This window comes from Trichomycterus rosablanca, chromosome 1, assembly GCF_030014385.1.
Source record: "Trichomycterus rosablanca isolate fTriRos1 chromosome 1, fTriRos1.hap1, whole genome shotgun sequence".
Taxonomy (NCBI): Eukaryota; Metazoa; Chordata; class Actinopteri; order Siluriformes; family Trichomycteridae; genus Trichomycterus; species Trichomycterus rosablanca.
The window spans coordinates 20,651,642-20,723,730 of NC_085988.1; the positions used below are offsets into that span (position 1 = coordinate 20,651,642).

General features: G+C 38.3%; 3 protein-coding genes across 3 annotated transcripts in view; 1 reads left to right on the plus strand and 2 right to left on the minus strand.

Moving 5' to 3' along the window:
* Positions 1-15,519: 15,519 nt before the first annotated feature.
* bnip1a (BCL2 interacting protein 1a) lies at positions 15,520-24,858 on the plus strand. The gene is made up of 6 exons (XM_063000827.1): positions 15,520-15,613; positions 17,171-17,263; positions 17,350-17,441; positions 18,636-18,740; positions 21,972-22,090; positions 24,358-24,858. The coding sequence occupies exons 1-6, from the start codon at positions 15,539-15,541 to the stop codon at positions 24,552-24,554; spliced, it is 681 nt and encodes a 226-aa protein (XP_062856897.1). The 5' UTR covers positions 15,520-15,538; the 3' UTR covers positions 24,555-24,858.
* Positions 24,859-33,891: 9,033 nt separating this feature from the next.
* On the minus strand, positions 33,892-37,986 carry nkx2.5 (NK2 homeobox 5). The gene is made up of 2 exons (XM_063000840.1): positions 37,677-37,986; positions 33,892-34,499 (listed from the first exon to the last, which is right to left on the minus strand). The coding sequence occupies exons 1-2, from the start codon at positions 37,984-37,986 to the stop codon at positions 33,892-33,894; spliced, it is 918 nt and encodes a 305-aa protein (XP_062856910.1).
* Positions 37,987-62,533: 24,547 nt separating this feature from the next.
* Positions 62,534-72,089, minus strand: part of stc2a (stanniocalcin 2a) — an 11,724-nt gene continuing 2,168 nt past the window's right edge. The window contains exons 2-4 of the mRNA XM_063000853.1: positions 68,148-68,290; positions 67,533-67,744; positions 62,534-63,377 (exon numbers count right to left, since the gene is read on the minus strand). Coding sequence (XP_062856923.1) covers positions 63,044-63,377; positions 67,533-67,744; positions 68,148-68,290 — 689 coding nt within the window. The 3' untranslated portion in view covers positions 62,534-63,043. The remainder of the gene's footprint in view (positions 63,378-67,532; positions 67,745-68,147; positions 68,291-72,089) is intronic.

The window sequence follows — 72,089 nt, forward strand, 5'->3', positions numbered from 1 at the left end:
GGCTGCGCCCAGCTGGGCTCACACACTCACCCCAATAAATGTGGTAAAACCATAAACCAGATAAAAGCCAGGAGGGAAAAATGGTTAGGACAGGTTGGTGACTAGGGATACGTGTCACTTTACGAGCATAAGGTCTTGACAAGGGGTATAAAAACCTTTTGCATGCACAGGTCGGGGTCTGTGCTTCAACTTTCCCCGAGGGGTGAAGACTCAGAACGCTGCAGCCTGAGAGCCTGGGGAGAGCCGATTTCTTTGTAACTTTTCAATAAACCTCTTAATTATAAGATGAGTGAGTTGACCTGATCAATTAGCTAGAAAAGATTCATCGGATACAACACAAGCATCAAATATTAACAATTGCCAATTAACAATTTCCAAAAAATATTACCAATTAAATTGAATCTTACCGGAGTCCGTGTAAGCAATTATATTTAATCTCCTGAGACCCGAGCTTTGATTTTTTCAATGTATTTTTCCTATTCCTTATGTTTTTAACCTTATTAGTTGGGCTGGCTCAGTGGGCAGCACTGTCGCACACTGTCACAGCAAGAAGGTTCCCCCTCCGCGGAGCCCGCATGTTGTCGTGTGGGTTTCCCCCGGGTGCTCCGGTTTCCTCCCACAGTCCAAAGACATGCAAGTGAGGCGAACCAGAGACACTGAACTGTCCATGTCTGTGCCTGATATAACCTGAATCTTGTGCAATGAGCAACCACCGTTTCTGTCATAAATGTAACTAAAGTGCAAAACATAATGTCAAAATCTTAATAAAGAAGCAAACAAACTTTATTAGTGTTCTAGTACTTTTACTTCTACCACTAGATGGCAGACAAAAAATGTCCACTAATGGGGACAATCGGTCTAGGTTTAGCAGGTCAAGGAATAAGGCATAACAAAGTCAAAATGTAATGTCCTCATATGTGACCGCAGGGTCGCAAAAGGTTAATCTCACCTGAGTCCATCTCATCTGAGTCCGTGCAAGCAGCAGCGCTGAGAGATACTACAGATTGCTACAACTCCCTTTTCTCTAAACAGGAGGTAAGGCTGAAGATTACCTTCACCAGGCGTCCCTGAATCTGCATGCATATCCGTAGGTCTGCCAGTCCAGCTGCCCCAGCACAATGTATCACAGGATTTAATACACAAAGCAGCATATTAAACATAAATTCTTATTCCTGCCATAGTACTCCTGCCATATTTAAACATAAACTCTCATTCCTGCCATTATACTCCCCCCTTTTTTCAAATTTTACAATCAAATCTTGAAAATAAAACATTAAATAAACCTAAACGAGATCAGTGTGGAGACTCCGCATATGCAGAGACCGACCCCTCTTAACCTCTTTCCACCAGATGTGGGCAACTGAAACAAAAATAATTAAAAAATTGACGGCAACCAAGCATTAAATCTGTATTTTTGCCTGTGTCCAATTAGAATTTTGTCCATTAAATATTTTCAATCCATGTCTTTGTAGAGTTGTCCAAACAGAATTTCAAACGGCCTAAAGGCAATTTTTTTTTTATGTTTATCTCATGCTCATCTGTATGAGAATTATTATTTTCAGTGTTTGGTGCCGATTTCCCTCTTCACAGCTCCTCCAGTAGCTGGGTAATAGACACAATGTTGTCTCAGTTCAAAAGATTATTAGAGACAGGATGTCCTTCACTAGGAGCCCTTGTTGCATTTGGCAGGTTTTTATTATCTAGATTTGCATAGATTGTTTTATTGTGTCCCCCCCTGTTTGACACATGGTTCTACTCATGGGTCAATTTGGTATGGTATAGTATTTTAGTAAGACATGGTTTGCCCACTGGACATCTCCAAACATCAGGAGACACACAATCAGAACCTTCTAAATGTGTTTATCCTGTTGGAAAGCACATAATTTTAAAGTTAGTTCAATCAAAGTCTGGTGTTAGCTGGACCTGTAAACAAATAATGTCGTTAGTGAGCAGTGGAAGGTGTGCAACAGCTTTGTCGGCAGTGTCACCTCTGGCATTGTCCTGTAAAATTGGAACAAAACTTTAGAATATGCACAATTTACAAAATGGCTCTCTGTTTGGGCAGCAGAATTGCACCCACAAGTTGTGCAACAAGGTATGGTGGGCGATTTCCAAATTTAAATTAGTCAAAACAAGACACTCTCCCACCAAATACAACCAATTGTTCGATTCCATATGTGAAAGTTTAGTTCATAAACATGTAAGCAGTTTTGCTTTCAGCCAGTCTAGAGGCTGTTATTAAAGCATGTAGTTCAACAGTTTAAGCCAATAAATTGAATAGGAGGGACAATGACACAAAGTATCATTTGCTAAAATTTTAACTAAGCCCACTTGTTTCCTGTCTGTTGCAGCATCTCTGGATGCAAATCCTTTCACAAACATTTCCAATTCAGGATTCCTATCAGGCCCAGAAAAAAATAGAGTAATACAGTCATGATGTTCACCATCTCCTGCAATTAGTAAAAAGTGGTAGGATTAAGTACATTACAGCATTTGATAATAATGTTCAATTTTAGAAGTACACTGTAGTATTTATACAATCATTAACTTGATACGTGAGATGTTTTCCTTTCAGTTATAGAACATAATTTGGCACTAACCGAGTTAGATAAGTATAACCCTCAAGATCACTTAGTATAACTACAGATATTTCTGTAGCAGACAAAGACAGAAAGAAAATTCTGCACAAATCCAGAAGGGATCAGAGTCCCTGTCTTTTACAGAAATAGTGGTACCTTCAGGCATTATTTCCAATTTAATTCAAGAGGCAAACAAATGATCACACCTCATAAGATTTATAGGGAACTGATGCCAAGACTCTCTATTATTATAATATGAATAGAAAAACATTCAGTATAAGTATGTTTTTGTAGCACTAATAGTCAAACATCAAACTATGTTTTCCTGAATACCTTAGTGGGTAGCTCCTAAGTGTACTAAAAATCGAAATCCCTATACTCCACTATTAGCTATAAATACCTAGGTGTATGTCTCATGTTATTGCAATACAGTTTTGTGTCAGTTAGTGTATGGCTAACTGTCCTCCGGTCACTACCATAGTAGTCTCTTGGGCTTCCGGACGGTGATGTGTGGGTGGAGCAACATCGTCTGAGTGTTGTAGTAGACTGGGTAGGTGGTTCAGTGGAATGTGTATACCTGTCAGGGTCATTGTGGTGATGCAACTCCTTAGGTGTAGTTACCTGTTTAGTAGGATCTGAATGCTTCTCATCCCCTAGCGACATCTGCTGGAGAACCTTCAACATATTACTTACATTTTCATATGAAGGAGGATGAACTGATGGATCAGGGACTGGTAACTTAGGTTGTGGTGTGTTAACATCTAGAGTCGCAAGTCCATTGCTCATTTCTTTATCTGCCTTGCTTATCACAACTTTCATATGTTGCAAAGCCACCTTAGTTCTAACTAGTTGGTCCTGCAGCTTTATCAGCTGTCTTCTGTAGGCTAAAGACTTCAGTAGCCCTCCTCGATCTATTTTCTCCTGCTGTGCCCCAACTTCTCCCTGCTGGTGTTCCAAGATTTGTAATCTCTGTGCAGCTGGAGGAACAGGCTCACTTGAAATTGGATACAATCCCCTAGTTACCCAACTATGAAATAATTTTTTATATTTATCCCCTTCCTTGTCTCTACCTTTTGTTGGAGTGGTGTCTTTAATCCTATTAATAACTACCTGCTGCAATTGTCCTGCTGTTAGATCTCCATTTTCAAAGACACAGAGATGGGGAGTCGCAGATAATGTCAGTCACTCGTGATGTCCCTTTAGCTCCGCCCCTTGAGGGTCGTTCAGGGACCCCAGTGAGATTCCCCCAATTCACTACCAACTACAGAGGGGAGCACATACAGTATTAACACTACAATGGAGGCCTTAAACTTTTTGGATCACATAGACACGTGTTTCCTAGTTTCACAACCCCCACACTAGGGCTGGACGATATGGCTAAAACAGGAGTGGATACAAACCTTACAACAGTAGTCTTTAATTCAAATGCAATAGAAGAAACGTTGATGCAACAATTAAAACAGTTAGGGATGTGTAATGTCTCATTTCAAATGACATAAAACTTTTTCAAATTGTATAACCACTAGCGACGTGTCGTAAAATGATTCGAATCTATGAAACGGCTCTTCTAACCGAAACAAAGGAACCGACTCTTCCAGGAGTCATTATGTAAATATACGGCTCCCTAAAAGGAACCGAGACAAAAGACTCGACTCCCCGTCGCAAAACTCACTGGATTCTTTCAGACGCCACCCACATTAAAACACACTTAATAAGGTACCATAACAAATACTTCATCTTAACTCAGTTATCTTAAGATTATAAAATTAAATTAAATTATAAAATTAACTGCAGCACTTACCCAATCCAGGCATACAAAGACAAAACGGCCGTTGGACAAACATAACACGCTGCGCACATAGAGCCAAAATGGCCGACGGACAGAAATAACACGCTGCCCATTCAGAGCCAAAATGGCAGATAGACAGAAAACCACGCTGCGTTCCCAAGACCAAAATGGCGGATAGACGGGAAACCATGCTGCATTCCCAAGACAAAAATGGCGGATAGGTGGGAAACCACGCTGCGTTCCCAAGACCAAAATGGCGGATAGGCGGGTAACCACGCTGCGTTCCCAAGACCAAAATGGCGCCGACGAACAAAAGAATACACGCACACACACGGTTTCACCCGCGGTTCACAGACAAACATACACAGAGATTTACTGACAAACAAAACTCCTGATGTACTATTTTGAAACCGAATTTAGAATTTAGAACAATCAAACTACTCGAGCCCCGCTACCAAAACAGACAGACTCGTGAATTTAGATCAAATTAATCGAGCCCCGCTACCATAACAGACAGGCTCGTTAATTTAGATCAATCAAATTTACTCGAGCCCCGCTACCATAACAGACAGGCTCGCGAAAATTTGGAACTATCAAATTAATCAAGCCCCGCTACCATAACAGACAGACTTGTTAAAATGTAGAACGATCAAATTGATCAAGCCCCGCTACCATAACAGACAGGCTTGATAAAATTTAGAACTATCAAATTAATCAAGCCCCGCTACCATAACAGACAGGCTAATTAAAATGTAGAACAATCGAATTAGGCGAGTCCCGCTACCATAACAGACAGACTCCCCTTTCCCTCCAATAGTGTTCCGGGCCCGGCCCAGCCGAACACAATGGCGCCCTTTACCATTTATTTAGACCGGTCTGGTTCAACCTCAGCAATCAGGAAACATACATTTTAGCTCCAACATATATTCACAGTTTTAAACTATCTAATGATACTTTAGTAATTTAATCAGACACTTACGGATTCTGAGATTCAATTTCATACTCAATACGCTAAATAATAAATGCAGCTAATATATACAGAGAACATCTGTTTACCTTGTAGGCGCGCCTTGTACTGAGTACAAAAGATTCTTAGAATTCCAGGTCCTACCTTGATCAGCTGAATCGATCTGATGCTACCTCAGGCCTCTTGAACCATCCTTCTGCTACCATTTGTTAGGACGAATCTTTTGTCGAGAGGTCCTGAAGAAAGCAGTCAGAGAATCCAGAAAGTACTCTTCAAAACACTTTATTAAGTGTAAAAAATGATCTGTGAATATACAGGGGTTGGACAAAATAACTGAAACACCTGGTTTTAGACCACAATAATTTATTAGTATGGTGTAGGGCCTCCTTTTGCGGCCAATACAGCGTCAATTCGTCTTGGAAATGACATATACAAGTCCTGCACAGTGGTCAGAGGGATTTTAAGCCATTCTTCTTGCAGGATAGTGGCCAGGTCACTACGTGATGCTGGTGGAGGAAAACGTTTCCTGACTCGCTTCTCCAAAACACCCCAAAGTGGCTCAATAATATTTAGATCTGGTGACTGTGCAGGCCATGGGAGATGTTTCAACTTCACTTTCATGTTCATCAAACCAATCTTTCACCAGTCTTGCTGTGTGTATTGGTGCATTGTCATCCTGATACACGGCACCGCCATTGGATGCACATGGTCCTCCAGAATGGTTCGGTAGTCCTTGGCAGTGACGCGCCCATCTAGCACAAGTATGGGGCCAAGGGAATGCCATGATATGGCAGCCCAAACCATCACTGATCCACCCCCATGCTTCACTCTGGGCATGCAACAGTTTGGGTGGTACGCTTCTTTGGGGCTTCTCCACACCGTAACTCTCCCGGATGTGGGGAAAACAGTAAAGGTGGACTCATCAGAGAACAATACATGTTTCACATTGTCCACAGCCCAAGATTTGCGCTCTTTGCACTATTGAAACCGACGTTTGGCATTGGCACGAGTGACCAAAGGTTTGGCTATAGCAGCCCGGCCGTGTATATTGACCCTGTGGAGCTCCCGACGGACAGTTCTGGTGGAAACAGGAGAGTTGAGGTGCACATTTAATTCTGCCGTGATTTGGGCAGCCGTGGTTTTATGTTTTTTGGATACAATCCGGGTTAGCACCCGAACATCCCTTTCAGACAGCTTCCTCTTGCGTCCACAGTTAATCCTGTTGGATGTGGTTTGTCCTTCTTGGTGGTATGCTGACATTACCCTGGATACCGTGGCTCTTCATACATCACAAAGACTTGCTGTCTTGGTCACAGATGCGCCAGCAAGACGTGCACCAACAATTTGTCCTCTTTTGAACTCTGGTATGTCACCCATAATGTTGTGTGCATTGCAATATTTTGAGCAAAACTGTGCTCTTACCCTGCTAATTGAACCTTCACACTCTGCTCTTACTGGTGCAATGTGCAATTAATGAAGATTGGCCACCAGACTGGTCCAATTTAGCCATGAAACCTACCACACTAAAATGACAGGTGTTTCAGTTATTTTGTCCAACCCCTGTATGTCAGAGCTAAGCCGATCGGCGCTCCTTTCTCCTGCAATTCAAAACGATCGCCAGCCAGGAAGAAGGACCCGGCGTCTGAGCGCGCCGTTCTTTTAAACTAGTCTAGGCTCCTCCTCCGCCGCTGCTGTTGGAGCCAATGAAATGTGCTAAAGAGGCCCAGGCTCCGCCCACCCCCTAGGTGGGGGTCTAGAGGACCTCTGCCAAGAGATCATGGCAGCCGTAATTTTGAACAAAAGGCCATGCGGCATGAATGTCGTAAAACTTGGAAAATGCCGTAAAACTTCCCATATTGAATTTATGTTTAATAATGATGTTTAATAATGATGTTATGCCTGTTCTCACTTATGCCTTTCTTGCTTGTAAAGGAAAACATTGCGATGTCACTGCAAAGGCCAGATGGCATCAACGTCATCTTTTGGATTTAGCTGTTTCGAACATTTGCAAAGTGAGCAAAACTAACTGTGTTGTGCATTTATGTCAATAGAAATACAGTAATCTTTTTTATCAGTCTACCCACCTTTTGTCTCTCCTACTTTATCCCCTTCTTCCCTTCCTCAGAGTTCCCATGGGTAGAAACTTGCATCTAACACGCTCCAGAGGTCATGGTGCGCAACCATTACACCACCGCAATTGACATGTGGAGTCTGGGCTGCACTTGGGTTCAGCATTACACTGGCGAGCATCCATTTAATGAAGAGAGAGAGGTGGATATTATGTCCCGCATGATGGAGGTATAAAACATCATTTTACCACATGGTCAGATATCCAGTATTTCTATCAATGTAAGCCTGCAAACATTATACATTATATATAATTTATGGTTTATACATTAGGTTCTTGGAAAGCCTCCAGCTGAATACATCTCTGCAAGGAAAGAATTGTTCTTCGGTAAGCACTTCATGTCAATGGCGTTCATTTGCAGTTTACCATCTAATATTAAAACATTCTCTAAATACTGTATGTCTCATATTTTGATGCAGACTCTAAAGGACGACGTATTAGGATACTAGAACACGGTGGACAAATAAGAGGAATCGGTACCAAAAATCTGGCCAGTGTTTTGAACACTGATGACGAGTTGTTCCTGGACTTCATCAAGCGCTGCCTAGTGTAAGTGATCGGCAAACAAATGAGCAAAGTTTTTTTAATGGAGGCTAAGTAAAACTCTTTCCCAGTCTGCTTTTGCACTTCCAACGATGCACCAATTAGTTTATGCCACTTATTGATTTTTATGAACTGTCTTTTTCCTCTGGCTCAATAGCATCATATGTCCAGCAGTGATTTTTATAGGAATGCTTTGCTTTATAACCATTCACATTAGAGCATTTTTACTATATAATTTGTCAAATGTGTCTATTCCTTGCATCATTTATATGACCTACTTCATTACACCACATCATATATCATGACATTTGATTTTGTATATATTCTCCATGACATCCAGATCTATAACATATAACTTTACTGAAGTATCTACAGAGTAGCATTAATAACAAAAGCCTGTGTAGAATGTAGTGCAAGTTAGGATCCAGGAGGGGCCAAAGGCAAAAACAAGGCAGCAAATGAAATTACATCACACATGACCACTGGACTTGATGTTTTAAGCACCAAGTTAACAACAGGATGGGTATGTTAATACAATTTTATTCAACTAAATAGATTTAAGGCTAGTGTGCAATACTGAACTTTCAGTACTGCAAACTGCAAATCATCTCATAGCAAAACTCAGATGTAAACTTTAAAGTTAATGGTTTATGTTTTGTTTCACCTATTACTCCCTATAGATGGATGCATCTCACATCAAATAGTGCTTTGGAGCCATGTTGGATTCAAAAGAATTATCACGAGTCAATCCAGGATACAGACTCATCCATATAAATGTTGTACCCCTGAAAATGGAGAGAAATAATCATGAGAGTGATGAAGTGATGTTTTCTCAGTGAGAACTTTTACTGGAATGAATTAACAAATACATAAATCATTTACTCACATCTTAGCTACAGTACTCAAACATTTTAGCTACAATACTCAATGTCAGATGTAAAAGCATATTTGTTACACTCTGTAATATAACAAAGAAACAGAAAAATACAATACCCTTTTAAAGGCTACATGTCTATTATAATGTTCCAAAACCATAACATCATATACAGTGTATCACAAAAATGAGTACACCCCTCACATTTCTGCAGATATTGAAGTATATCTTTTCATGGGACAACACTGACAAAATGACACTTTGACACAATGAAAAGTAGTCTGTGTGCAGCTTATATAACAGTGTAAATTTATTCTTCCCTCAAAATAACTCAATATACAGCCATTAATGTCTAAACCACCAACAACAAAAGTGAGTACACCCCTTAGTGAAAGTTCCTGAAGTGTCAATATTTTGTGTGGCCACCATTATTTCCCAGAACTGCCTTAACTCTCCTGGGCATGGAGTTTACCAGAGCTTCACAGGTTGCCACTGGAATGCTGAGACTTTGCGCTCCTCCACCTTCCGCTTGAGGATGCCCCAAAGATGTTCTATTGGGTTTAGGTCTGGAGACATGCTTGGCCAGTCCATCACCTTTACCCTCAGCCTCTTCAATAAAGCAGTGGTCGTCTTAGAGGTGTGTTTGGGGTCATTATCATGCTGGAACACTGCCCTGTGACCCAGTTTCTGGAGGGAGGGGATCATGCTCTGCTTCAGTATTTCACAGTACATATTGGAGTTCATGTGTCCCTCAATGAAATGTAACTCCCCAACACCTGCTGCACTCATGCTGCCCCAGACCATGGCATTCCCACCACCATGCTTGACTGTAGGCATGACACACTTATCTTTGTACTCCTCACCTGATTGCCGCCACACATGCTTGAGACCATCTGAACCAAACAAATTAATCTTGGTCTCATCAGACCATAGGACATGGTTCCAGTAATCCATGTCCTTTGTTGACATGTCTTCAGCAAACTGTTTGCGGGCTTTCTTGTGTAGAGACTTCAGAAGAGGCTTCCTTCTGGGGTGACAGCCATGCAGACCAATTTGATGTAGTGTGCGGCGTATGGTCAGACTGGCTGACCCCCAACCTTTTCAATCTCTGCAGCAATGCTGACAGCACTCCTGCGCCTATCTTTCAAAGACAGCAGTTGGATGTGACGCTGAGCACGTGCACTCAGCTTCTTTGGACGACCAACGCGAGGTCTGTTCTGAGTGGACCCTGCTCTTCTAAAATGCTGGATGATCTTGGCCACTGTGCTGCAGCTCAGTTTCAGGGTGTTGGCAATCTTCTTGTAGCCTTGGCCATCTTCATGTAGCGCAACAATTTGTCTTTTAAGATCCTCAGAGAGTTCTTTGCCATGAGGTGCCATGTTGGAACTTTCAGTGACCAGTATGAGAGAGTGTGAGAGCTGTACTACTAAATTGAACACACCTGTTCCCTATGCACACCTGAGACCTAGTAACACTAACGAGTCACATGACATTTTGGAGGGAAAATGACAAGCAGTGCTCAATTTGGACATTTAGGGGTGTAGTCTCTTAGGGGTGTACTCACTTTTGTTGCCGGTGGTTTAGACATTAATGGCTGTATATTGAGTTATTTTGAGGGAAGAATAAATTTACACTGTTATATAAGCTGCACACAGACTACTTTTCATTGTGTCAAAGTGTCATTTTGTCAGTGTTGTCCCATGAAAAGATATACTTCAATATCTGCAGAAATGTGAGGGGTGTACTCACTTTTGTGATACATTGTATACTCATATATAACTCATTAACAATATTTTCCTGAAATATTTCTCACTTCCAACACTGGTAAGAAATGTGAAACTACAACTGAGTTAACTCTCATTAAACTGACATGAGTTACTACTGGTCAATGTACAAACAATTGGCAAATACAGTGTATCACAAAAGTGAGTACACCCCTCACATTTCTGCAAATATTTCATTATATCTTTTCATGGGACAACACTATAGACATGAAACTTGGATATAAGTTAGAGTAGTCAGTGTACAACTTGTATAGCAGTGTAGATTTACTGTCTTCTGAAAATAACTCAACACACAGCCATTAATGTCTAAATAGCTGGCAACATAAGTGAGTACACCCCACAGTGAACATGTCCAAATTGTGCCCAAATGTGTTGTTGTCCCTCCCTGGTGTCATGTGTCAAGGTCCCAGGTGTAAATGGGGAGCAGGGCTGTTAAATTTGGTGTTTTGGGTACAATTCTCTCATACTGGCCACTGGATATTCAACATGGCACCTCATGGCAAAGAACTCTCTGAGGATGTGAGAAATAGAATTGTTGCTCTCCACAAAGATGGCCTGGGCTATAAGAAGATTGCTAACACCCTGAAACTGAGCTACAGCATGGTGGCCAAGGTCATACAGCGGTTTTCCAGGACAGGTTCCACTCGGAACAGGCTTCGCCAGGGTCGACCAAAGAAGTTGAGTCCACGTGTTCGGCGTCATATCCAGAGGTTGGCTTTAAAAAATAGACACATGAGTGCTGCCAGCATTGCTGCAGAGGCTGAAGACGTGGGAGGTCAGCCTGTCAGTGCTCAGACCATACGCCGCACACTGCATCAACTCGGTCTGCATGGTCGTCATCCCAGAAGGAAGCTGACGCACAAGAAAGCCCGCAAACAGTTTGCTGAAGACAAGCAGTCCAAGAACATGGATTACTGGAACGTCCTGTGGTCTGACGAGACCAAGATAAACTTGTTTGGCTCAGATGGTGTCCAGCATGTGTGGCGGCGCCCTGGTGAGAAGTACCAAGACAACTGTATCTTGCCTACAGTCAAGCATGGTGGTGGTAGCATCATGGTCTTGGGCTGCATGAGTGTTGCTGGCACTGGGGAGCTGCAGTTCATTGAGGGAAACATGAATTCCAGCATGTACTGTGACATTCTGAAACAGAGCATGATCCCCTCTCTTCGAAAACTGGGCCTCATGGCAGTTTTCCAACAGGATAACGACCCCAAACACAACCTCCAAGATGACAACTGCCTTGCTGAGGAAGCTGAAGGTAAAGGTGATGGACTAAACCCAATTGAGCACCTGTGGCGCATCCTCAAGTGGAAGGTGGAGGAGTTCAAGGTGTCTAACATCCACCAGCTCCGTGATGTCATCATGGAGGAGTGGAAGAGGATTCCAGTAGCAACCAGTGCAGCTCTGGTGAATTCCATGCCCAGGAGGGTTAAGGCAGTGCTGGATAATAATGGTGGTCACACAAAATATCGACACTTTGGGCACAATTTGGACATGTTCACTGTGGGGTGTACTCACTTATGTTGCCAGCCATTTAGACATTAATGGCTGTGTGTTGAGTTATTTTCAGAAGACAGTAAATCTACACTGCTATACAAGCTGTACACTGACTACTCTAAGTTATATCCAAGTTTCATGTCTATAGTGTTGTCCCATGAAAAGATATAATAAAATATTTGCAGAAATGTGAGGGGTGTACTCACTTTTGTGATACACTGTACATTCATTAACATGCACATGTGGATTCACAAAATGGTGACTGCATTACAGTTAGCCATGAGTTTAATGCAGCTAACGAGCTGTTGCTTCATACACACACACACACACACACACACACAAACTGATCGTTATTACTACCTTATTACTGTAAATATTATAATTTTTATTATTATTTTGCACAGTTTTTATTAATATTTTATATTTTTTGCACATGTAACTTTTGTATATATTTGTTCTTATTGTTATTTTTATTATTTCTCTGTAACTTGCTTTGGCAATACGAATGTCCTTATTTGTCATGCCAATAAAGCTTCTTTTGAGTTTGAGTGTGTGTGAGCGCACATGACCTGGCCGTGGAGACGGGGCGACACACCCGGCCCTGGCTGCCCCGGGAGGAGAGGTTGTGCCAGCACTGCACTCTCAGTACAGTAGAGACGGAGTTGCACTTCCTCACCCAGTGTACCAAGTACCACCACATCCGCTCCCAATTCTTCCCTAAATGTAATAACATTATCCCCAACTTCACCTCCCTACCAGACCCCAACAAACTGCCCCACCTACTGGGGGAGCACAGAGAGAGCTGCACACTAGCAGCACTCTATACTCACACCTGTATATAATAAAGCTTCTTTTGAGTTTGAGTGTGTGTGTTCCAGCTTTGTTGAGACCACTGAAGTCGTGTCGTCATTTTGTAGGCCACGCCATGTTGTTATGCCTATATTTGGTAACCCGAGTCTAAGAGAAATTTTGAATGGGAAAAATGAATGGAGATTTCGCAAAATGCCTCTCTCGCATCCTGTAGTCATAAAAAATGCTCCAAAGCTGTTAGGTTTTGTTTTATGGAGATTCTTCTGTCTATTATCACTGGATCCTCTAAATTGTGAAGTTGTTAAAGAGTCAAAATATGAATATTGCTACATGTAAGCTAATGCTACTGCGCACTGAATTGACGTCACTAGACTGGAAGCCTCATACATTTTTTTTCTTTTATAAGCCTCTTAAATAACCGTACGAAGCAGCGCGATTCACCAGTGATATTCACAAGTTTTGGTTGATATTTTTAGTAGCTAGCTACATTAAAGTAGAAAGCAAGGATGGTCGGGTGTTACGCCTTTGGTTGCACACCAAACGCGGGCTGCTCATTCCGTCGATTCGGTGTGGTTTAGTGACGTCTAATTAATGCGCAGTAGCATAAGCATTCGTGTAGCATTATTAATATTACGACCCTACAACAACCTCGTAATTTATAGGATCCAGTGATGTACAGGAGAAAAATTTACATAGGACAAAACGTATAGGGTTCTGAACATGTTAATTTAGCACAGAATGCGTTAGAGCCGATTTTTTGAAAACCCCGTTCATTTTTGCCATTGAAAATCTGACTTAGACCCGGGTCTCCAAATATGGGCATAACGAGGACTACAGAATGACGCACGACTTCTGTGGTCTAGTGTGGTGGCTTTTTTTAAAATAATAGATATTTGGCTCCCTCTACAGGACAATACAACACTAGAACCTTACCACATTATAGGCTACACTGGCCTAACCTAGCATTCTAACGTGTTCTCCACTAGAACGTTCAACAGATTAAACAATAATGCTGGTAATGTTATGTTAGCATACAAAATAAGCAGTTTTACAAAAAAAAAAAAAAAAGGTGCTAAAGGTGGTGCAACCGGTTAAGAATTTTAACATTGCTGATACAGTAAAAGTTCTTAACTTTGCTCCTCCAATAAACTAAGTAAGACTTTTAAACACCTGCTATTAATTTAGGTTTCTATATTGTCAAGTTTTGTTAAATAAACTGAACTGTAGTCAGTATTTAGTCGCCTGTGTAGTTGCTGGAAAGAATGTTGGTGATTGCTGCTCTGTGACACCCATTCATCAGTTAATAAGTAATGAATAAATTTACATTTTTGGAATTTAGCAGACGCTTTTATTCAAAGCGACTAACAGTAGTGTGACAGTGCACAGTCTGAGCAATTGAGGGTTTAGAGCCTTGCTCAAGGGCCCAACAGCAGCAACCTGGCAGTGGTGGGGCTTGAACCAGTGATCTTCTGATTAATAGTCTAGTACCTTAACCACTAGGCTAGGCTACAATTAATGTATTATTATTATTATTATTATTATTATTATTATTATTATTATTATTATTATTATTATTATTATTATTATTATTATTATTATTATTATTATTATTATTATTATTATTATTATTATTATAATTATTATTATTATTATTATTATTATTATTAGCGTCTGTGTCTACATGATTGCCTGGGGGGAGGCTGAGACCTGAAACAGAAACCTCCAAGACCCAGACCTGGATAAAGCTGTTAAATTATTAAATGAATAAAAAGGACAATATACAAATAAAACAGATTAATAAAAACAAGATAAATGGCGGCACGGTGGCTAAGTGGGTAGCACTGTCACCTCACAGGTGGGGCGGTCCGGGTCCTTTCCTTTGTGCGGAGTTTGCATGTTCTCCCCGTGTCTGCGTGGGTTTCCTCCTGGTGCTCCGGTCTCCTCCCACAGTCCAAAAACATGCAGCCAGGCTAATTGGAGACACTGAATTGTCCTATAGGTACCTAGCTGCTAGGATGCATAAATTAGTGCATTTGTAGTGCCGGTCCCAAGCCCGGATAAATAGGAAGGGTTGTGTCAGGAAGGGCATCCGGCGTCAAAACTGTGCCAAATCAATAATGCGGATCACGATCCGCCGGCGACCCCTAACGGGAGCAGCCGAGAAAATAGAGAGAATAAAAACAAGTTAAAATAAAATCATTTAAAAAAAAATTAGCGCGTACTTTTATTTTGAAAAATTTGTTATTGACTTGCTCCCTTCCAGCATCAAATCTGCCGGCAATATCGCGTGTGGTTTCGTCCCAAATTACACCATGCCATACTAGTTAGTATAGTACATGTATGTGAGATTTTGAGTTGTATTTTGTTTAATAATGCTATTAAGAACGAATCGTATAGAAAGTATTTATATCATCTGCCCACTCATTGTTTAAGCGCATTAGTGCTAGTATATGATTGCTGACATTCCCTTTCTAGTACACTTCTTGTTGAACTGGAAGGTATTTGGGATACGGTACCTCTCTTTACACAGGAAGTGTTGGTAATACATTCTCGTCAGCAGAGCAGCTATGGCTGATGTCCACGTCCGAATCTGTGAGCAGGAGATTATAAAGTATGATTTGGAGATTAAAGCTCTTATACAGGTAATGACTGTGTTGCATTAATACATTATTAGTAAAGTTACAGCGTACGGCTGTAGTTTTGTGTACCTGTGGGTAAACAAAAGTGTGTTAAAGACAGTATAGATTTAACTGCTGAGTACTTGCATTAAAAACGATCAGATCTGCTTCATGTTCACTGTGTCTGCACTATATCACTCACACTGCAGGACTCCTCTGTATTAATAATATTACTCTTATTAACATTCATTATACACCGATCAGGCATAACATTACGACCACCTTCCTAATATTGTGCCAAAACAGCCCTGACCCGTCGAGACATGGACTCCACTACACCCCTGAAGGTGTGCTGTGGTATCTGGCACCAAGATGTTAGCAGCAGATCCTTTAACTCCTGTAAGTTGCCAGGTGGGGCCTCCATGGATCAGACTTGTTTGTCCAGCTTATCCCACAGATGCTTTATTGGATTGACATCTGGGGAATTTGGAGGCCAAGTCAACACCTCAAACTCGTTGTTGTTCTCCTCAAACCATTCCTGAAGCATTTTTGCTCTGTGGCAGGGTGCATTATCCTGCTGAAAGAGGTCACAGCCATCAGGGAATATCGTTTCCATGAAAGGGTGTACATGGTCTGCAACAATGCTTAGGTAGGTGGTACGTGTCAAAGTAACATCCACATGGATGGCAGGACCCAAGGTTTCCCAGCAGAACATTGCCCAAAGCATCACACTGCCTCCGCTGGCTTGCCTTCTTCCCATAGTGCATCCTGGTGCCATGTGTTTCCCAGGTAAGCGACACACACACACACACACACGGCCATCCACAAGATGTAAAAGAAAATTTGATTCATGCCACCTTTTATTGCTCCGTGGTCCAGTTGTTGGCACTACAGGGTTGGCGGTATACAGGAGTCAGCATGGGCATCCTGACTGGTCTGCGGCTATGCAACCCCATACGCAACAAACTGTGATGCACTGTGTATTCTGACACCTTTCTATCAGAACCAGCATTAACTTCTTCAGCAATCTGAGCTACAGTAGCTCGTCTGTTGGATTGCACCACACGGGCCAGCCTTCGCTCCCCACGTGCATCAATGAGCCTTGACTGCCCATGATTCTGTCGCCGGTTTACCACTTTTCCTTCCTTGGACCACTTCTGATAGATACTGACCACTTCAGACCGGGAACACCCCACAAGAGCTGCAGTTTTGGAGATGCTCTGAACCAGTCGTCTAGCCATCACAATTTGGCCCTTGTCAAACTCGCTCAAATCCTTACGCTTGCCCATTTTTCCTGCTTCTAACACATCAACCTTGAGGATAAAATGTTCGTTTATTCACTTCACCTGTCAGTGGTCATAATGTTATGCCTGGTCGGTGTATATGTTGTGGTGTCGGTGTGAATGGCATGCTATTAAGTTTACTAATCATAAAATAAGAATTAAAGGATCAAAGTAAAAGAATAATAAGAATACATTAACAGACTGCAACTACCAAAAGGAATCTGTTTACCAAGTACTCTGAGAAGTATTTGAATGTAACTGATGATCTGGAATTAAAACGTGTTGTGAATTGTTGTAGGACATCAGTGAATGTACAGGGCCTCAGAGTACACTCACAGAGTTAAATGGTCAAGTAAAGGAAAAATTCGTCTTTCTCCGTCAGCGGATCCAGGTGATGTATTAAGTAAGATATTGCTTTAAACTGTAAAAGGCTTCTGTATATTTTTTACCTTGATTTTAAAATGCTGATCTTTACAGGATCTAGAGCAAATGGGAAAGGAGCAGGATAAGGAATCGGACAAGCTGGCTTTTCTGAGAGATGTGGAATGTCATCGGAAACAGATGCTCAGGTAGACGGTCCTAGAAAAAAACAACACATTTTCTTTCTTATTTACTTACAGTATCCTATACAGTGCTATGATGAATGTTGCATTGGCATTCACTGTGGCTCTCTCTTAGGACTGCCACATTTCTAACAAGTTAGTTTAGCTATTTTTGCACCTCCAGCTATCCAGGTTGGGTTTAGAAGTGCTGCATAGAAGGAACATTGACAAACAACTACTACTCAACTGATAAAAGACAATACTTACAGAATGAAACAGACATGCATGGTCTAAAGGATATGTAGCATAAAAATATCTGTAAAAAAAAGAAATTAAAAAATACAATTGATTTGCGTTTAATAAAAATAGTCTTTGGTAAACACCAATAATAATACTACTAATAATTACTATCATATTTTATGTTGGGAAGCATGGTGGCCCAGATGGAACAGTCTGGGTCCTTTCTGTGTGGAGTTTTCATGTTCTTCCCGTGTCTGCCTGGGTTTTCTGCGGGTGCTCTGGTTTCCTCCCACAGTCCAAAGACATGCAGTCAGGTTAATTGGAGATACTTAAGTTCCCCTGGGTATTAGTGTGTTTATGTGTGTGTCTGTGACGTGCTGGCAACCTGTTTGGGGTATTTCCTGCCCTTCACCCATAGCGACCCTGAATAGGTTAAAAGGCTCTTAAAACAGACAGTAAATGAATGCACATTTCATTCATTTATATAGTGTTGCCTCTTGTTCACTAAGGTCCACTGGCTTATTCCTGCCAGTGCAGGTCCAGGGGACCACTAATGGCCCAGTGGTTGAAAAAACCCTTGTGTTAGCACATTACAGTTGGATTCAAGAGAAGTGGAAACCGGTTATATGGAGTGATAAATCACATGATATTAATATGGATACAGTGTAGTTTGGCAGATTCCAGAAGAATGCTACTGTCTTAAATGGTTAGTGCCAGCTGTAAAGTATGATGGAGGAAGAGTATTGATTTGGTGTTGTTGGTTTGGGCTGTGACCCTTAATTAAATAATAAGTTTAAATAATGCCTTCTTGTTTAGCATGCCATTTCCTTTTACACAAAGTAAAATACAGGAGTATTGAGGTGCTCAGCAAACACATACAAGTGGTATTCAGGTGTCCACATATTTTCCTCCATGTAGTGTAGTTATTGATGTAATGCATGTTTTCAGCACTGTGAATGCTTTCTATTTTTGTGTTTGCAGTAACCAGACTGCCTGGAGGAAAGCTAACCTCGCAAGTAACCTGGCCATTGATAGGCGGGAGAAAGAAGATTTGCTGAGTGTGGGGGACACTGCCGCAAGGCAAAGGTAAATACGGTTATAAGAATTATCAGGTACACTGACTTTTAAAGGACATCACAGTGGTGCAGCAGTTTTGTGTAGGTTTAAACCTTGCCTCCAGTCACTCTTAGTGCGTTTTTCTTCCTTTCCAAGAACATGCAGCAGGTGGCTTTGCTGATCTAACATGACTTTAGATATAAGTGGTAAGTGAACTGGCAAAAATTACAGGTATTCCATAATATCAAAAAGTACCCCCATTTATAAAAAAAAAAAAAAAAAAAAAAAAAAAAAAAAAAAAAAAAAACTAAAGGAAAATCAAAACTATTTGCAATGCTTCAATTGATTAACTTGATTGTATTCAAATATATACAGTATTTTATTCAGGCTACTAAAAAAAAAATTTTTTAATAAACATTTTAAATTCCAGTATTGTTATACACCGACGAGGCATAACGTTATGACCAATGACAGGTGAAGTGAATAACACTGATTATCTCTTCAGCACGGCACCTGTTAGTGGGGGGGATATATTAGGCAGCAGGTGAACATTTTATCCTCAGATTTGATGTGTTAAAAGCAGGAAAAATGGGCATAAGGATTTGTGCGAATTTGACAAGGGCCAATTTGTGAAGGCTAGATGACTGGGTCAGAGCATCTGCAAAACAGGATTATGGGCGGCCAAGGCTCTTTGATGCACGTGGGGAGGGAAGGCTGGCCCGTGTGGTCTGATTGCTGAAGAAGTTAATGCTGGTTCTGATAGAAATGTGTCAGAATACACAGTTTGTTATGTATGGGGCAGCAAAAGGGGGACCAACACAATATTAGGAAGGTGATCATAATGTTATGCCTGATCAGTGTAAGTGTAAATGTGCTGCACTGCACCTTGTTAAGAGAACTTAAGTGTCTTAATAAATTATCCTCCTCAGTAAATTATTACTATTATTATTTTAAAGTAACTGTCATTCAAATCCATTTGGATTTGTAGTTATCTTTCTCTATTTTAATTTTTATAGAAATGAAAATGGTTTTAAAATAAAGCTTACAATATGTGTTTAAAGCTGCAATGAGGAACCCTTGCCTTAATAAAAAAAAATAAAAAAATGTCAGTACAGATTAAAATGCTCTAAAGCAGTGGTTCTCAAACTGTGGTACGCGTACCACTGGTGGTACGTGAAGCAGCACGAGGTGGTACGCCAGATAATCTCGGGAAAGTAATTACATGCACCGAAAAAATAAATAATTTAATAATTATAAAAATGACACAAAATGTGGAAATTACTAATAAAATCTGTTTCAAAGTTCTTATAATTCTGTTTTAATAAAATCAGTTTAATTAAAACGAATGTGTTTTTAAAAATATTCGGGGCTATGCAGGCACCGTACTTCATTACGTCTATACTTCACGTTCGCGGTTTCCATCTCTAAATTTCAGAAAAGTTATCAGTAAAGTTATCAGTAAAGTTATCAGTAGGTCTCTCGCTTTTATCAGAGCAGATCTGCGTTTGAATCTCACTGATCTCGTTCCTGACATCACAAGGCTGCTCCGCTAAACACGCACACTCACTGAAATGGTCAAGTGGTAACTGCAGATATACTAGTGATGAGTCGTTCGCGAACGATCCGATTCTATTGAACGGATCTTTGAAATGAACGAAAGGAACCGAGTCTTTTATTTCTGCACAGTTCTAGACTGTAATCCACCCATTCAGCTTCGCATCAGTAGAGGGAATTAATCGTAACTTGTAATAAGAGCTGTTTATTGTCGATATTCAAATCCGAAACACTTTCAGTATCACGGAGAGTGAGCAACACACACACACACACACACACACACACACACACACACACACACCGAGAGAGAGAGAGAGAGAGAGAGAGAGAGAGAGAGAGCTAGTAGTATAATGGCAAATAATTGAGAAATAAACTATAAACTTGTTTAATTGTGTTAAATCTGATTATTTCATGGCGCTTATGTTTTAAAGCAGAAACAAACACAGTCACATCTCTGCACAAGAGAGGATTGTTCTGAAACTTAATGCGATGCAACCACAGTGTGTCTCTTCTCTGTAGTTTTTTTCCTTTCGTTTAAGTGTTGTTTGAATTAGGAATACATTTAAGACAAGGTAGCAAAATTTGATATTAATATCGGGGGTATCTTATAGTTTACCCAGTAGCGCCTCCCGAAGAACGAAGAGCCATTTCTTTGAACGGCTCTTTAAAAGGAACCGAGCCAAAAGATCCGGCTCCCTTCAAGAAGCCATAATTCCCACCACTAATATATACACACACACCTAAATAATGTGTGCCATATGTGGTTCTGTGATGAGAAACATAGGTGGTACTTGGAAGTTTTGGTTTGATAATGGGTGGTACTTGGTCTTAAAAGTTTGAGAACCACTGCTCTAAAGCATATGCCAGATCACCCTAAAATGTCTAATATAATAATGCAAAGGAATCAGTTAGGTCAAGTTTGATGTAAGGTTTTCACATAGACAGGAGAAAGAGAGAGAGAGAGATTTAGTAATTTAGGATGAGGATTAAACGTTTTCTGAAAGTTTTAGTTTTTTAATTAGCCTTTTTTTTGCTGGATTTAACAAATTGAAAAAATTAAAACTATAAATATAACTTTTTTTTCAACAGAAAAATTTTAATTTTGCTGACTTATTTTATCTGAAAATATGTATGGAATTTAACCAGGGCATCCATACTTTGACATAACACACACATGAACACGTCTTTTAAAAGCTGTCTCAATCACATCACTGTATATATTTTTTCGAAAATAAAAGTTAAAGGTTTTTATTGTTTCATTTACAAATGATAGCAACATACGAATTATAAAAAATGTAAATAATAAAATTAAATAAATAAATAAGTCCGGATCATCATGAATTGACACCCTAAGTTGTGAAATTAATCTGCATAAAGCTAATATAATAATAATAATAATTTCATTTTGTTTTAGCTGTGCTTTGGTGATGGGAACGTGTAATACTAGCTGTTTGCAGCAGAGAGCAGTGTGACGAAGCTTTTCAGTTTGTACTGTAGCTCAGTATTGAAACAAATAACCTTCTAATTTTCAGCAAGTTACCATCAGTTTAAGAACCTGAATATGAAGAGCATAACTGAATAGGTGAATTTAACCCAATAAATATTTTCTACAAACCCTATTTGTAAAAATGGTTGACAACACCAGCCTTATACACACTGAGGTGATTGGTTTGCTTTGCTTATTGATGCGCTTGTTCCTCTGATTAGAAAGCTGACCAAAGAGAGCCTAGTTCAGACGTCTAGTGACATCACCGAGAGCCTGATGAACATCAGCAGGATGATGTCGCAGCAGGTGAATCAGAGTGAGGAGACCATAAGCACCCTGGGTAAGAACTAAATTTATCTGCATATGTCACTGTTCTTTCTTTTATTATTTTAGGTTGCATCACTAATTGAGGAGTACTATTTGCTGGATCGTTCTATTATGAACGTGGCATAAAAACATGAATGAGTGTTTACATCAACTCAACTGGTGTAATGTAACTGATATACATTAATAGAAAGAAAAGACAGTATACTGGTGTGATTCATTCATTGCATTACACAGACAGGAAACTAATGCTATGTATAAAAACTTTAGGTATATTTTATTTATTTATTATAATTTTAACGTCATGTTTTACACAATTTGGTTACATTCATGACAGAACAGGTAGTTACTGGTTACACAACATTCATCAGTTCACAAGTTTAATATCAAACACAGTCATGGACAATTTTGTATCTTGTTTGTTTGCTTGTTTATTAGGATTTTAACGTCATGTTTTACACTTTTTTGGTTACATTCATGACAGGAGCGGTAGTTACTCATTACACAAGGTTCATCAGTTCACAAGGTTATATCGAACACAGTCATGGACAATTTAGTGTCTCCAAATCACCTCACTTGCATGTCTTTGGACTGTGGGAGGAAACCGGAGCTCCTGGAGGAAACCCACACAGACACGGGAAGAACATGCAAACTCCACACAGAAAAGTCTCAGACCACCCCACCTGGAGATCGAACCCAGGACTTTCTTGCTGTGAGGCGACAGTGCTACCCACTTAGCCACCGTGCCGGCCAATCTTGTATCTTCAATTCACCTCACTTTCATGTTTTTGGACTGTAGGAGGAAACCGGAGCTCCCGTAGGAAATCCAAACAGACACGAGGAGAATATGCAAACTCCATGCAGAAAGGACCTGGACCGCTGCACCTGGGAATCAAACCCAGGACCTTCTTACTGTGAGGCGACAGTGCTACCCACTTAGCCACCGTGCCCGCCCAATCTTGTATCTCCAATTCACCTCACTTGCATGTCTTTGGACTGTGGGAGGAAACCGGAGCTCCTGGAGGAAACCCACACAGACATGGGGAGAATATGCAAACTCCACACAGAAAGGACCCGGACTGCTGTACTTGGGAATCAAACCCAGGACCTTCTTGCTGTGAGGCAACAGTGCTACCCACCGAGCCACAGTGCCACCAGTTGCTTATGATATTTTAATATCATAGGATATAGCAGAATAGTGTACAAGAAGTGGGAAAAACAATAAAGCACAAATGAGTGCACTTGATCAGGTTACACCCACTGGCACATACTTTTTAATCAACTTTGTATCACCAAACGTATGTGATCATCTGACCATGAGCTTGTTGGACATGCCATTCCAAAACCATGGGCATTGATGTGGAGATGCAGCTTTTACAGGCTCTACTCCTCTGGGGTGGTCTTCTAGAGCATTTTGGAGTGCGTTGAAGTTTGTCCCCATTCAGTTAATAAACATTTGTGATGTCAGGGACAGATTTTGGTTGAAGTCTGGCTTGCATTTGAGGTTTCATTGATGAGTTAATCCCAAAAGTGTTTGGTAGCTATGAGATCAGGGCTGTGTGCAGGCCACTGGAGTTCCTATACGCCACACGTTGAGAACAGGGACATGGTCGTGCTGGTAAAGGAAATGGCTTTTCTATTTATGTAATTGATTTTATACACCTCTTGGCAATAATTAGTCGAATTGTCCACATACTTTTGTGATATAAAGGTGTATTATACTGTATATGATGTAATACATAATTATACAAGTTTACAGGTTTATATATGTATGTAAGTTTTTTAACACACTGGCTGACGGTTACTGTTTAAAAATCAGTCCTCCGCAGATTTTTAAACATTTCTCTGTTCAGCAGTTTGATATTGAGACGTTATAAACCAAAAAGCCGATTTGTTTGTTACAGGTGCTAGATAGCCCCGTTCATTTCCAACTCTGCACATTTTAACTTTATCTCTATTAAATTCTACAATTTTTAAATAATTTTTACTTACTTACTCATGTAAAAAATACATTGGACTGTTTTCAATTTTTAAAATGAATAAATTGTCATTCAGCTGCAAAGAACAAAGCTCCGTTTTTATATTTTATTAAATTTTTATAAACCCAGATTCTTATAAAATTGATCTTATTTTCTACAATTATTTCCTCCTTTTTGTTCTAGAAGTGGCCAAAAGATTTTATTTCAGAGTATCTGAAGATGCTTTTATGAACTTTTATTATTATTATTATTATTATTATTATTATTATCATCATGTTTAAATTTTTTTTTCTTATTTCTGTAGCCACATCTTCAAGAACAGCGCAGGAAACAAATGAAGAATTTAAGGCCATGACAGGAACTATCCAGCTGGGACGAAAACTGATCACAAAATATAACCGCCGGGAACTGACAGACAAACTGCTGATTTTTCTGGCCTTGGCACTCTTTCTAGCCACCGTCCTGTACATTCTAAAGAAAAGACTTTTCCCTTTTCTCTGACCTCGGATAAAAAACAAAGATCGGAATGATTTGATGAAATCTGACAAGGATGCCAGATCAGATTGAAGATCATCTTTCTTTTTCATAATTGATAAATATGTTGGACTAAACTAAAGTTAACTGGTAGGACAGAACTATCAGTGTAATATAGAGAATGAAAACATGCTTGAAACTTTTATAAAGTGTAAAAGTATTGAAAAGAATTGGTAATTCGTCATCCCGTCTTTTTATATAATTTCATTTGTATAATAGATGTGAAACACAGTTATCAGTTATTATTTATTTAAATAATAAATAAATGTATAATTTGTGCTATTAGCTGATGAATAATGAATGTTATTGTTAACATAAAAAATGCCTTTATATTTCTAATACATATTAGTATTAACTAAAATAAAGCACTATTCAGCACTAATAAGGGATAATGAAGAAATACAGAAGACAATTCTAACTTCTGAAGTAAATAATTACTATAAAATGATACACTAATTATAGCAGATAATATCAAGTATTTGTTATTGTCCTTTGTCATGTCCAGTGTACAAACTGCTATATATGAATCAATCACAGCTGAATATAACATAGTGTAAAATGTTTTTGGAATCTTAGTTTTCACTCCTACATCTATTCCTGAGTAAAAGGCTGATACCTCAGCTAATGATGACATGATGGCGGTTTTATGCTCCTTCCAAAATCCCATGATTTTTGCATTATCATCAACAGCTCCACACAGAAAAGACCCGGACCACTGCACCTGTGAATCGAACCCATGACCTTCTTGCTGTGAGGCAACAGTGCTACCCACCAAGCCACCGTGCTACCCTTAGGCATATAATAGCAGACAACTGTTGCAGTGTGCCAAGCTAGCAGGGTGACATTTTTATATTTGATGATATTACAAATGCTTATGATAACCCACCAACAATTCTCCCAGCCTATCTGTTAATGCTTGAAGAAATGGAAAACATAAAAGGTCTGACCGAGAGTATTCATATTACTTGGCTTTCTACAAACTTTGCGTGTCATTCTTTACAAACCTTTATTTACCTCCTGGCCAATAAAAATAAAATTTATAATAATAACAATTTTATAATTTTTTATGATTATATTTTATAATAATAAAAATAATTATAATAATAATGTGTCAGTTATTAAATTAAAACCTAGTTTGACATAAATAACTTACTGATAATACAGTGCTATGTCTCAGATCTGCATCTAAATGTTTTTTTTCATTAAACAATTACTAAGTGGATAGGTAATCACGTTATATTGATTTGGGATAACATCTGTGTACTGTACTGTATATGTAAAATAAATCTTGCAAGCCAGTAGACTTTGTTTCCAGATTAGAGTATTTTTTTGTTGTTGTTTAAATGCTTGGTACTAGGCAATTTTACACTAGCTTTTGAGATTCAAAGAAACGTTGGGTAAACTATGCAGAGTTCAAAATTATTACACTTTGATTCAGAAATGTAAGTCTGCTGCCAATAACAACAGTTCTGCTGTGTGGATTATAAAGGGGATTTAGCCTAATACAACGTTAGTCTAAAATCTTGGATGAGCTTAATTGAATTCCTCCCGAATCCTTGAATCGTTTAATGATATTATGCACTGTATAGAGAGAGAAATATGCAAATCCTTCTTTGGGGAAATCTTTCTTTGGGGTTCATTGTTTTTAAACATTTCAATCATTTTCTCACACATTTATTGACAAACTGGAGATCCTCTGGCCATCTTTGCTCATCAAAGACTCCTGGATGCTGCTTTTGTACCAAACCATGATTACAATCACCTGTTGACATCACCTGTTTGGAATTACATCATTAGTTTTTTCACCTCATTACTAGCCCTAAATTGCCTCCATCCCAACTTTTTTTGGAATGTGTTGCAGGCCTAAAATGCATGAAGGGAGCTATATTAACAAATGAAATGAAGTTGAGCAGACAAAACATGAAATATCTTGGGTTTAAACTGTCTGCAATCAAATAAAAGTCAAAGTAAATGTAAGGAACACTGCATTTTTGTTTTATTTGCATTTTCCATACTGTCTGGACTTTTTCTGATTTGGGGTTGTATTTAAGAAAAATATTTAATTTCTATATATACTTTTTGTTTACATTTAGAGGTAAAAGATAAAGAAGTGTACATTTAAAGTGAATACTGTATAATCACAGAGTATATTAAACAAAATGTAAACACATTATTGGTGAAAACAACTTTACTTCCAGTCAACAGGTTTTCTCTTCTTTTATCAGTAGAGGAAAACAGGTCTAAATTATTGTCTGTACTAACTGATCATACTGTATAGATACCATAAACTGGGAGTAAGTACTGGAGCTTGCCGTTATTGGTTTCTTAATTTATTTGCAGATTATGATCTGTATGCTCTCAGAGGAATAAATCTACGTTGACATGCTGTTTACATTTACATTTTCAGCATTTAGCAGACGCTTTTATCCAAAGCGACTTACAGTTATGACTGAACACAATTTTTGAGCAATTGAGGGTTAAGGGCCTTGCTCAGGGGCCCAATAGTAGCAACTTGGCGGTGGTGGGGCTTGAACCGGCATTACAAGTCCAGTACCTTAACCACTGAGCTATCACTGCCCTATTTCAGCCAAGTTAAACTCCATCCAGTCCAGTGTGGCATCCAGGAGAAGAAATGTTTAAAAAAGCTCAGGCTACAATCACAGCAGTGAAGATAAAGAGGCATGCAGCTCTGTCCTTTCTCCGATACGAGTCGGAAGAGCTGATTATTACACCCCCATCACTACCACCACTAACTCTCAGCCTTTCCCTTCCCCCATTCAGTCTTGATTTCTCTCTCTCTTTCCCTTACTCTTTCCATTGGCAGTGCAAGATGAAGCCTGTTATTTTTAGGCTTGTGCATCCATGTTATCTGCCTTGTTCTTTTCAACGCCTCAGAGAGCGGGTGGCCGTTGGGCCTGCGTGACCTTCCACTCGCCTTGTCTCACTCATCCCAGAAAATCCTCCCATTTGGCCAGGACCAGCTGCCATTTTGTGCATCCAGAGTAGTCATTAAGATTTACATGCGGACCCTCGTGTGTTTACGCAGACAGAGACGGAAAAGAAACACACTAGTGTCTCCTGACGTGGGTGGAGAGAACGAGAGATGTCCAGGGACCATCACTCATTTATTTAAAGTGCTGCTGTTGTGTCAGTCTACTTCCTTCACCCTGTACATCGCCTGCCTCTCACCTTCCCTGTCCTAAGTAAATTAAGTTCTTCTTTAGAAACAACACTTTTGGTCTGTCAGTCTAATGTTGGCTGGCTAAAATCTGGTAGCCCCATTTCTGCTGGTTCCTGATAGTTTTATTGTATGAGGGATCTTCAAAAAGTTTCCGCACTTTTATATGTTGGTTGGAAATGATGAGGGTGGGAGGAGTAGTAATTGGTCGTGACTGAGAGACGCTTATTGTCCGGATTTAGCTACATCTGATTTCCACCTTTTCGGACGCTCAAAGAATCTTCATGGGGAGGAAGGTTTTCATGTGATGATGATGTAAAAGCAACGGTGCATCAGTGGCTACGCACTCAACCAAAAACATTTTTTGCTGATGGCATTAAAAAGTTGGTATGACGCTGGGAACATGGTGCAAACTGGTACGACAGGTGAAACAAAGCATCTGTGTAAGTTTGTACATGTTTTTATCAACAGTAAAGAAGTTGCAGAAATTTCTGGCAAGTACTGATTGATTATTACATGTGACAGCAAGCTCTGGTAAATCTAGACTGTGGGGTAGGGTGTCAAGAAAACATCAATGACCGGCTACATTTTGCAAAAACTTACATTAAGTCTGCCAAAAGCATTTGGGACAATGTGTTATGGTCTGATGAGACAGAGGTTGACCTTTTTGGTTACAATTTTAACAGGTATGAATTTCACCATTCAGCACAACAACGCTTTGGAGTGTTTTGGAAAGTTTTGGAATGGCCCGGCCAGAGCTCAGACCTGCATCCAATTCCAAATCTGTGGGGTGACAAAGATATGCTCGCAATCTGACAGATTTAGAGCACTTTTGCAAAGAACAGTTGGGCAAAGACTGCCAAATCAAGATGAGCCATGCTGATAACACTGAATGCTGTCATTCAACCCCCCCCCCCCTTTCAGATTTTAGTTTGTTGTTCAGTTGGATTGTACAGATTAGCTCTGTCTCCTAAAAATTTGTTTCTACACTCACTGTCCATTTTATCAGCTTCACTTACCATATAGAAGCACTTTGTAGTTCTACAATTACTGACTGTAGTCCATATGTTTCTCTGCATGCTTTGTTAGCCCCCTTTCATGCTGTTCTTTAATGGTCAGGACTCTCCCAGGACCACTACAGAGCAGGTATTATTTGGGTGTTGGCGGATTCTCAGCACTGCAGTGACACTGACATGGTGGTGGTGTGTTAGTGTTTATTGTGCTGGTATGAGTGGATAAGACACAGCAATGCTTTAAACACCTCACTGTCCCTGCTGGACTGAGAATAGTCCACCAACCAAAAATATATCCAGCCAACAGCGCACCATGGGCAGAATCCTGTGACCACTGATGAAGATCTAGAAGATGACCAACTTAAACAGCAGCAATAGATGAGCGATCGTCTCTGACTTTACATCTACAAGGTGGACCAACTAGGTAGGAGTGTCTAATAGACTGGACAGTGAGTGGACACGGTATTTATAAACTCCAGCAGCGCTGCTGTGTCTTATCCACTCATACCAGCACAACACACACTAACACACCACCACCATGTCATTGTCACTGCAGTGCTGAGAATGATCCACCACCTAAATAATACCTGCTCTGTGGTGGTCCTGTGGGGGTCCTGACCATTGAAGAACAGCATGAAAGAGGGCTAACAAAGCATGCAGAGAAACAGATGGACTACAGTCAGTAATTGCAGAACTTCAAAGTGCTTCTATATGGTAAGTGGAGCTGATAAAATGGACAGTGAGTGTAGAAACAAGGAGGTGGTTTTAATGTTATGGCTGATCAGTGTAAATCACATATTCTTTATTTTACTGCATTTTACAACTCGTCTGTCAATGCAGTTTGTATTATTTCTTGTATTTTAAATGCAAGTCAGTTGTTCACTGTTGATTAGATGCCTTCAATTCCAGCAATCAGTCAGTGAAATAAAAAGCCTCTGAGTAAATCCTGTGTCGCAGGTCATGGTGCTTTAACAGGAAGAGCTGTCACATCAGCTTAACAGGGTACACCAAACATGCCAATGTTCTCCTGCTTTAAAATAAATATTTGCATACATCTGATTTATGTCCCTTTAACACTCCTACGTCTCCAGTTTTTCTCTTTTCAGTCAGCACCACACATTCTGCCAAGTGGCCAATGACATAAAAAACAAGGGCTTTTATAAAGTCAGACTGATGGGAAAGATAAAGTAAAAATAAATACAATGTAAAAAATAGGCTTAACCAAAGCAGCTATAAAACCATCATTACCACCCGCAGCAGGCTGAATGAAGGTCCATAATGAGCACTTGAAAAGTCTGAAGGCTGATCCTAAACATGGTGGAAACATCTGTCCATAAAAGGTGTGCTGTAATTTTGTCATCTGTATAAATGGAGAGAGGCCTGTTTAATAATCATTTAACAGAAGTACAGGTTCTTAAGTCCTAAACAATATTTCTGAAAATGCTTTTTAATTCATTTTTAAATGATTAATTATGGGAACCTGGTTTTGGTATGGGGCAGTGGTCGCTCAGTGGTGAAGGTACTGGACCAGTGATCAGAAGGCTGCCAGTTCAGTCCAGTACCGTAACTAGGAGCTATATATATAGGTCTAGTAACGTTAAGAAAGTTACACAGATTCCCAAAATCCCATGCTGTGCACTCACTGTATATTTTGATTACATGTATTCTGATATTTCATTGTCTTTCAGTTATTTTAATATTTTACTTAACAAAAATATTGTTGTGTTTTAACTTTCGTTATCGCCGCACTTTACCGCTAGTAGTGGTGTGCGATACTGCAAAATTTGGTATCGATCCGATACCAAGTAAATACAGGGCCAGTATCGCCGATATCGATCCGATACCAATTCTTTTTAATGATTAAGGTAGATGCATAATGAAATTGATAAATCTGAAGGAATTTTCATGACATTTAAGTGTATTATTGTAATACATAAATTTTTTGTAAGTAGCTGCTCTCAGTAGGGTTGTAAATAAATTCAGTTGTTTAAAGCGGTCCGATTTCTTGTTTCTGGTGCTTTACTTTCTCACAACGTTACCATCATGGCGTATCACCACCAAGCGGCTACTACTACTACATATGCTACTATTGCTACTACTACTATTACTACTAATACTACTACATATGCTACTATTGCTACTACTACTACTACATATGCTACTATTGCTACTACTACTACTACTACTACTACTACTACTACATATGCTACTATTGCTACTACTACTACTACTACTACTACTACTACTACTACTACATATGCTACTATTGCTACTACTACTACTACTACTACTACATATGCTACTATTGCTACTACTACTACTACTACTACTACATATGCTACTATTGCTACTACTACTACTACTACTACTACTACTACTACATATGCTACTATTGCTACTACTACTACTACTACTACTACTACTACATATGCTACTATTGCTACTACTACTACTACTACTACTACATATGCTACTATTGCTACTACTACTACTACCTGCTACTACTACTACTACTACATATGCTACTATTGCTACTACTACTACTACCTGCTACTACTACTACTAATAATAATAATAATAATGTTCCCCTCCCTAAACCAAGTCATTTTGCACGTTTGGCAAAGGCTATTTGGTAGTGGCTTTATTGTTAGGTTTAGAAAATTACAGATGATTAATATCATGTACACTCAGTACTTACAATTTTACAATTCTAGGTCCACTTTCAGTAGTCACCCAATTCATAAACAAGAAAACAGTGTCATACCCGCACTTTTTATATATTTAAAACACACCGGTTTGACTTAACCCTTGTGTTTTGTTAAGATTGATTTTACCTTGTTTTTTTGGGTTCCCAGATACCCCCGTGTTGTGTGAGTAAAATAAAATGACATCAAGTTCACAATTAACCAAATTACTGGAAAGAGAGAGATTGGAGATCATGAGTATTCAGTTTAGGTTTGTGCCCGTTCCTTTTACACACTGAAATTTCTCCAGATTCCTTGATTCCTTTAATGATATTATGCACTGTACAGGGAGAAATATATTGTATGACATTAAGTTGACAATTAACCAAATTAATTAACCAAAGAGATCCGAGAACCGAGAGATGGAAGATTTTGGTAAGGGTGTGTGTGTGTGTGTGTGTGAGAGAGAGAGAGAGAGAGAGAGAGAGGGAGAGAGAGCTGTACCACACCAGAAACAGAAACTAAAACATATGACAATCTATTAATCCTTTAATCATGTATCATGTAATCTTGCTGGGGTCTCTGAAACTCCAAACAAGAGATGTATAGATTAGGGGGTATTTGGAACACAGTGAATATAAAAATATTGTTTATTTGCAGCTTCCATAAAATTAGGAAAAGTCATAAAGTATCGAACTGATTAAAAAGGACCCCAAACAGAACATGAGAGTAAAACTGTTAAACTGTTTATGGTAAAGTAGCTCCATCGTTCAAAGCCTGAATTCGTCTAAAACGTCTCTATTAAAACGCATTAAACCACACACAAAATTAAGTTACAGAGTATTTCTTACATTTCTACAAAACGTCTAACCAGATTTTATCCAGAAAAAGTTTCAATCACAGCAAATGACACGAAATTATGATTGTTTATATATGTAGGACAGCACTCCTACAGTTCTGTTAATGTCCATGATACACAATGATCCAACTTTCTGAGGCAACATTACCAGTAATCTTTTACATTTTATTACAATACTGAAACTGACAGGTAAGCCTTTATTCTATTTTTGTTTAGCTAAACAGATTATTTCTATTACAAAATAAATTAGATTTGAATACAGAAAATTAACATAATCTATATCCAAATTACAATAGTGTAAGATGCAGCTTTTGTTTGAATTAAGGTTACTAGATAATAATAATAATAAACAATGTCTGTTGGGATAGCTTTTTTATTTAATTTTTAAATTAAATTACTTAAAATTAAGTTAGAATTAAACTCAACTTTAAACCCCCGTGATCAAATTAGATTTTGTTAAATATTACGACACAAAATAGAATAAAGTTAGATCAAGAACAAATAAATAACTGTATGAGATCCCAAAACAGAAATATGCAAAATGAAATACCCTTTTTTTAATATACGTGAATTGTCCTTTGGAACGTAACCTTTACATAATTTGGCAAAAAACGCCCCCTTTAATATTGTTTTATAGATATTTGCACAATATGTATATATATATATATATATATATATATATATATATATATATATATATATATATATATATATATTGCACCTTACTCTTTTATATATCTGCTGCTATAAAAACCCTGCTAACTGTATATCAGAATATGTTTTTTTTTTTTTACCTCACCTATCATTTACTCAGTACCATGTACCGGTCAACACTACACTTGTCTTTAGTCTTGTCTCCCTTAATTACTTTTTTAGATTAGAAATATATTTTGTATTTATTGTAATGTTGTTTATCTGCACTGTGTATATTGTATTGTCTTGCACTTTTTGTTATATGTTGCACCCTGCTTCTGAAGGAATATTGTTTTGTTTTATTATGTACTTGTATATAGCTGAAATGACAATAAAGCCTCTCTTGTACTCTCTTGAACTCATACTGTAGTGGATGGATTGGTTTTAAACTTTCATTAACAAATAAGGTGTCAATAATAGTTTAAGGGGAATGTCGTTCTGCTTCATAGAGGGTGTACCTTCCTCAATGTGTTTTGGACTTTTTGCCGGTATCTTTATTGTTTGGTTCAGAAAATTACAGATGATTAATAGCATGTACAGTCAGTACTTACAACATCAGAATTTTAGGTCCACTTTCAGTAGTCACCCAATTCATAATTAATCTGTCGTTTTTTACCTACAATTAAGGGTGTTTAAGAATAATTTCAGGAGTAAAATGAATACGTTCTGCTTCATAAGGGGTGTACCTTCCTTAATAATTCATACGTTTTTTTCAGTAATTTAAAACCTCAAAGAGTTTTTTTTCCCAACCCTGATTTAGGCTATGTCTAAATTATGAAGTGTTCTACATGTCCATATGGTTAAAACAAGATTTGCTGGTTGTGTTGCCTTAGAAAAGAAAGTTTTTATTCGTGTATCAACCTTGTAGGTGTTTGGTTCACCAGGCCCTGATACCATGTAACGATGAAACTCCACCGCTGGTTTGAAAGGGCGCCTGTACGGTACTCAGATCCCCCACTCCAAAATTCACATAATTCCCGTTAGACGGTGAGGGCTGGACTGCAGGCACACTAGCACTCGCCGTGTAGTTACAGGTGTAGTTCGTGTTCCCTGTAGCCGCACTGGGGAAGTTAACGTTGCTGAAAGCGGGGTAGGTGTTATAGGAAAAGTGGTTCATGCCCATGTTGTAGTTATAGGCGGACGCAGCGTCTCCCAAACAGCGCTTGCCGTCGCGCACCAGCACGGGCACGGACACGCGCCTCGGCGGACCCGCGCCCACCATTTCCAGCGTCTGGTCTTGGCGCTGGCGCTTGCATTTATAACGCCGGTTCTGAAACCAGATCTTCACCTGGGTGGGGGTTAGTTTGAGTACATGGGCCAGGTGATCCCTCTCGGGTGCAGATAGGTACTTTTGCTGCTTGAAGCGTCTCTCCAGCTCGTACACCTGCGCCTGAGAGAAGAGTACCCGCGGCTTCCTGCGCTTCTTCTGCCCCGGCCGGTCCGCTTCATCCGGCTTCTGACGCTCCTCCTGGCAACGCACCTTACCTGAAATCACCCAGATGCATTAGTTAATGAGGGTGGGGGTAGCAGCTGTAGACATGGCTGGATAACTGACCGGGCCAGTGGGGCCAGCGCCCAGGGGCCCTTGAGGTCAGGGGGCCCCAGGGGGGCCCTGGCCCAAAACATTTTGCAACTCTTTGCCCAGGGGCCCAGACTATCCTTAATCCGTCCTTGGCTGTAGATAGCTACTTTTTTCATTTATTTATTTGGATTTTAACATCATGTTTTCCACTTGGGTTACACTCATGGCAGGACAGGTAGTTACAGGTTAGACATGATTCTTCAATTCAAGTTCAGTGTCACAAGCAATTTTGTATCTCCAGTTCACCTAACTTACATGCTGTTGGACTGTTACATGCCTTGGACTGTTGGAGAAAACCTGAACGCCTGGATGAAACCCTCGCAGACACAAGGAGAACATGCAAACTCCACACAGACAGGACCCCGACCACTCCACCTGAGAATCGAAGCCAGGACCTTTTGCCGTGAGGCAATTTTTTTGACTGAAGAAGCTTTCTATGCAGGTGCCTCTTATTAAATACACGCGTAGGGTCTAACAGCGAATGCTGGGCTTCGAACCTTCAACTCGAATCAACATTCATCAATATGCAAATGGAAGGGGCAGAATTGAGTGCAAATAGCTTTAATTCATGGACTCAAACTTGTGTCAAGGCTGCTGGTGATGGTGTACTAGTTATTAATTTTAATAACTCACATTAAGCCCCCTATAACAAGCAAACATTGCTTAAATGTGTATTGTTGCTGACCATGTGCATTTCATTATCAGCACAATATACACATAAATAATGGGTTGTTTTATTCTATTATTGCACTATTTATTTTCATAATGGGACAGCATGGTGGCTTAGTGGGTAGCACTGTCAAAAAGATCTTGGGTTCGATCCCTGTTCGATTTCTGTGTGGAGTTTGCATGTTCTCCCCGTGTCTGCGTGGGTTTCCTCTCACAGTCCAAAGACATGCAAGTGAGGTAAATTGGAGATACAAAACTGTTCATGACTGTGTTTGACATTCAACTTGTGAACTGATGAATCTTGTGTAACTAGTGACTACCTGTCCTGTCATGAATGTAAAGTGTGTAAAACATGACGTTAAAATCCTAATAAATAAATACATGTTCGTAATGAACTTATTCGTTGTTTATATGCGCAGTGTCCTTAATGTGCTTCAAATCACTTTAATTATTATTATAGGGCTACATTTACTTAATGTTAAACTCGTTTTTTTACTCATAGTGGCCGATACACACTTAAAAAAGTAAAAATCAATTTTTAGTTCTACCATAAGACTAAATTAGTTTTCAGATTTGCATGACAAAAGGGTTTTATTGTATATTTATATCTCACAAGTAGCAGTTGCAAGTAATCTGCAAGTTGTTATGAATATTTTTGTGCTATTTATCATTTTCCCGAAAGGATTTTTAGGATATCTACTGTATTTTTAATTAAATTCTTATTGTTGAATATTGAACTTTTATAGTGCGGAATTAAAACCTACTGTGATATGTCTCTTCATTTAATTATCTGGACACTACTGCACTTTAACTGTATTATATGTAAATAATCTCTATCTTGCGCTTCTGTTAGATGCTACTGCATTTCGTTGGCTCTGTACTTATAGATTATGTGAAGTTGAATCTATCTGTCTATCTATATAGGAACACATATACAGTGATAAATGTACTTTCTCACATGTTGAATTCACAGTATTGATAAATTAGTCTTAAAATACAATTAACTAAAATTAAGCATCATAAAAAATTTAAATCAACGCATATTGTATATGAATATTCAATTAAGGTCATGCTATATGTATACATTTAACAATGCAGATGTGCGTATTATTATTAAACTGTGAATATGAGAGGTAATGGTCAGCTGACCTGCACTAAATAGGAACTTGTAAAAGAGTAGTTTGCATCTTACTGTAGGTACTCTGTGTTTTAAGAAAAATGTATTTTTTTCTCACCAATAAACACAATAACACAGAAAATTATAGTCATTATTGTATTTGAATCTTCTGATCCGTATAGCAACAAAGCTCAACTTTTTTAGCTCAACATGTGTTGACCTGTAACTGTAACATTTTTATTGCATAACACCTGTATAATTATACAAAATTAACTTAGGAATATACATAAATACATTAATTAATTAAAAATATATTGTTGATCAGTTACTTTACTGTGTTAACACTGACCGTATCATTACTTTAAGTTAAAATAATACAATACATCATGTTTTAGTGCTTAGAATTTATTAAAAAAAAGTATTTGTAAATCAGTCTACATTAACGCAACCGTTTGCCTTAATTTTATACAATAACTATATACTATATACAACTATATACAAGTAGGTGATGATTCAACATATAAGATCTAATCCAGCATTTGGGATTTTGCTGTGTGAACCTTTGGCGAGTCTGAATGAATAATGTAGTTGCATTAGCTGTCGGTGCTGAATCAGCCTCGTTTTAATCATTTGTCAAATTGTTTGGACGAGTTTCCTTGGGAAGATAAACCAAACATAAAGATTCAGTACAGGCCGTCATTTTAACAATGTTACATTTGACAGAGTAATTATTACACGGATAAACAGATTTCTGTGAGTCAGAGTTGAGCTGTTATTAGTAGCACTTTAAAATGCATTAAGAAAATAAAGCCTCATAGTCTTATATATTATGCTTCAGAACAGCACGTAAAACTATATATAAGATGAAGTAAAACTCTTTTACAATAAAGTAATAATAATAACTATAATATTAATACTAATGACAATAATAATAAAAATAATATACCATAAGATTACCTATTTAAAGTTTCCAATTGTGTCTAAATTGGTTAAACATACTTGACAGAATATTTTACCCTTAAAATCTACAAAATGCCATTAAAGAAGCAATTTTAGTTTCCTAAAGAAATTGTTGACTGTTTATAATTGTTTTGTGCTACAATTATACAATTAATTTACCACTGTGAATCTAAGCATTGTGTTGATTGTTGTAGATGATTTTTTGTGACATCAACAAGTAAATTCTCAAACACATTTGATGTAAACGTTTTTTAAAACCATAAATGGTACTTAATTAATGGAATTAATTTAAGGAATTATTTTAATAGTATTTATCACTCTTGTGTTATATCACCTTTCCTCTCTTTGGTGTCCAACGTTTCGTGCTTCACGTCTTTGGCTAGATCCATCTCTAAGAAACTCTTTCCATAAAAACCAGGACTAAAGTCTGAATTTGCGCTCCTGTCGGCTTTAGCGTCCTGTTCGTCCTCAGGAGAAAACAGTGCGCCTACGTTAACCACGTCTGCAAACGGTTCAGATTTAAACATCATGCAGGATGAGGTGGGGAGCGACATTTCTAACGACACCATGTCTTCATGATTCTGTTCCAGATTTAAAATATCCCGGACTGAGAAAGGAGTGGAGGACAGTTGGTTAGAAAACATCTCTACGCGTCCTGTTCAGTGTCCTCCGTCCACCCTTGCTGTCATTTATCAAGTTTATGTTCGTGTGTGGTGTTCAAGTAGAGCTATTTCTCCAGGTCACATTTCACTCCAGAGTGCATCTCTAAACGACCCCTGAAACCTCACTTTCGGGGGTCCTATAGGGCAGGAACGCAGGTTTGGGTGAGCAAGGAGGGGCATGTGCGTAACAAGTTTTCCTGTCTCTGATTGGCTAGTACAGATTCAATGACGCAATACATTATATCAGTTTTAAAGCAAATTTACACTTAAACCTACCAATCATAGAAAACAATTATTATTACAAAATTTTACATTTATTAGATTTGTGACCCAATCAAAGGATGTATTTTTATGATAACATTAAAGGAAGATATTTTAAGTAGGGCTGTCAGATTAGATAGATAGATAGATAGATAGATAGATAGATAGATAGATAGATAGATAGATAGATAGATAGATAGATAGATAGATAGATACTTTATTAATCCCGAAGGAAATTAAGGCCTCATTAGCAAGTTACATAAATCAAAAAGTCAAAAGTAATAGTACACACTACAGAGATTCACATTGTACAAACAAGTATCTGTATAACCACAACAACACTCAGACAACACACAACACCAAACAGGACCTGAGGATGTAGATGGAAATGTTATTTCGGTTAACACTACAAGGCTGGTATATATTATAAGTTACAACAGCTGTAAAATATACATTATAAAGTAAAGTAAATTATAAAATGAATTATAAAGTGGAATTACAAGTGGAATTGTCAACACACACACACACACACACACACACACACGGCCCAAAATAACTGCAATATTACTAACAAAACTACGAACTTTCTCTAAGCTGCTGTATGGAATTTACATTTACATTATCCAAAGCGACTTACAATACTGTGACAGTATACAATCTATACAGTATACAATCTAAGCAATTGAGGGTTAAGGACCTTGCTCAAGGGCCCAACAGTGGGCCCATGGCACGGGGCTCCTCCACGACATGAACTCACTTCACTTTAATTTAATTTCACCTACCTTTAATTCATTCTGATCCGCTATCAGCATGCAGCATATATATATACGCCACTGATGTTATATAAAATTTATGCTAAATGTTTATGGTGCAATTACATTATAGGTGTTTGAAACATTTTTTGGATCACAGTGCTTTTATTTCACCACCTGAACCTTCTGTAAGTAGCGCAACAATGTTAATAAGGAATCTGGCAACCTTTGGGTTATAAGCATGAATGCCGTTGATTGATCTACTAAAATCAAACAGTAGGAGATTCAATCAACCATAGAAATGCCTGCTAATTATAAAAATATGACAAGGTTTTACATAAATTATGATACCATGTAAATGACCCATAAATAACTTTCAACTAATAACCTGAAACAAATCCTAGGACTGTTTTACATGGTACATACAATAACTCAACCTGACATTTAGTAATAGTATAAGCTAAAATAGCTTAACAAATGACAAATTTGTAATGACTTATTTTCTCAACGACTGATTTATTTAAGACATTGGTTTAAGAAAGGTCTTCAGAAAGGAAGAGAGCTAAAGTGCCATGTTGCCGGAACCTGAAACCTGCACTGACAAATTCAACTGTCATTCACTAACAGATTGCTAGACCACCGCCTCTTATCAGGATGTGATAAAAGATGACAACACACCAACACACACCCGACAGCAGTCGGGTTACAAGGGTCATGGCAATTAATCCAGAATGGTGGGTTGAAGCCATAGCCTATAGATGCAGCAGGTCTTGTAAAATGGGGATCAGCTATTAATGAATTTAGTGAATTAAAAATGTAGACAAAAATCAACACTCAGTAGGTTTTAGTGTTTTCTGAAAGTATTTTATTAATACAAACGTTAAATTTGGGGAACAGAACTGTATGTAAACTCTTTGATATACTTAGTAGATTTCAGTTTAGTTTGAGTTTTTGGATTATTTAAAATGTTTAATTGTTATATTTAAGCTGTTGGACTATGTGCTCGTAAATTTGTGTTTTGTGGATATTTTGGTAAATTGTCTGTTAAAAGCAAGTTTGCAAAGACTACGTTTTATTTATTTAACAGTAAGAATAAGGATTCATTAGAACATTACAGTGTTTATAAGTACATTCAAGTTACATTTGGGATACTAAACTATAGTATATTTTATTTAAATATAAATCGTCGAATTATCTGTACGTAAATTTAAGTTTATTTGAAATAGTTTAAATACCAATTCATTAATTTACTGTCTGTTTTACCACCGTTTTATTCTGGTCAGTGTCGCGGTGGGTTTGATTAATTGGGTGAAATGCAGAACCCCCCCAAACAAGTCGCCAGGCCATCACAGGACACACACACACACACACACACACACACACATATTTAGGGCAATTTTCAGTAGCTCAAATTGACCTGACTGCGTGTTTTAAGGTGACAGCGCAACATACTGTACTCAAACCCAGGAGCAATTACAAAAGCCAATCTATCTTCTAGGAAGCTGATATGGAAAGCCACAGAAAACATGATAGAGAACATGCCAAACTGTTTATCTTAGGCGAGGTATAAACCTATAGGTCCCTACTGCCCTACTGTGCCACCTTATATCAGAAAAAGCACAAACAATAACAAACAAACACTCCAACATGCTTTATTGTGTATCTTGATTATCATAATGTGTATGGGTAATACATATATTTGTATATATTGTTAATAAAAAATATATAGACTACTGCTGCTATATATTTCAAGCCAAAAAACAGACGCACAATTGCACATCTTTTGCATTTACTTGTATATTGTATCTGTCTGTCTGTCTGTCTGTCTGTCTGTCTGTCTGTCTGTCTGTCTGTCTGTCTATCTATCTATCTATCTATCTATCTATCTATCTATCTATCTATCTATCTATCTATCAGAGTTGAATCTAATAACTGCTTATTTTAATGGGAGAAAATATCTAAGCAAAATTGTTCCTAGGATAATGTCAGTTCAGGTTTGGTCCTGGGGTAAATATAAGATGCTTGGCACGCTTTGCTATATACTGTATGTGAATAGGAATATAGAGAGCTGTAGTTCCTCAGCAGAGACAGACAGCAGTATTATCGTTTGTTTTGATCTCTCCAGGTTGGCGCTGTACTCAGTGGAAATGGTCCCGGCGTGTCTGCGGCTCCGGCTCTTGTTTATAGTGTTTTAGGAGAAGATCTGCTGGTGTCTGATGAATGAACGCCAGCACTTTTCGGACCGAGCAGTCATACAGGCCACCACAGCAATAATTGGCGAAATAAAGTAAACTGGTGTAAGCTTATGGAAAGCTGTTTTTCCTCAGGATGATTTATGAGGCATCTTCAGTGCTTTTTCCCCTAGTTTTCGATGTACTTAGGCGTAACAAAGCGGAAAAACTATAATGATTGATTAAAAGGAGTCTTAACCTTCTTTGTAGCCAATAATTCAACAGTAAAAAATAAAAGATAAATGAATAAAAATGATTTTAAATAAAGGTGTATTTTTAATCAGGAATTAATCAGTTAATTTAAACTCAGCCCCCCTAAAATCAACAAATAAATGAAAATAAATAAATAAATAAAAAGTAAATGGAAAGTGGTATTTGTTTATATGAGTACTTTTTTAGGTTTATCAAGTGACATCCTCTCAAATATGGGATTTGTGATGTAATTTTGTGATGTGTCATATTCTTTACATTTTCTATCTTGCTAGTAATGTTAAAAAGTAACAACTTAGATTGCAAATGCAAATACAGACACATTGATGCCATTGGTCTACTTGTAGTGTAATGCAATTTTACGTCGTCGGCATTAAACAGGCCTATTTGCTGTTTTAAAAACATCTAAAAAACTTTATATCAAATAAGGTAAATATACCCCATCATATTTGTTTCCAAGCCATGATCTAAAGATATTTTTTTATTTCCCTTTCTTACACTATATGTTTTTAGTTTGTTTTAACTAAACTAGAGGCATATTTTATAGTTTTCCTTATTATAATTTGGGAAAGGCTTGATTTTTATATGTAATATAACAAGAACCTACTACGTCGGGTTATCACATTTCGGCTGATTACTCATGGGACCAATTTTTATCCTTACACCTTCTATCGTAAAATAAAAAGTCACATCAACATACTGACATTTTGCGCCATGTTATTATTCATTTATGTTGACAATACATGAATACTTGAAAATCACAGTAAACCTATAGCGAGTTAACAATGTTGGGTATATGATACATTTTCTTATTAAACTATTTGAATTTTGAATCTTTTTATATATTATACTATAGTTACAGTTAACTAGTGTGATCATGTTTGTTGAATTAAACAAGTGACCAATAAATTGCTATTAGGATTAAGTAACAAATATAAAAACTTAGTAGTTGTGGGTGATCCCATAACGTCTGTAAAAATAACTGCAATAAAAAGAGACCTCTGCATAAAGTAAAAGGGTTGTATTAAGCATTCTGTTCAATTGACCTTTCTTTATTCCTTTATTATATGTTGATTTGGATTTTTGTTTAGACATTAAAGAAATACATATTTGTAGAGTCAAAAGCCCAGGTTCAAGATGGCTATTAATTAACGTATTTTCTAAAAGGGCTTGTAAACATAATGGCGACTTTTAACAATTAAACCATGTTACGTCTTCAGTAAAAATCACTGTATACAGTAGTGGCCAAAAGTCTTACACTCCAGAACCCCAGTAAAAGTTCTACTGTTTTACATATAGGCCATTTAACAGACTCCTTTATCCAAAGCAACGTAAATTTATGAATACCATGCAAACACTAAAGGGTTAAGGGCCCTGCTCAGGGGCCCATCATTGGCAACTTGATGCTAGTGGAGATTAAACCGGGAACTTTATGATCCAGTATCGTAATCACTCAGTTACCACTGCCCTCATTTTTAATTTTTTATTTTCAAATACAATTTGAAATCCACAATAATTGAATCTACAATCTAAAATATTTAGTAAGTAGAAGTAAGCATATTTTAAAATTCACCGTGTCTATTCTTTTGTACAAAAGGTGAGCCTTTCTTGGATCTTCTTCTGTTTATTGAACCGCATGCTCAAACGACTTTGAGCATGTTTGACCTACTCATCAGAACATCGTTTACCAAATTTGCAGCCAAAAACATACCAAATACAAAAAAATTTTTAATTATTGTATATTTTAAGGATTTTAATTTATTTTTTTGTTTGTTATGTGATTTGTAATAAGAAAAAAAACACTGTATTGAATTCAAGAAATAAAAAATAGAAACATGCTTATTAATGGTTTTACACTTTCTGCCCGAATTGAGTCCTGGAGTAAGAAGGGTGGGGGATACCAAATCAACCAGGGAAGGGGGGATGTCACTGAGGGATCTTGACATAACGCAAAGCTAGTGAGTGGAACATGTTTATTTATAATTTTTACATCAGAAAATTGGGGGTGGTGGGGGTGGGTTTTGGGCATTTCTGAGTATTGGCTGAAGATTGGGTCATTACTGCCCTGCCAAAGGGTTATCCCAGCATCCAGAGCAACAAATCTGGACAATTTCTCACAAATGTTAAGGTCTTGCCTTTTAAAAAAGAAATATTTAATGTAAGCCAGACTAATTTTCTAAAAACATAGTTGGCAATAATAAAAGTAAATAATACATAAGATCAGGGAGTAAATAAGCTTTAAAAGTAGATGTAGTCTGAGTTTGTGTCTGATGGTCTGTCTTTCAGCGGCGAGCTTCCAGCAGATAAGAAGAAGGATAAGAGTTCTTGAAAACTTCCTCTGCGCTGACCTGCTGAGGATATTTTCGGGCTGAGAGCTGAAATGGTCTGATGGGTCTTATCTAAATTAGTCTGCCTTACTAAAATCAGGACTGGTGTGTTTCCGCCTCGTCAGGTGTGTATCCGCTGTTATCCTGCTAATGCCAGACTGAACGGCATCCACACAATCATCACAATATTCACATAGACACGAAGATTCAGAAGCTTTAAATTCATATGTAGGTCTATGTGCTATAACAACTGTTAAAAGCCTCTTACTTTATATAATGGTGTCTAATGGGGGGGGGGGGGTGTCTTAATTTTTACTTAAATAGTTAGAAGTTAAATCCAATTATGTAAGGACTAGGCCTACATAACTTGTCGTTTTGTTAACACTAGCTTAGCACAAACTCATAAAAATGACTACATTAAATACAGCCCCAAATCAGAAAAAGTTGGGACAGTATGGAAAATGCACATAAAATAAAAATGCAGTGTTCCTTACATTTACTTTGACTTTTCTTTGATTTGACAGATAGTTTGAACCCAAGATATTTCATGTTTTGTCTGCTCAACTTCATTTCATTTGTTTACACCTCCATTCCTGCATTTCAGGCCTACAACACAGTCCAAAAAAATTTGGGACTGGGGCAATTAAGGGCTAGTAATGAGGTGAAAAAACTAAATAATAATGTGATTCCAAACAGGTGATTATAATCATAGTTTGGTACAAAAGTAGCATCCAGACAAGGCTGAGTCTTTGAGGAGCTAAGATGGCCAGAAGATCTCCAGTTTGTCAACTGTGTGAGAAAATTATTGAAATGTTTAAAAAAGGCCTGCCTGCAGTCCTGACCTGTCCCCAATAGAGAATGTGTGAAGAATTTTGAAATGAAAAAATGCAACAACAATAATAATATTAATAATAATAATGTTATTAATATTATCGGAAAAAAATATTTATTCAGTGCTTTGATCATGATGATGTAAAGTGCTGCTACCATGGTGGGTCAGATCTCTGTACGTGTGTACAGGGCAGGGCAGGGCACGCATTGCCACTAAGGCAGCAGGTGTAGGACCATACTCGCAATTCTGGGTAGGATGAACCCAAAACGTAGGATGCTTAACCAAGGCAGAAAAATACTGTTGCTACAGAGCCACAAACAAAAATGAAACTACAAAATAAAGGGTGGCCAAAATAACAGAAATAAATTATAAGAAAAAGACGCCTAATAAAATCCACAGCCCAAAGAAGAAAGACAACAGAAAAGATATAGAGGAAAACATTAGTGAAGTAGAAGATGATGTCTGAGCTGGTGGAAACAAAATATACCAGACAAACACCATACAATGCAAAGCCAGCAAGCAAAAGCCCAACAAGAACAATATTTAAGGCGTTCTCCCAGGTGCAGCGCATTCCCACTGATGACAGGCAGAGACTGTCATCTGTGCCTTCATGCCCCCTGTCAGACATTAGTGGCAGGACATATGGACATGATTTAATGATCCAAGCCCAGTGCCGATCTCCATGGCAGGTGGGCCTGTTAAAGGTGGTTAGAACACGATTTATATAATTTTTGTTCTATTCAAACAATTATGTAATCTTTCTTGCCAGAGTATTAGCTTAGCTTTAAATAATGTAATTTATTAAATAATATTCACTTTGTAAGTCTTTGTTTTAAAATAACAATAAAAGTGGACACCTTACCACAAGGTTATGGGTCATCTTATTCCAAAACCACGGACATGAATAATCCCTCTAAATTGACCTTACTTTGACCACAGAAGTACAGTCATGCTAAAAACAGAAAAAAACCTTCCCTAAACTGTTGCTGCATACCCAATACTTTGGTCCATATAATGCATATATGATTTTTAAATAAAGATATCCTTTATGTGTTATTAATCATAATTAGCATTTAATAATTTAATAGCAAAAGATAGATAGCAAAATAGATAGATTTTTTTTAACAATACTTTTACATTTTAAAATGTCTTTAAAAATTATACTTGTTGTAGTTATGTAATTGTGGAGATAATTGTTTGCAGTTCCTCCTGTTTTTGCTCACTTTTTGCAAATTATGCACTTTTTAATGTTATATGACTTGAAGTACTTTTTAACCTCAGTTTTATTCTTTATTTTATTTTATTCTTCTTTGTCCTGACTCTGTTAGCTCAGACTTAATGGTTTGTTACTAGTGTTTTTAATTGTAGACTCGTCTATTTAAAAGTACAAAAACATCCTTTTAAAACACCTGTTGAAAAGATACAGTATACATTCCAGAAGTTCTACTCTAACATGTATAACTAACCGCTATACTGTATTGAAGCACCATTAAAACATAAAGTAAGCATAAACCCGGGATCTATTATCATTACACAATTTGTTTTACTTTTGTCCTTGGATAAATGGATCATGTTTAAATACTTGGCAGTAGATTAAACAGTCGATTAGCTTTCAGTGACTAGCATGGTGGCTCCACAGGGAGTTAGATGACCTGGCCAATGTAGGAAACAGTTTTGACTATGTGCTCACATTCAACTGATGTTAGGGATCTCATATTTCAAAACATAAAAAAATGGCCTTGCACCTACGCCCTATTTATCATAATTATTTGACGTTTTCTCTTGCTGGGGATTTCCATTATTGCTAATGAAACTGCAGATGTCATTTTCTTGCCTTGTGATTCTTGTGAAGCATTTATGGGAAGGTTTTTTTTCCGAAAGGTCATGCCCTGTCCAGACAAAGGTCATGCCCTGTCCAGACAGTGATGACTAACCAATATAGAAAGACACAGCCTTGGAGAGTATGTTAATTAGGGTTTGATTTGCCATGTCTAGCTAAAAATGAAAATGTGTTTGATAGTATTCTGAAGCCCAGTTTAATTCATGATCTTTCCCCCACCATTGTGTAAATACATTATACAATTATATATAATTTAGTACAGCTAGATTCCTCTATTCATGTTGTCAATCTAATGCTCTGTATTACAATGATGATTCAAATAAATAGCTGCAATAGCTGATATAACCACATGGGTGAGGGATTACTTTGGTAAACCTTTGTCAAGCACTACAATACAGAGTTACATGCACAAATGCCACTTAAAACTGTACTGTGCAAAAAAGAAGCCTTATGTTAACCATGTCCAGAAGCGGCATCAACTTCTCTGGGCTCTGAGGCATCTAGGATGGACCATCACACAGTGTAAACGTGTATTGTGGTCAGATGAATCAGCATTCCAGGTCTTTTTTGGAAAAAATGGATGTCGTGTGTTCCAGACCAAAGACAAAAAGGACCATCCAGACTGTTATCAGCAAGTCCAAAAGCCAGGGTCTGTCATGGTATGGGGCTGTGTCAGTGTCCTTGGCAAAGTTAATTTACACTTCTGTGATGGCAGCATTGAGATCTTAGAGCAACATACAGTATGCTGCCTTCAAGACGTCATCTTTTCCATGCATTGTTCAACAAGACAATGCAAAACCACATGCTGCACACATTAGAAAAACATGGCTGCAGAATAAGAGGGTACGGATACTGGACCTGCCTGCAGTCCTGATCTGTCCCCAATAGAGAATGTGTGGAGAATTTTGAAAGGAAAAATTCAACAACGACGTCCCCGTACTGTTGCACATCTTAAGACATGTTTGCAGGAAGAATGAGACAAAATAAAAGCTTTTAAGTGTGGTGAAAAGGAACAGCAACATTACAAAGTGGTAAATGCTTTACTGTCCCAACTTTTGTTGGAATGTGTTGCAGGACTGAAATGCAGAAATGGATGTTTATTAATAAATGAAATGAAGTTGAGCAGATAAAACATGAAATATCTCAGGTTCATCCTGTCTGCAATCAAATAAAAGTCAAAGTAAATGTAAGAAACTCTGTAAGAATTTTTTTATTATTATTTGCATTTTCCATGCTGTCCCAACTTTTTCTGATTTGGGGTTGTAAATTTAAACCAAAATATAGAGCTCTAAAGACTTCTGTATCTGTACAATTACAGTGTGTAGATTCATTATATTTTAAATGTAGCTAAATTTAACTATAGAACTTTACCAAGGCTCTACTAACAGAAGTAGTTGGTTGATAAAAAAAAGCAGTCTGTAGACTCGGACAGATTTAGCTCATACTTTAAACCACACTTTTCCTTCAAATGATCAGCAGTTAATCTGCTCTTTTACTGAACACTGTGGTGTTTGAGTGGACCCGTGAGGAACATCAGTGCATTGTCTATCATCTCCCTGTGTGTTTGATTTATGTCTCTTCTTATTGGAGCCTATGCTGCCTCCTGTTTTATCTTACAGCCACTAATCTCATCAATGATTTGTTAAACTGCCCATAGCTCTATAAAAAAGAGTTCTATTTTATTTGAGGTTTTTGATGGCTCAAGGGTCAGGACTCTAAACTATTAAACAAATGGTTTAAATCCTAGCTCAGACTTCCTACATTTGGGCACACGAGCGAGGACCCTAACCCTCAGATGCTTAGGTTAAATGTAACTTACTTCAGATAAAAGAAAAAAAAAACTGTCAGGCTTGCTGAGCTGTTTAATGAAGTTGGATGTTTGTCCTGTTAAAGTCCCTGTCTTTGATGCATTAAGACAAAGTTAGACATGTTGTTTTCAAGTATCCATTGTTGTAGCTCCATTTTCTTTTCGTTTAGTGGTCTCATTCTGATAACATAGACCATTTTTGACACAATAAGAAACAAAAACTGCTAGACTGATCAGTTAAACCTTAAGGTCTGTCTTGCAGGACTTTACATCAGCACATCAAATGTGAAAATGACTAAGTAAGGACCAACTGAAAAACTTGAATTACTGATCTTTAGGCTTAATATTAATTACAATTATAAAGTGTTCCTCACCACTCAAAATTATCATCTAAAGCAGCCCTCTATAACATTGTATTTGCTGTTTTAGAAAGAAAATTGCATCATACCATTTTAGGCAGATTTTGATTTAAAACCTTTGAATTTCTATGATTCATTAGATCGTTTAACAAACGTTATTTTATAATTAAGCCATCAAGATAAATCTTGGGAAAACAGCAATATATACAGTGGTACCTTGTAACTCAACATACCCCAAACTCAAAATCTTTAAAACTCAACGCCCTTTGTTGACAAATTTGTACCCTTAAACTCAACATTTCCCTTAAACTCAATGTGTTCAGTTTCTTTGCAAAAAAATATTTATTTAATTTCAAATTAACAACAACCAACCGCTTTGTTCAGCGCTTGGCTTGAGTGGTAAAACATCATCAAAGTGTGCATATGAGACGAATCTGCATTTGTGTGGAATAACAGTCAAATTCACTCTGAAAGCTCCACATGTATCTGTGTTTATCTGGATTTTTCTCCTGTTTCACTTTTAAACTTGTGTCATAGCTCGGGATTCAGAGAAAATGTAAGAATCAGCTTTTTCGAGAGAGAGTCTTAAACGCTTGTTGTTAAAATGCAGCGCAAAAGCTAATGTGCCGCTTCTTATGTGAATGCGCCGGTACTGAACGGAATACGGTATTCCAAGATCAAGCATCTCTGCGATTAAGAAGTATAAGGAAACAAAGAAGTAAAGCTAACGTACAGGTTTTATTGTATTTTTGTTCATTTTCCCATGTGCAATTATTTGTAAATTACATTTTTCAGAGTTTTTTTTAACTTTTATTATTAATAATGTCTATTTTGTTATACACTGTACTGTTTATTTGTCTATTTTTTATACTGAGTGCCTTGCTGTCCCTTTGCTGCTGTAACACTATAAACTTATGCAGTTCCATGGGACCATGGGACGCATTAACAGGTTTCCAAAACATCCTTATGGGAAAAAATACCTTGAAACTCGATGCCACTCCCAGAACCAACTGACGTTGAGTTTCAAGGTACCACTGTATATATACTCCCTTGGTTCGGGTTCAAGGCAGAATGACCAGGATCCCTTCTGTATGGAGTTTGTATGTTCTTCTTGTGTCTGTATGGGTTCCCTTTGAGTGCGCCGGTCCAAAAACTTGCAGTCAGGTCAGTTGGAGCTACTAGAAGTGCTTGTGTGAGTGTGTGTGTGTGTGTGTGTGTGTGTGTGTATGAGTGGGTGTCTGCCTTGTGTTGGACTGTTTGGGGTGTTTCCTGCCTTTTGCCCAATGAATCAGACCCACTGCAACCTTGACCTTGTTAAAGTAATAAATATGACAATCGGTCAAATAACAGACAATATTTTACACATGAATCATTACATATTTTAAACTAAAATTCAATATTGCATTTAAGCTTTACTGTTTTTGTTGAAAGTTTAAAGTCATGTTGAAATCATTTTCTTCTGAACAATTACATTTTAATAACTACTATTACTACTACTACTAATAATAATAATTACAACAACAACAATAATAATAATGTATATATTTCTATATAATTGATAGTGTAAGAAATAGCTGTGACAAAGAAGCTTATATTTCATATAAAGCATAGTGGTCCATTAGTACTCTGGGCCATCTATAATACATTGTGTAAGAAAAGTTGTGGGCCAGATAAAATCTGTCTAAGAGCCACATTTAGTCCACGGGGTGATATTGGGGGTCTTCTTTATTAAAATATGGGTTATTATTCTACAGCTCCTCTTCAAGATTTTAAACAAATTATCTTTAAGCAAATTTATAGCCAAACACAATAAATAATAATTAAAATGTGTCAAACATATGACCTATATTTGACAAGTCACAAGGACTGACAATGCCCTCGCCAGTTTCTGATAACAGGATGCTGTTGGTTGGATATTTTTGGTAGGTGGACTATTCTCTACCCATTAGTGATAGCAGTAAGGTGTTCAAAATAACCATGTGTCTTGATACAATAGTTACACACACACACACACACACACACAACACACACACGCTGACAGATGGAACACAATCTACACCCAACTCTCCAGTGAATTCACTTAAATGTTTGGTGTGTACAATTAAACTGAGTACATATTTACATATTTAAGTTTTAAAATATCTTTACGAAAATACGTTTTGCCTTGTGTCTGTAAAAGTCCACTAGAGGGCAGCAATGCATCGTTGTAATGTAGGCAAAGTTGATCGTTGGGCGACCATATACACTGATCAGCCATAACATTAAAACCACCTCCTTGTTTCTACACTCACCGTCCATTTTATCAGCTCCACTTACCATACAGGAGCACTTTGTAGTTATACAATTACTGACTGTAGTCCATCTGTTTCTCTACATACTTTTTTAGCCTGCTTTCACCCTGTTCCTCAATGGTCAGGACCACCACAGAGTAGGTATTATTTAGGTGGTGGATCATTCTCAGCAGTGCAGTGACAATGACATGGTGGTGGTGTGTTAGTGTGTGTTGTTTTAGTATGAGTGGATCAGACTCAGTTTTTAAATACCGTGTCCACTCACTGTCCACTTTATTAGACACTCCTACCTAGTTGGTCAACCTTGTAGATGTAAAGTCAGAGACGATCGCTCATCTATTGCTGCTGTTTGAGTCGGTCATCTTCTAGACCTTCATCAGTGGTCGCAGGACGCTGGCCATTGGACACTGTTGGCTGGATATTTTTGTTTGGTGGACTATTCTCAGTCCAGCAGTGACAGTGAGGTGTTTAAACTCCATCAGCATTGCTGTGTCTGATCCACTCATACCAGCACAACACACACTAACACACCACCACCATGTCAGTGTCAGTGTGCTGAGAATGACCCACCACCCAAATAATACCTACTCTGTGGTGGTCCTGTGGGGGTCCTGACCATTGAAGAACAGCATGAAAGGGGGCTAACAAAGCATGCAGAGAAACAGATGGACTACAGTCAGTAATTGTAGAACTACAAAGTGCTTCTATATGGTAAGTGGAGCTGATAACCAGGGGTGCATTTCCCAAAAACATAGTTGCTAACTACGGTAGCAACTTACATAGTTGGAACGATGCAGTTGCGATGAAAGTGTTTCCCGAAACCGTAGTTCGAACTACCGTTGTAACTACGTTGGTAAGTTGCATAGTTCAAAACATTGTAAGGTGACACAGGTGTTTCTCAAAAGCATAGTTCCAACAAACGTTTGTAACTACTGTGGTAAAGCTGTGTAGTTCCAACTACACCTGTAGATGTGTGGTTAGAAGCGTAGTTCCTGGTGACTACGTCATCGCTGACGTAGGACGCCGTTAAAGGATGGTAATTTTGGACGGTAATCTTGGTGTACGAACATTTACAATGTAAAATGTTTAATAATGTAGTTCTTAATGGACTTCTTAATGTATTAATGTAAATATAGTTGCATTTGTTGAATAATTATATATATATATATATATATATATAATGTATGGGAAAGGATTCATACAGGAATGAGTGAATGAATAAATGAATGAATGAATGATGGAATGAATGAATGAATATATGAATGAATGAATATATGAATGAAACGGTTGTAAAATAAGTGAGAATTATTATATGTAAAATTACAAAATGAATAGTGAAGGGAAACGCTGTGGTTTAGATAGATAGACAGACAGACAGACAGACAGACAGACAGACAGACAGACAGACAGACAGACAGACAGATATAAGGTGATAAGTGACAAGTATTGCACATTGGATTGGGCCAATATAGCCATAAGTATGTACATTAGCATGCATATGCATGTGTATGAATATACTTTGGTACTTCTAAAGGGTGTGTGAGAGGGTGGGTTGGGGTTATAGGCCAAACATCCATCCATCCATCCATTATCTTCCGCTTATCCGGGGTTCGGGTCGCGGGGGCAGCAACCTAAGTAGAGAAACCCAGACCTCTCTCTCCCCAGCCACCTCTTCCAGCTCAACTGGGGGGATTCCAAGGCGTTCCCAGGCCAGCTGGGAGATATAATCTTTCCAGCGTGTCCTGGGTCTTCCCCGTGGTCTCCTCCCAGCTGGACTTGCCTGAAACACCTTCCTAGGGAGGCGCTCAGGAGGCATCCTTACCAGGTGTCCGAACCACCTCAACTGGCTCCTTTCCACGCGCAGGAGTAGCGGCTCGACTCCGAGTCCCTCCCGGATGACCGAGCTTCTCACCCTATCTCTAAGGGAGAGCCCAGACACCCTGCGGAGAAAACCCATTTCGGCCGCTTGTACTCGCGATCTCGTTCTTTCGGTCATTATTAGGCCAAACATAGTTTCTATTAATTGGTGATGTCTTTCTTGGCCTGCATGCATTGCTCCACATTGCTTAATTATTACATACTTAACCAAAGGTAAAAGAACTAAACAAAGCATGAAAAAGGTCAACATAACATTTACCCTTTAAATTTATAGTTTATGTGGAAATGTGTTTACATTTAGGCGTAGGAAAAAGTGTTGAAGTGGTGAAAGTGTTATTTTACTACAAACAAATCAGAAGAGACAACATTGAAAGCTTTACATTTATTTAAACCCCTAATGGTCTGCTCAACCATTTGGCTGATCTTACTTTGAGTCTGAATAACTGGATGAAAATAAGCTGTATTTAAATAATCTTGTTTGGGCCATACTTCTTGTTTGACATATGTTAAACTGAAAAATATTGAGTAGATTGTTTTAAGAAACCTATATGTAAAATTACAGCCTGCAGCTGAAAAAATACCCTTAAAAGTTCATCATTTTTGTGATCACCTCAGCTGTTTGGTAGAGGCTCATTACTCTAATCACATTGTTTTTATTATGGACAATCATAATCACCCACTGCACACAACTTTTGTGAAACAGAAAAGGAACATAATTCTAAATGTAACTGAATTGTGTCACGTGTATATATATGTATGTACGTGGGTGTGCACATGTATGCACAGACAGGCACATACACACCTCTTTGCATGGTACACTTTATAATTTATACTTTACATCTATCTATCTATCTATCTATCTATCTATCTATCTATCTATCTATCTATCTATCTATCTATCTATCTATCTATCTATCTATCTATCTATCTATCTATCTATCTATCTATCTATGAAAATACTATGTGCACTAGTAAAAACATATTAATTGTTTGTTGTTGCTATAATCCACGGGAACTAAGATTTAGAACTAAAATAATATTTTTTAAACATTATTTTCTTGGTACCAAGGATTAATAAATCAATTGTTCATCAATTAGATATTTCACTGCCATTATGAAAAAGATAAAAGAAAGAAATAAAGACTCTTTTCATGGGATTCGAACCCCCACTCTCGTCAGCAGTTTATCCTCTTCAGCCACAATGGACTGATACGGAGAGGAGAATTTAAATGTACTAAAATAGCTAGTTCTTCTGGGGTTTTTTTCCCCTTTAAGAAGAAGATTTGTATATAATTTGAATTATTTTACTTATAATAATTATAATATATTAGTATTGATTATTTTTACGCTTATTTCAATATTATTGTAATTTCTATAAATGTTTTTGTTGGTGGTGGTGGCGGTGATATGAATATATATTATTAGATTAAATAATAATGACGTTATTTCGGTCACAGCGCTCATATTTTGGTCTAAAATTACACACTTTGTGAGTTTCTCCACGTTTCTCGCTGTGGAACTCAGAGCGAACACGTCGGGAAACATTGTAGTTCAGACAACGGTGGTTTAAACCAACGTGGTTTGAACTACTGTTGTACCAACATGTTACGACAGTTTCGGGACACAGTCGTAATTCGGATGTTTGTTAGTTTAACGATGCATCGTACTATGGTAGTTCAATGCTAACCTCCGTGGTTGTTCGGGAAACGCACCCCAGGATGATGTTCCTTTTTAGGAGGTGGAGGCTGAGTTTGATAAGAGGTAAAGATATTGTGACAATGTTTAGCCTAGGGCAGTTATAGCCTAGTGGTTAACTGGACTAGTAATCAAAAGATCACTAGTTCAAGCCTCACCACTGCCGGGTTGCTACTGTTGGGCCCTTGAGCAAGGCCCTTTACCTTAATTGCTTAGACAATATGCTGGCACAGTTCTGTAAGTTGCTTGGGACAAAAGCGTATGCTAAATGCTAAAAATGTAAATGTAATGTGAAGGACATGTGACATTGTGCCTTCTCAGTCCATCTGCAATTAAATACACCCGCTTAGGTCAGCAAATTACTGACAGACAAAGATTAGTAATTAGATCAGTAATTAGAATCAGTGACAGAAAACAATCACATGAATCATAAAATTACAGTAAAAATCACTTACATTAAAAATATAAAAAATACAAATTTATTTCTTAATGGAACCAGATGCAGATGTTTCCCTTATGTCTTCCAGACCTCTTTTGTGACCGGCAGTTTGTCTCTTACAAATTTTGCCGGTCTTGACTCAGTTATCTATTTAATGCATTTTTGAGCAAGCGTGAAAAAATTTGTTCTGTGGCATCATGCCACAGAAAATTACCCTTTCAATCTCTCCATTGAGAGACTGGATGTCACCACACAACTGGACCAGAAGCAGCATTAACTCTTTCAGCAATTTGAGCTACAGTAGCTCGTCTGTTGTATCGGACCACACAGGCTAGCCTTCGCTCCCCACGTGCATCAATGAACCTTGGCCGCCGGTTTACCACTGTTCCTTCCTTGGACCACTTTTGATAGATACTGACCACTGCAGACCGGGAACATCCCACAAGAGCTGCAGTTTTGTAGATGCTCTGACCCAGCTGTCTAGCCATCACAATTTGGCCCTTGTCAAACTTGCCAATTTTTCCTACTTCTAACACATCAACTTTGAGGATAAAATGTTCACTTGCTGCCTAATATATCCCACCTACTAACAGGTGCCGTGATGAAGAGATAATCAGTGTTATTCACTTCACCTGGCAGTGGTCATAATGTTATGCCTTATCGGTGTATAACTTCTGCAGCATCTTTAGGCTACTTTTACATGATACACAATACAACTACTTTGTGCTGACTGTGCCATGAGACAGTTTAACTTACTTTGCAGTTGTGCTATCTTGAGTGCTATGCACCACACTGAGTTGGTGTGTTAGTGTGTGTTGTGCTGGTATGAGTGGATAAGACACATCAATGCTGATTGAGTTTTTAAACACCTCACTGTCCCTGCTGAACTGAGAATAGTCCACCAACCAAAAAATATCCAGCCAACAGTGCCCCATGGGCAGCGTGCTATGACCACTGATTAAGGTCTCAAAGATGACCAACTCAAACAGCAGCAATAGATAAGCGATCGTCTCTGAGATTCACTGCTTTGCAGCATTGTTTTTACAGCTTGCCTCTGTGCTTAAAGTTTAATGCAATTGAAATTTGACCCAGTGTGCCACTGACTTTTTCAAATTGTGTATACAATATATGTAGAAGGGAAAATGATTCTCACAAAACAGTACATACAACTTGACAACTAGTAAGCTGTAAAATAGGAAAACCAGGTCTGCATTTAGTCAGCAATCCCACGTTTAATATCTGAATCGCTTTTTGTGGCTGTATAGCTCTTTATTAACCCTTTAATGGTAGAAAATATTTTTTAAAAAATAGGTTTTTGCATTTCTTGGTTTCTTGGAACTATACCAACAACAAACAATTAATGTTTTTTTTTACTAGTGCACACAGTATTAATGAACAGATGAGATGATCACAAAAATGATGCAACTCTTATGGAAGATTTCTCAGCTGCTAGCTTCAAGTTGACATATAGGTTGGAAAGGCTGTTTTCTTAAAACCATCTACCAGTATCTTTTAGTTTACACATGTCAACTAAGGAATAAGTATGGCTCAAACAAGATTATTTAAATATAGCTTATTTTTCCCAAGTATTTAAGCTCAAAGTAAGCTCAACCAAATGATTGAGCAGACCATTAAAGGGTTAAGACTTAACATCCCCTTCACTCGGTAAAACAATAAAGCACGTGTTAAACTCAAGGCCCGCGGGTCAAATCCGGACCGCCACGTAATTTTATGTGGCCCGCGAGAGGATAAAAGGCGTATGATTATCTTAAAATACACTGTAAAATCGTACATAAACTGCATCTCCCACAATGCATGCCGATTTTGTGACCCGCAAAGTGACCGCATCCCACCACTAGATGGCGGTGTTTCCACATCAGTGTTTAACGGAAGTTTAATGGAAGATGGGAGAGTGCTTCAAGAAGAAAAACCGGTACGTCTCTTGTGTTATGAGGCCATGTCTGTGGTAAAGGAGTACAATATAAATGTAGATAGAAATACATTGTAAATATACAGTATAAATTTGGCATTTTGACACCAAACACAGAACTTAGCCTCCAAGAAAAACAATCAGCCCTTTTAGGGCCACCATAATGCAGATGTGGCCCTCGTTGAAAATGAGTTTGATACCCCTGCAATAAAGTGTCATGAATCCACAACCTTTACTTTTCCTGTGTCCATGCAAATAATGACCATTACTAGACCTTTATTCTTTGAAACTAAAAGACATTTCATACTGACAGTAAGATATGGCAATATGTGGCAATATGCCTGCCAACCTTGTGGTAAACCTTGTGGAAGCAGCCTTATAGCCTTTGGCAGCATTCCACATTAGTAAACAATGCTTTTGAGAAATGTTTATTTTGTCTGCATTTTTGTTTATTATGTCTGAAATGATGTTTATTTTGTCTGTGAACTTGAGTTGTGTGGGATCATGGAGAGGGGGATGCTGCACATGTACAAAAACGTTCCATCAGTATTAAACTATAACATCAATTTCTCACAGTGGGTTTTGTGGTGTGTAAATGATTGTATAACTGCCGGGACAAAAATGATCTTTGTAATCCGGTGGTGTACAGCTTTCATGAAAATATGAACAAATGCGATGTTTTACTTTTTGTAATGTTGGGGTAACTCTAGTAAACATCATTACATTTTAGGTTTTAAAAAAATAGATAATTTGTGGGTTTTCTCTGCTGGTTAAACATTGTGGTTCATCATGTTTGCTCCTCAAAACAACACAAGGGATAAACGTATTGACTTGGCGGACAACTTAATAATGAAGCAATCCAAATCAAATTGCTGACTGATCAATTACTATTGTAGCCCACAACAATATGACATGAATATATCATTCACATAACTATCCAACTTCAAAAATTGTGACTAACACACCAATCAGCCACAACATTAAAACCACCTCCTTGTTTCTACACTCACTGTCCATTTTATCAGCTCCACTTACCATATAGAAGCACTTTGTAGTTCTACAATTATTGACTGTAGTCCATCTGTTTCTCTGCATGCTTTTTTAACCTCCTTTCACCCTGTTCTTCAATCCTCCACAGGACCACTACAGAGCAGGTATTATTTGGGTGGTGGATCATTCTCAGCACTGCAGTGACACTGACATAGTGGTGGTGTGTTAGTGTGTGTTGTGCTGGTATGAGTGGATAAGACACAGCAGTGCTGATGGAGTTTTTAAACACCTCACTGTCACTGATGGACTGAGAATAGTCTACCAACCAAAAATATCCAGCCAACAGCAATATATCCAGCAATAGATGAGCAATCGTCTCCGACTTTACATCTACAAGGTGGACCAACTAGGTAGGAGTGTCTAATAAAGTGAACAGTGAGTGAACACAATATTTCAAAACTCCAGCAGCGCTGGATGAGAATGATCCACCACCTAAATAATACCTGCTCTGTGTTGGTACTGGGAGAATCCTGACCATTGAAGAACAGCATGAATGGACTACAGTCAGTAATTGTAGAACTACAAAGTGCTTCTATATGGTAAGTGGAGCTGATAAAATGGACAATGAGTGTAGAAACAAAGAGGTGGTTTTAATGTTATGGCCGATCGGTGTATAAAACACTTTAAAAATAAATGCTGTTATTTTTTGGAAGTCTGATCTTCCTGTTTACCATCACTGTCTGACCTATTTAATAATCTTTTGATTAAATAGACACACATTCCCACTTTGCTTATAAATCCCTCACCTGCTTTCCCTCACAGTTATACTACATGTAACTTACCCTGCCATCATGTGACATGTTGGTATTCCGTCTTCTAAGAAACTGGACTAAGCCTACAGTATTACATCTCAGTAATATAAAACTGTGGTGAGGTTGTATTATGACATACGAGCGTTTATGCTGACCAGCATGGGCTCCCAGGCTTACTGGAAGGCTGACTGTGTGTCTTTGACTATAAAAACCAGATCTCTTACACCTCCAGTTCTATAAATTCAGCAGCGTTCAGAAAGGCCACTTTGTTGCGGTGCTGGGCCGTCATGTTTCAGGTGCAGCCGTGCCTGCCGGGACCTTGTAAAGCCTGTTTATAGATCTCCAGCCCTGTGATTGTGTGGCCTGGGCCAAAACGTAGGGGAGCTTGTTTATGGCAAGACGGAGAGGGAGGCAGACTACTTTTTTTTTCCTGACAGGCTTGAGGGATACTACAGCAGACTAAGGGACGTGTCTGATGCCATGGCACAGCTCTGAGCCAAGGCCGTGCCACACACCCTGACAGCTTTATGTGCCAGTTCAGTTGAGCGCTCTTCACATTATTGCCCCTGGGCTGGAGGAATGTTAAGCCTCGCTGTTTTTCCCGTTAGGGGGAGCAGATTCTTAGAATCAGCTCATGTTTGAACCCCACTGTGGCATGATTAATGGCTCTATACTGAATCACAGCTAATCACAGCTTGTAAGTCAAGACATGGTGTTGAATGTTCTTGGCCATATGGATAATTTCTTTTGATTGAATTTTAAAGAACTAAATGTATTATTGCATATTGTTTTATTTAAATGTATGATGAGATACAGTATTTATTAAGAAAAAGAAATTCACACACTTTTTTGGAGACATTTACATAATGACATTGAGAACTGGTATTTTAAATCAGTATTTATTATCATCCATTGATAAAAGCTTGTGTATTTTTAGGAATGAAAATCTGATTCTTTGTAAATTGGGACATAATTTTGAGTGATCTTCACCATATAGTAGTCTTCTACACACTGTATAGTGGGTTAAAATATATAATAAATGGTTATATACGCTGATCAACCATAACATTAAAACCACCTCCTTGCTTCTACACTCACTGTCCATTTTATTAGCTCCACTTACCATATAGCACTTTGTAGTTCTACAATTACTGACTGTAGTCCATTTGTTTCTCTTCAATGGTCAGGACTCTCCCAGGACCACTACAGAGCAGGTATTATTTGGGTGGTGGATCATTCTCAGCACTGCAGTGACACTGACATGGTGGTGGTGTGTTAGTGTGTTGTGCTGTTATGAGTGGATAAGACACAGCAGTGCTGATGGAGTTTTTAAACACCTTCCTGTCACTGCTGGACTGAGAATAGTCCACCAACCAAAAAAATATCCAACCAATAGCGTCCAATGGGCAGCGTCCTGTGACCACTGATGAAGGTCTCAAAGATGACCAGCCCAAACAGCAGCAATAGATGAGCGATCGTCTCTGACTTTACATCTACAAGGTGGACCAACTAGGTAGGAGTGTCTAATAGAGTGGACACTGAGTGGACACGGTATTTAAAAACTACAGCAGCGCTGCTGTGTCTAATCCACTTATACCAGCACAACACACACTAACACACCGCCACCATGTCAGTGTCACTGCAGTGCTGAGAATGACCCACTACCCAAGTAATACCTACTCTGTACTGGGAGAGTCCTGACCATTGAAGAACAGCATGAATGGACTACAGTCAGTAATTGTAGAACTACAAAGTGCTTCTATATAGTAAGTGGAGCTGATAAAATGGACAGTGAGTGTAGAAACAAGGAGGCTGATCGGTGTATAAAACACCTTCCAAATAAATGCAGTTATTTTTTGAAAGTCTGATTTTCCTGTTTACCATCACTGTCTGACCTATTTAATAATCTTTTGATTAAATGGGCACAAATTCCCACAGAAACACACAAAATCTGTGGAAAGCCTCCACCAAACATTATGAAGAGTGTAGGTCTATTAAGGCAAGGATGGGGGGTGGTTCAGTGACCTTAGCCCCATTAAACACTTTTGGAATGTCGATTGCAAGCCAGGTCTTCGCATCCAACACCAGTGCCTGATCCCATAAATGCACTTTTAACTGAATGGGCTAAAATTCCCCTAGGCACTCTATAATAATGCCCATGGTTCACGATTCATTGTCCACAAACTTCAGGCCATAAAGTGCATTTTCTATTTAATAATATAATGTACTGGCTTACACATTTATATTACATAAGAATATTGGCATACTTGTATTAAATACATTAAAAGACAAACAATAGAAGTGCAAATCATCGTGTGACAAAGCTAAAAATATAAGTGTTTCAGTAAAGCGTAGGACCATCACAAGCTAAACCACAAACTTGACATTGCAGTCACCAAGAGTTTGAGATCTGGTAACTGAGATGACCACAGCATCTGATTTACACCTTATTTATACTCATCAAACCATTCACTGACCCCTATGTGACATGTAAATGTGGCATGGAAATGAGAGACCACTCCTATCAGAAAATAACTATTAGTAAGTCATCACAGCTTTGCATTGATTGATTTATTGACATTCCCAGACACCTAAGGAACAGTGGCTTCATTTTTTCTCACATATCACACTAATATGAACATCACAATCATTGAATGTGTGCTTTAACAATTTTCAAGCCTATTTTGTTGCTAGAAATCTTAATAAAAATGTCATGTTGTAACTGCTGTACTAGATAGTTTAGTCGTTGTGATTGAGTCCCTAAAACCTTGTCTGTGTGTAATCTTAATTCACAATTCAAGGTCAACTGCATTTTTAAGTGTGATAAAGCATGGTTGGATTTTAATTGCTTAACTTTTAAGATTTGTGTACGTACATATACTTTGCAGGCCAAATCAATTTCTCTGTAATAGCTATATTACTATTATAAATAAGCACAAACATGTATTATTATGTCATGTCTGTGGAAAGCAAGAAAACATCACTAATGACCATTTCCAGATGTCTCTCTCTTCCAAATGGATTTACGTTTGGCCAGTTGTGCTAGCTGTTCCTTAAGTAAAATCTAAACTTAACGGTCACACTTTAATAGCCGGTTTTCTGGACCTAACTATCCAGAGTGCTTGATGGAGCGATGCAAATTAAGTCTAATCTATGGCACTGTAATTCAGTCCAAGAATAAATGTAATCTCTATCTGGCACTGAAAGCTTTACTAAAAGGTTTGCCTGCATGTCGTACTGTGAACAAACTGGGATGGATTGGGTCAACCAAAATGACTAAATTATGGAGTTAAAAATGACTTAATTGTGCTCTATTTCTATCTATGTACTTATGAAACCAGTATATAATAAAGGCCAAAGGGAATTCTTTAATAACTGTAGCAGAGATGATATTTTCAACGCTAGTATTTATAATAGCATTTGCTTCTCATGTAGACTTAACCCAGTTTCTAGTTTAAGGACAGTTTATTATGGCTCCAACCACTGCCTCTTTCAGTAGCTCAGTGAGAAAGCACTGCTATTTTTTTCTACTTGGAACCAGTTGGATTGTCTGAAGGGTTGGCTGGAATACAAGCAGCCTAGCTTTCCATGACACACACTCTGAGTTTCTGCTGTTTTTGTATCAGACTAATGTGTTTGGGGTAAATCCCAAATTGCACAGAAGTGACATACAAATGAGATAATCACACACTTCATCATTCTAGGATTGAAGAGTGACTGTTTGCTTCATCTTGCCAACCAGAGTTAGGTGTGTGAACAGGATTGTCAAGGTAAGGTGTATAAGCATTTAAGCACAACACATTATTAATTAAGATTCTTAAGATTAATTATTTTTCTATAATAGTGCACAGCAAATATGAAAATGTATTGCTCAATGAGTTTTGTTTACCAAAAATTCACTATATTTTATGTGCCAGGCCTGGACATGACTGTACACTTCATATTTAATTAACAAGTGTTGAAGTACAATCGCACACACGCACACACACGCACACACACGCACTCACACACAAAATGGATATATTTATACAGGTTTGTATAATAATAGATATACATTGATTTATATGTACATTTTATATTTAAACATTGCATGATAAAATAAATAACAATTTTACAGATTGATCTGAAAAATTAAAATGCTATGTTAGAGCTGAACCATAACCCCAGTTGTGACGAGACCAAAACAGTCTATAATCTTCAGTATCAAAAAAAAAAAAAAAAAAAAAAAAAAAATAGCTATGTCACAAATACCCTGCAAAAACGAAGTCTGGGATAGCTGGAATGACTGTTGGAGGAGAAAGGACAGGTGGAGAGCTTCACTGGGAAAGGACTGATTTAGTTTTACTCAGTCTGTGTTTGGGTAGTGGGGGTATTGTGGAGATTCTTCACCTCCGGATGTCTGTATTCTCGGGATCTTCCTGCTCGGCCATTGTGGCGTCAAGGCTGGCACGACGGGTACCATGGCCACGACTTCTTGAATGGGCGCCAGAGCCTCCTTTTCCAGGCTTGTCTTTGTCTGCTTGTCGTGGGTTTTTAGGATGTTCTTGTGGGCTGGGGTGCCGCTCCTGGTGGGCAAGGTGAGGCGGTGATGAGCAGAAGCTCAGGCTTTGACAAAGAGCCCCCCAGTTTTGCTCGCACTGCTGCCGGACACTTCTGCTAATGGCCTCCTTTACTGCTTCACCACAGGACAGCAGAATGTTCACCAGTTCTACATATGGACTAAAGGTAAAAGAAAGGGAAGCGTCAAATAAATTCAACTTAATTATTATCATATCCAATAATGCTATAATGGGACAGAAAAAATCTGCATAGGCAGGTAAATATCAACCATAACATTAAAACCACCTTCTTGTTTCTACACTCACTGTCCATTTTATCAGCTCCACTTACCATATGGAAGCACTTTGTAGTTCTACAATTACTGACTGTAGTCCATCTCTCCATTTCTCTACATACCTTTTTAGTCTTTTACACTGTTCTTCAATGGTCAGGACCCCCACAGGACCACCACAGAGGTATTATCTGGGTGGTGGATCATTCTCAGCACTGCAGTGACACTGACATGGTGGTGGTGTGTTAGTGTGTGTCTCAGTGGATCAAACACAGCAGTGCTGATGGAGTTTTTAAACACATCACTGTCCCTGCTGGACTGAGAATAGTCCAGCAACCAAAAATATATCCAGCCAACAGCACCCTGTGGGCGGGGTCCTGTGACCACTGATGATGGTCTAGAAGATGACCAACTCAAACAGCAGCAATAGACGAGTGATTGTCTCTGACTTTACATCTACGAGGTGGACCAACTAGATAGGAGTGTCTAAGTGAGTGGACATGGTATTTAAAAACTCCAGCAGCAGGCTGTGTCTGATCCACTTATACCAGCACAACACACACTAACACACCACTACCATGTCAGTGTCACTGCAGTGCTGAGAATGATCCACCACCTAAATAATACCTGCTCTATGGTGGTCCTGACCATTGAAGAACAGCATGAAAGGGGGCTAACAAAGCATGCAGAAAAACAGATGGACTATTCAGTAATTGTAGACCTTCAAAGTGCTTCTATATGGTAACTGATTCAAATAACTTTTTTTTTTACCATGTCATGGTAAAAAAAATTAAATTATTCATTTAATTACCATGTCATTCATTATTATTATTATTATTAATAATAATAATAATAATTATTATTATTATTATAATTATAACTAATAGGTAAGTAATCCATGCAGAAAGTGAAATGAAAGGAGTAGGTCACTGCCATGGAAGTTTATGATGCCACTGTACCAATGACGATAGACCTTCCATGAGACTGTACAAAGACTTATTTGATTCCACATTACTTAAGCCCTCCCATTATGCAAGCTTGTGTACAAACATGGGACAGAAAAACAGGCAGGTGCTCCCAAAATATTAACATTGTGCTTTTAAACAGTTCTGTTTAGCTACTGACTCATATTTACAGTGAAAACATATTATTTTGTTACATGAGAACCAACAACTTTCTGTTTGTTTGTGCCACTAGTAATTTAAAATGTATTTTAGTTTAAATTAAAATGTACACATCCTATTTCCAAAAACGCTGGGACATTGTGTTAAATGCAGGAAAAAGAGGAAACTGTAATTTGTTATTTTTCTTGAATCTTTATTTAACTGACAAAAATAGAAAGAAAATATTTTCTCAATATTTTTCACAGATCGTTGTATTGTGTATATATATATAAAAAATATAGAATTTCATGTCTGCAACACACTTTAAAATTGGGATGGAGTAGTTACAGCATTTCACAATATGCAAGTGAATTGGTAAGAGGTTAGAGAATTATGATTGGGTATAAAAGGAGGAATCCACCAAAGAATTAGTCTTTATAAGATGTGTGCAAAACTTTGTGAGATAATTGTCAGTCAGTTCATAAAAAGAGCATTTCTAAATGTATGATTGCAAATAATTTAATCTTTCACATTTACATTGACATTTTTGCCATTTAGCAGATGCCTTTATCCAAAGCGACTTACAGTACAGTTACAGTATACAGTCTGAACAATTGAGGGTTAAGGGCCTTGCTCAAGGGCCCAACAGAAGCAACCTGGCAGTAGTGGGGCTTGAACCAGCGACCCTCTGATTACTAGTCCAGTTCCCACCACTAGGCTACGGCTTTCACCATTTACTGTTCTCAGTGTGTAGAGCAAAGCCAAAAACAACTGCTGAATGTATATTTGCATGTGCAGCATTCAGCAGATGCTTTTTTCCAAAGTGACTTACAATACTGTGACAATATACAGTCTAAGCGATTGAGGGTTAAGGGCCTCGCTTAAGGGCCCAACAGCAGAAACCTGGCAGTGGTGAGGCTTGAACTAGTGACCTTTTTTTCACAACCAGACATGCTTTTTCCCCAGAGCTGTAGCATTTCTTAACCACAGTTGCTCTCTTGGTTAAATACTTGTTAACAGTCCGTGTGCTATCGGGTCTGTTAAATATGTTACATGTCATACATGTGTATTGTGTGTACTATTATGTGTATTATGTGTATCACCAAAACAAATTCCTCGTATGTGTAACATACCTGGCAAAATATCTGATTCTCAAATTATCTGATTCTTTTAATTAGTCCAGTACCTTAACCACTAGGCTACAACATGCCTATGTGTGTGGCCTTTGCGCTCTCAGATGGCACTGCATGAGAAACCATCATGCTACTGTGATAAATATGGGCTCAGGAGTACTTCAGAAAACCACTGTCAATTAATGCGGTCCACAGCTGCATCAAGAAATGCAACCTGAAACTCTTGTACACAAAGAGAAAGCCGTACATCAATTCTGCCAGATTCTCAGGACCCTAGCTCATCTCACATGGTCCATAAAACAGTGGGAATGTGTGATGTGGTAAGATGTATCCACATCAAAACAGACATCAAGTTCTCTGTGCCAAAGTTGAAAAGGACCATCCAGACTGTTATTAGTAAAAAGTGCAAAATCCAACATTTGTCATTGTATTGGGTAGCATCAGTGCCAATGGTCTGTGTTGAAGGTACCATTGATGCAGAGGTGTATTATGGGATTTTAGAAAGACACATGCTGCCATCAAGGCGATTACTTGTACCGGGAAGTTTGTTTGTTTGTTTATTGGGATTTTAACGTCATGTTTTACACTTTGGTTACATTCATGACATGAAACGGTTACTCATTACACAAGATTCATCAGTACACAAGTTTATATCAAACACAGTCATGGACAATTTTGTATCTCCAATTCACCTCACTTGCATGTTTTTGGACTGTGGGAGGAAACCGGAGCACCCGGAGGAAACCCACGCAGACACGGGGAGAACATGCAAACTCCACACAGAAAGGACCCGGACATCCCCACCTGGGGATCGAACCCAGGACCTTCTTGCTGTGAGGCAACAGTGCTACCCACTTAGCCACCGTTCCGCCCGTACCGGGAAGTAAATGATGTTCCAGCAAGACAATGGCTTCATTAACAAAGAAGGGTGACACGGTGGCTCAGTGGGTAGAACTGTTGCCTAAAAGCAAGAAGGTCCTGGGTTCGATCCCCAGGTGGGGCGGTTCGGGTCCTTTCTGTGTGGATTGTGCATGTTCTCCCCGTGTCTGCGTGGGTTTCCTTGGGGTGCTCCGGTTTCCTCCCACAGTCCAAAAACATGCAAGTGAGATGAATTGGAGATACAAAATTGTCCATGACTGTGTTCGATACAACCTTGAAAAGTAATGAGTCTTGTGTGTAATTAGTAACTACCGTTCCTGTCATGAATGTAACCAAAGGGTGTAAAATCCTAATAAATAAACAAACAAACAAAACATTAACAAAGAATGTGTGTGCTTGACTGGCCTGCCTGCAGTCCAGATTTTTTTCCTATTGAATATGAATGGTGCAGCATGAAGACGATTAGTCAATGGCCACCATGGACTGTTGTGCAGCTGAAGTCAACTATCAAGCTACTTGCAAAAAAGTAACAATTAGTGTCCTCAGTTCCCAAACTATAAAAAGGTCTCATTAATTGGAATGTTGATGGAACACGGGGGTAAACACACCTCTGGTCCAACTTTTTGGAGTGTGTTGCAGGTATTACAGCCTAGTGGTTAAGGTACTGGACTAGTAATCAAAAGGTTGCTGATTCAAGCACCACCATTGCCAGGTTGTCACTGTTGGGCCCTTGAGCAAGGCCCTTAACCTTCAATTGCTTAGACAATATACTGTCACAGTACTGTAAGTCGCTTTGGATAAAAAACGTCAGGAAATGGGGTATGTAGTAAAAGTAACCCTGCATTAAAAATTTATTAAGTAGTGTTCCATTTGTATGAATAATGTGCAGATGAAATCCAGGTGTATGTGCTGTGTGTAAAGCACTCACCCTTTAGGTAGCAAGTCCTGGAAGTGGATCATCTCCACAATAACATTAACGTTGTCCTTCGCTGCTGAACACAAGTTGTGCTTCGTGTAGCATTCCCGCTGGAGCTGGAACACCATGTCCTTTATGGCCAGGCACTTTCGACTGATGCAGCTGAATTTGTGCCTCAGGCCATGGGCCATGCATTTCAACGCGTCTTTGATGAAAGACTTGCCCTGAAAGCACACAAGATTCGATTTTGTCACAAGGGACCCATTGCTCAAGTATGCAGCCGGCCTTTTGCACAAGATTTAAGTCTGTCACACCTGACAGCAAAGCAATGCACACAGTATATTTAAGCAGAGGGCCTCTCGCATCTGCTGGAATAACATGAAGTGATGTAATTCCTGCAATGCGAGTTAAGAGCTAATTTATGTTTTAACATGAGGGTAATGGCTTGTATGACGCAGAGAAGACTGCGTCTTGGGGCCGTGTTTCAATCTGCTAGCTTGCTGCTCTGTATCCACCTGTGGCTCGTGAAACCAGAGCCAAGGCTGAAGGATCATCCTCCACCTGCCACAGGACCTCTGTTTAGAGAGCGGGGTAGCATTAAAGGGGCCAAGAACCATTTTTACGTACCTGGGAGTCAAACTTCCCAGCATTGTGTAGGAAAGTCAGACAGATTTCCTGTAGTCCACGGATTTCACACGAATTGTTCTCAAAGCACTCGAACACGCCACAGCCCACATCTCCAGCATTTACCAGACAGTGCTGAATCTCGGCTACGACAGAAAGAATGTGATTCATCAGTTAAGAATAACTTATTTGTGTCAAGACATTTGAGCCTAATCTTAAGATTCCTGTGAGCTTAGAACTGGAATGTGCTTGCAGACATATTAGTTCTCTAATTTTGTACGCATTATGTGAGATTGGTACTTGCTCAGGGTTTGTTGCGCCTGGAGAGAAATAAAGCAGAACAATATGTACGCATAATGACATAAACTTTTACTTCATGTGCTCGTTTACTTGGAAGAAGATCATTTAATGCCTATTTTGGGCTTTGTTTCTCCCTTAAAACGCAAGCAGTGTATTTAGAGGATACATTTAGCAAAGACAGAGTGTGCAGCTGGGGTAATTAAGGTATGCTATTAAAGTCAAACAGGGAGGCATCTGGCAGTGGATGCCTTAGCTGTGGAAAAGCAAAGTTAACTGTGTAGAGGACAGGATATGACCACCTTTATCTTACTTTAGGGATTAGCAAAGGATGTAAAACTTCTAAAGTAAAGATGCGGACATTGTTAGGCATGTGAGCGTGTGACGAACATGTTGGGCATGTGAGTGTGATGTGTTTTGCAATTCCTGACATACTCTGGTGGTGCAGTTCAGATGCTTTTCTAGTCTTTGTACAGTGTGAATACAAGTTTCAGGTGATCGCGTAATGCCGCAATGACCCTTAACATACAATATTTATTAATATAATGGACTTATTTTATAGCTATATAGAGACACAGGGGAAATATGCAGGTAAAAATACTCAGCACTGGAGTGGCTCCCAAATTGGTATTTTATTTAATGCTGATTTGTCTGCTGACACAATGCCTACACGTTGTGTTGAACCTTTTTAAATCATAGCAGCCCTGCAGACCATTTTATGCAATTTAAAGCATAAGCCAAGCATATGACTAGTTATTAGTTAAAATGATTATACATTGGCATACACTATCACAACAAAGGACAAACATCTCCCAAGATACAACCAATGTAGTGCATCATAAAGAGTAGAACAGGTCTGGGTCTGATGGTCCAATTGTGTACTTTAAATTAGTTGCAAAAATACACCACATCACAGTCTCACGAATTATAAAAAAATGTTCTCTAGATGTACCACTCCAGTGATAAAAATTTGAACTCTTAACAGTAGGTTTAGGTATGGCAAAGGCAAAAGACTTATTATTACATGCAGTACCCTTTTTCTCTGATTGTGTTGAGGTTATACCTTCCCAGCATCAGGTATTTGTACTATGAAAGGGGTACAAACTGTAGTACACTGTACTTTTTAGGGGGCAGACACCAATGTGGAGCCTTTTGTTATATAGGACCTAGAATGTCTAAACTAACAAAGTATTTTTTGGACTACCTATCAGGTTCATGACAGATCCAGGTCTTGTGTTGTACCTTATAAGGTAGCTTTACACTATTTTCTTTTCTAATAGAGTAAATACATAGTCAACAGGTTAATATTGGTATCACATAATTTATAGTGACAATAAAGTTCTACTACTACTACTACATAGGTAAAGTTTACATAATTTTTTTTTTCTTTTTTGTGGGCCAGTGTATCTGCATAAGGATTTAGGACAGTGGTAGGTCAGTGGTTGATGTGCTGGACTAGTCATCAGTAGGTTACTGGTTCAAGCCCCAACACCAAGACAACACCAGGTTGCCACTGATGGGCCCATAAGCAAGCAACTGCTTGCATTGTATTTAGTCACATTTGTAAGTTGCTTTGGATAAAGGTGTCTGCTAAATGTGAGAAATGTAAATAAGAAGTACATGGAACAGAAGTAACCTCTTTCTAAGCCTGTTTTATATAGGTTCATAACAGTACTTAATCACAACTTTTAGGGAAAAGAATCTAGAGTGAAACCCATTTTTAAAAATATAACAAAAACTTTGTCATTTGTCTTCAAAACGTCCAATTTTGAGGGTATTATCATACACCATTAATAAAATACATCAGCACAGTTATTGCCAACGATCAGTATATTGAAAAACACAATTGTAAGGCAGTTGTAGCCTAGCGGTTAAGGTACTGGACCAGTAATCAGAAGGTTTCCAGTTCAAGCCCCACCACTGCCAGGTTGCCACTGCTGGGCCCTTGAGCAAGGCCCTTAACCCTCAATTGCTTAGATTGTACACTGTCACAACTGTAAGTCGCTTTGGATAAAAGCATCTGCTAAATGTCGAAAATGAACTGAAATGAATTAACAATTGTGGTTATGTATTTTACTATGTTAAAATAATGTAGCATAGATGTTTTAATGTGTGTTATAGCTTTAAAACTTAAGGTCACATTTGGAATACACATATAGTACATGATTGAGTTTAAAAAAAAATCTGTATTTTGGGGGATACATTTACATTACTGTTATATACGGCAATGAAAATCTACTGAAAAAAGTAGAAGTGGTTTCTTTATAACCGACATATAAAGTGACTTAAGAAAAGTAAACCTTCTGTATTTTTGCAGACTGTTAGACTGTTTGGTACAGTCCCATTTATATTAAGGTTACCTGTGTGCACTATACCCGTTGCATTTATGAGAGCTAAAAATATAACTAAAATTTAGGGACTCTAACTACATTAGTTCCACTTGGGCATTTGTTTTCAAATGTACAATTTTGAGGGCAATATCATACACCATAAATAAAATACATCAGCACAGTTATAAAGATCAGTATAATGAAAACCACAATTGTGATTATGTATTTTACTATGTTAAAATAATGTAGCATAGATGTTATAATGTGTGTTGTAGCTTTAAAACTTAAGGTCACATTTGGAATACACATACAGTACATGATTCAGTTTCAGAGAAAATCTGTATTTTGGGGGATATATTTACTTTACTAATCTACCTTAACTATAAATTATCTGTCCCTGTGAAATAAGTATGAGTGGTTTTTTTTATAATCTACATACAAAGTGACTTAAGGAAAGTAAACCTCCTGTCTTTTTGCAGACTGTTAGACTGTTTGGTACAGTCCCGTTTATATTAAGGTTACCTGTGTGCACTATACCAGTTGCATTTATGAGAGCTAAAAATATAACTAAAATTTAGGGACTGTTTAAAAACATAGGTTTCACTTTGTTATTGTCTACAAACGTACAATTTTGAGGGTAATATCACACATCATAAATAAAATACATCAGCACAGTTATTGCCAAGGTTCAGTTAAGTGAAAACCACAATTGTGATTATGTTTTTACTATGTAGCATACATGTTTTAATGTGTATTATAGCTTTAAAAGTTAAGGTCATGTTTGGATTACACATATAGTACATAGCTGAGTTTCAGAGACTGTATTTTGGATACATTTACCTTACTTTTATATTCAGCAATGGAAATCTACCCAAAGTGTACATCCTCTTTCCTTGTGAAATAAGTATGAGTGGTTTCTTTATAATCTACATACGAAGTGACTATTTTGCAGAGTATTAGAATTAGTAGACTTTTTGATACAGTCCCTTTTATATTAAGGTTACCTGGGTGCACTATACCAGTTGCATTTATGAGAGCTAAATAATTGAATCAAGCTATATGATCGTTTAGAGGTTGCCACGATGAGCTTATGTGCAGAACTGCAGTAGGGTACTCTCTCTCTCTCTCTCTCTCTCTCTCTCTCTCTCTCTCGTTCTCTCGCTCCTCGCGCTGTGCTGAAGAGGGAAAATGAGCCGCTTGGTCGCTACGTGCTGCTTGTGTTGGCGCGCGCTCGGGGAATGCGCACGGAGCGCGCGAGCCGGCCGCAGCGTGCATCAGGTTACACATACATGCCTTGTACACCTCCATATCTAACTAT

Coding starts and splice junctions, on each gene's coding strand:
- nkx2.5 (XM_063000840.1), bottom strand. CDS start 37,986: ATGTTTTCTAACCAACTGTCCTCCACTCCTTTCTCAGTCCGGGATATT. Junction 34,500..37,676: donor GGACACCAAAGAGAGGAAAG/GTGATATAACAC, acceptor GGGTGATTTCAG/GTAAGGTGCGTTGCCAGGAG.
- bnip1a (XM_063000827.1), top strand. CDS start 15,539: ATGGCTGATGTCCACGTCCGAATCTGTGAGCAGGAGATTATAAAGTAT. Junction 15,614..17,170: donor AGATTAAAGCTCTTATACAG/GTAATGACTGTG, acceptor GAATTGTTGTAG/GACATCAGTGAATGTACAGG. Junction 18,741..21,971: donor GACACTGCCGCAAGGCAAAG/GTAAATACGGTT, acceptor TCCTCTGATTAG/AAAGCTGACCAAAGAGAGCC.